Source organism: Pyrus communis, chromosome 9 (genome assembly GCF_963583255.1).
Source record: "Pyrus communis chromosome 9, drPyrComm1.1, whole genome shotgun sequence".
Taxonomy (NCBI): domain Eukaryota; kingdom Viridiplantae; phylum Streptophyta; class Magnoliopsida; order Rosales; family Rosaceae; genus Pyrus; species Pyrus communis.
Genome location: NC_084811.1, coordinates 7,979,375 through 8,048,980, shown reverse-complemented (window position 1 = coordinate 8,048,980; position 69,606 = coordinate 7,979,375). Strand labels below are relative to the sequence as shown.

Below are 69,606 nucleotides of genomic sequence, written 5' to 3'. Positions count from 1 at the left end.
AGCATAGGGAAGAGCAGACCAGACCAGCAGGTCATGACCGAGGGTAGCGAATATTTCGTTACCCCAGCAAAGGTAAATTCAAGAAGAAATAGATATGCTCATGACCGAATGATTGCGCAGCTTCCAGCGCAACGAAGTTACGGACGAGGCGCTCCAACAAGACATGACCAATATAAACAGGTCACTTTTCATGGATGAGATCGAGCAGGTAGACTCACCATGCTGCATTTCACTTTTTTCAAAAGAGATGGAAACCAGAGAGGCTCCTAAAGCACTACCATAGCCCAATGATCCTTTATCGGAACAATGACACCTAAAAACTGTACAAAGTTCTCGATCTTGATCTACCAAATCCTTTATAACATCAAGAGTGAACCATTCAAGTTGCTGAGGCAATCGAAAGGAGACACCCCCAAGTTAGATCACACCAAGTACTACGCATTCTATTGAGGTTTCAGTCACACAACCAATGAATGCTACACTGGGAAGAATTACCTAGAGAAGTTGGTGACATAAGGCAAGGTCAACGAATACTTGGACAATCCAGCTGCGTAGCCTAAAAGAAACACAGACGCCGACGAAGAGCCATCGACCAAGACAATCAATGGCATCTTTTTCGAATCCGAACACTCAAGAACCCCCAACAATTCCAAGAAGAGGAAGATCTAACATGCTCTATTAGTCTCACAAGTCTAGGCAGTTAACACCCAACTTGAACCCATCTTTGGCTTCATTGAGCAGGATGCTAAATAAGTTGACTTCCCACATGACGATGTCCTAGTGATATCTGTCCAACTAGCCCACGCTATAATTGACAGAATGATGGTTGACAACGGAAGTGCGGTCAAGCTACTTCAATTATTAATAATTCAGAAGATGGTGGCCTGGAAAGCACAATCATAAGCTGAGTGGAGGTACTTACCGGATTCAACATACACATCTCGACTGCTATTGATTACATTACACTTGATGTAAGAACACCGCCAGTTGTCTCAAAGTTGACGTTAGATGTCATAACCTCTGCTAAGTATCAAAAGATTAGATTTGGCATCCCAGGAGGAGGAGTCAGAAAAACCAAGTTTGACAAAGCCACATCTTGACGATTCACTGTGCAAGTACGAAAGAAGTCAAAGAAGAAGTATTTTACCCCCTAGAGGTTACCAAAGTTCAAAGGGACGACGAAGCTACCAAATAGCAATTAAAGCAAACGGATCAAGAAAATGATGTCCAAGTCAACACACTAGCAGATAAAATGGGATGGAATCCTGAAGAGGATGTTGAGCACATCATTCTTGATTGACGGTAGCTGGAGAAGAATGTTTGAATTAAAGCAAAAATCGACAAGCTACTGAAGGTCGAGTTCATAGAAGAGATAACACACTCAACACGGTTTGCTAACGTCTTGCTAGTAATGAAGAAAGAGAAGAGCAAATGGAGAGTTTGCGTAGACTACACTGACCTCAACAAAGCAAGCCCAAAAGATCTTTATTTGGTTCCTCGAATCGATTTACTAGTAGATTCAACTTCCAGGAACCAATTGCTTAGTTTTTTGGATAGATACTCCAACTACAATCAAATTGCCTTACATAAGCCTGACAAGGAGAAAACCACATCCATGATCAAGCGAGGCACATACTACTACAAAGTCATGCCTTTTGGCCTCAAGAACGCGGGAGCTACTTACCAATGACTGGAAAACATGATGTTTAATAAGCAAGAGTAACCATGGAGGTCTACGTCGACGACATCATGGTGAATGGCAAGTAATAGTGAGACCACATCGGCAAACTGGCGGAAACTTTCAACATTCTTAAAGAATACAAGATGAAGCTCAATCCCACCAAATGCACGTTTGAAGTATCTTTAGGCAGATTCTTAGGGTACCATATAATCAACGAGGAATCGAAGCACATCCTAAGCAGATTCGAGCAATCCTAGAAATGAAGTCTCCAACTACCCTGAAGGAGATCCAAAGCTTCACCGAACGAGAAGCCGCGCTCAACTGCTTCCTCTCGTGACCCACTAATCGATGCAATCCTATATGGTCTAGACTTTTCTTAACGAGTAATGAAATAGGCATTGGAACTTGGCTAATACGGCTTAGTTTACCAACCTTGCACGATGATAAAGGCCTAAGCCTTGGCATATTTCATAGCAGAATTCAAGCCTAGCTGAGGCGATGTAGCAACGTGGCTCAACGATGCCTCTGAGGTAACCGTGCAGGCTATAAAGGCTTCTGGCATTTGCATGTTGATGATGCATCCAACTATAAGGGCTCAAGAGTAGGCTTGTTCATTACCCCAGATGGTTTGATGATTGAGCAGGCGATCACTCTAGGCTTCAAGGCATCTAACAACGAAGCAAAGTACGAAAGCAACTTGAGGCGTTTCAGACTTACACCTTCCCTCAAGTTGTGTAGGTAGATAACACCCACGCGGATGCACTAACCGGCTTAGGCTCTACCCTCGACCATTAACTTAAACGTTCTATTCCAATGGAGTATCTGGAAAAGTTAAGTGTAGAGGCGAAGCCAGCAGCTGAAGTGTCATAATTTAGTACAACTCTGAACTGGCAAAGTCCTATTAAGAAAGCTTAAAGGCAGCACGCTACTACATATGGAATGACATTCTCATCCGAATATCCTACCCTGAACCACATCTCTGCTGCCTAGTGCCCCCCGACGACCTAAAGGCTCTAAGTTCAATCTACGAAGGATTTTGTGAAAATCACTCTAGAGGTTGATCCTTAAAATTTAAGACTTTTAATGCAGGCTACTACTAGCCTACTATGTATCAAGATGCAAAAGAGTTAATGCAAAAGTGTGACAGCTACCAACACTACAAGCTGGTACTAGCACTGCTTGCCAGCGAACTACACTCGCAAATGAGTCATTTTTAGTTCATGTGGAGGAACATCATCTGTCGATTTGGCATCCCTCAAGCTATTGTAATAGATAAGGCCCACAATTCATAAGCAAAAATTTGGCGAAGTTTTTCCAGAAATATGGCATCAAGCAGCACATGTGTACGCCGAGGTATCCAAGGCAACGGGTAGGCCGAGGCATCTAATAAGACACCTCGACTGCCTCAGGAAATCGCTATTAGACAAGAAGAGAAAGTGGCTAAACGAACTTCCTGGTGTTCCATGGGCGTATCGCACAACCAAATGACTAGCAACCGGTAAAACTACTTTCTCCTTGGCATTCAATTCAAAAGCAATCATCCCTCCTAATGTCATGGTGTCGAGCATCAACACTCTACTATAATAAAATGACCACAAAATTAGACCTGGCAGAGGAAAAACGCAAGAAGGTGACTCGCGTCGCATGCTACCAGCAGCAGCTCATCTCCAACTATAATAAGACGACAAATTTAGCAGTTCCAGCCTGAAACTTGATCCTCAGAAAGGCCATCATCACCGCTCGATAGGAATGATCCAAAACGATGAATCCCGTATTTTGTTATCATTACCTAGACCCCCTCCAGGCCTATCAAAGTTCAAAGACTCAATCAACTCGACAAACAAGACCTCACGGGCCAATGATTATCCAGTTGTTATGCAATTTCTACCTTTTAGCAAAGTTGACACATTTCTTTAATGATCAAAGAAGTCATTCACAAGCCTGGCTCGAGTGTATGCTTACAACAACTGATCACTCATGCTTCTCATTGAAGATCCTGCCCTTTCTTGGACTTATCGTAGGAATTGTACCCCCTAGGGACCAACCATACTCTCCAGTGCAAGAGGGTACACTAATTTCTCGACACCCATCTGGGTCTACTATCTAGTGCGAGAGGGTACACTATACACTCCGAGTATCTAGACGTGGATGGGTATCTTAGTATTGGTTTGGTATTGAGGTGATTCTGAAAAAAGCTGGTATCAAAAAAAGCTGGGAGCTGTTTTTGTGTTTGGTAAACATTCAGTTTCAGCTTTTTTTCACAGTTTTGGGTGAAAAAAAAGCCAAAAACAAGAAGCTGCAAAACCCAGCTTTGAAAAACTGGCCTTTTTTCACATCTGTTTTACATAAAAGTTTACCAAATACTATAATACTGCTTTTTTTTTTTTCAAAAGCACTTTTACAAAAAAATTTACCAAACACTCTGCTGCTTTATTTCACAGCTGCTTATTTTCACAGCACAGTAGAAACAACTTTTTTTCAAAGCACAGCAATACCAAACCAGCCCTTAGTGTAACTAAGTGCATGATGACCTGTGTCAGGATCCCTAGAATTAGCCACAATGGTCATTTTCAAGGCTTAGCTAACTGAAGGATTTTTGGTATTTAGCTTAATTCGCGTGGAATCGGGCCGAAGAGATGAAGGAGGCACATTACGCAGTACGCCTTAAAGATGGCTGCCCTGGAACCCTAAAGTTGCTACCGAGTGCATTAAGGTAGCCTACGATTTCCTAAAGACTGCCTATGGCTTGCCCTTCGAGCAATTAGTCGCATTAAACTTATACAACTGCATATTTTTATGAAAAGTTAAACAATTAGCGTGCACATACGAAGCTCTATCCACTATCGACATGCTACGCAGCAGATAAGCTTCATCTCTGCTAAGGAATGAATGATCACTCAGATCTACACTGATTCATAAAGGGTTGTGATACTTGCTACGCAACCCACATAATTGGTTACATAAAGTGGAAAGTGTTCTCTCGGACCGTTGCCCATAAAATTCCATACAACCACATATTTTTAATACAAAAGGTTAGCAAATTTTATTCCCCATAAATCTTTAGTATGTAGTGATGTAGGCCACATAGCTCAAAGGATTGAAGAAAGTCAAAGCTAACTGCCAAGTGGTCACGCGGATTAGTCTACTTCTGTAAGTAAGGTGTCCGGTTGCCGACCATATAGCTAATAACTTTGCAAAAGTTCTACACCAAAACTAACAGTGAGGTATTCGGCTACTGACCATATAGTTATCTGTTTAGTAGAATAGATTGGGCGTAAACAAAAAAAAAAAAAAAGCAAATATGAAGAGAAACAAAGGAAACAAGTTTATTAAATTTTCTAACTTGATAAACAAAGAGCAAAGACCGATGGAGTTCAAGAAAAAAGAAAAAGCAACAAGGAAAATAAAGAAAATCCTAAGGGCTACCTAGAAGAATACTCTTCAGTAGTTTGGACATCTCACGATTACTCGGTTGCCAGACCTTTAGCAGCTGCCACACTCTCAGCAATGGCATCATTCAACGCTTCACCCTTGGCTACCCCAACCTAGGCACCAACTTCTTTAACTACTTCACCAATGAAAGCCTCGAAAGTAAAGGCAAGCAAGTCTTCCAAAGAAATAGAGAAGGTTTTGAAGTCTTTCCCATCAAACTCAAAGTTAAACGCCCTACCAAAGAGATGATCTACATAACCCAACTTGTAGAAATTGGCCTGACACTGAACAAGCAAAGCCTTGAGTCCAACCTTCTCACTCTTCAACTGTTCCGACTTTTCAAGTAGACTAACATGGACATTCTATCGAAGAGATGATCTACATAACCCAACTTGTAAAAATCGGCCTAACATTGAACAAATGAAGCCTCGAGTCTAACCTTTTCACTCTTCAACTACTCAATTTCCTCAAGTAGACTAACACGGAGGCACTACAACTCATCCATTTCCTTATTTAGACTTTCGTTGATCTGCAACACACCTTGGAGTTCCAATACTTGGGGTTCAAGCGTATCGACTGTCTTCTGGAAGTTGATTACTTGATTATAAGCAGCAATAAACTCTTCATCCTTTACAAAAGCAATTGAACGAAGTCCCGAAATGGCACGCTCAAGATCTTGAATCTGAGGTATGTAAGGACCAATCTCCTTCTTTACACCTTCATACTTAACTTGGATCACGTCAAGCCTAGCCTTCAAGTCATCGATCTCTTGGTGAGCAGGCCCAAGCTGTAACGTAAGGGCAAAGATATTGGACCCATTGAAAGCAACGAGTTTAGACTCCAACTTTTTGATCTTCTCAGTAGAAGAATAAGCTTCAGCTGCCATAGTCGATGCCATTTCCTTTGCAGCCTTGGTATTCTCTTAGTTAAGGAGCATAGACTCAGCTGTCAGAATTGTTGTTTTTGCATCATAGTAAGCATAGCAGTCTTCCTATATTGGGTCATATGCTTCACAAAGGAACTTGGGCAAACAATCCCTTTGACGCCCTCAACAAGTTTAGCACATGTATTCATGTCTTCAAGCAGATTAGGTTTCAAAAGTGCACAGATTTCAGCAGATTTTCTAGAAACAGGCTTGGTGGATTTTCTCATAGCTACTGATGCGAGCAGACTCTTCTTTCTCAACAGGCGAACCAGTCTCAACAGCAAGAAAAACAGGCCCAAGCGCCACTTTAGCAGCAGAGTCCACCTTATCGCTCTTCGTAGTAGCAAGTCTCTCCAAAGGTAAACCAGACTTAGCTAAGGTAAACCAGACTTAACTCCTAACGGACGTCTTGGTATAGACTTCGGTATTGGGGGCATAATGAAACCTCTTACGATGAATAATCTTATCAGCAATTATACAAGCCATATTTAGCATGGAAAATGTCACAAGCTAATATCTACCAGCCTCATCTTTCTTCCCCTTGGAAGAAGTCAAGTTAATCATAAGCTTTACGACAGCAGATGGACCTTTATAAGCAGCGGAGGAAGTTTTCAATTTTTTCTTAACTGCCATTTTTTAAGCAGACGGGGAAGATCTCTTTCTTCCACCTTCATTCACAACGGGTCCACGACAGTGATCAGACGAGCCAATGCCTCAGCCTTGAACCGTTTTATCTCCTCTCTCGGGGGTAGTTCATATTTCTCCTGGTGAAGAAGACTAAGTAACTAATGCTATTCACGGTACTCAACAGAAATGCCCAGGGCGACTTGCACCTTCTTCATATTCGACGAAGTCCTTAGAGTTGAGCCAAACTTCAAATCTACACAAATAGAGGTGGACATTCAATGAATAAGCCAAAAGTAACTCAGTAAAAGCACAAAGCAGCTTAAAAACTAAGCAATTCACTTACTGGTGGTGAAAATCGTTGGAGCGTGCAGCTCAAGGAAAGAGTTAAACTTTCATTTTACACTTATCTCCAAGGTGTCTTTGGCCAAGTCATGATCATTTTTTTTGCTCAAGAGATCAAACAGGTTATGATGAAACCTCGACTTTCCACGAGCCAAGCCCCATGACCTAGCTTTCTCAGCTTAACTAGGCAGTAGTAAGCTCAGCCCATACTGGCTTTTCCCTAATTTTTCTCTCTCAAACCAGCAGGCAAGAAGCCTACATACCTAATATTCCAACAACCCATGAAGCCCACGACCTCGTCATTTTTCACAATCGCCAACTTGGCCCGCGTTAGGTCTAAAAGCCTAAAGGGCTTGAGCCATGTGGCTCGCCCATCAGTGCACCCCAGCACTTCAAGCCGTAGCCCTTGGTTTCAGCAAAGTCAAATAGCCCAAGTCGTGGCTTTTGCTACACCACTTCCTTGGCCTATGCCAAGCTGACTCTTGGCCCTTGCTAGCCGAATGCTGCACCATCTCGACGACTGGCCTACGGCAGCACCACCTAATAATAAGATAAAAAAAATTAAGTTTTTCATACCTTGGTATAGCGCGGAGAAGATAAAGAAATCAACGGAAGATAGTTCTTTGCACAGGCAAGCAAAGAAGAATGCTAGGGGAGGTGTGAGAACCCATTTTTGGTTAGGTTTATGTGAAGTTTTAAAATTAGGAAGTGGGATCCTTCCCCACTGTCATCAATCCGCCTCTCCCATTTTTAGTTGGCCTTCTGTCTTTTTCTACAAACATCATCATGACCCTTTTATCTTTTCAACAACAATCATCACATCTTCTCATTCACTCACGCCACCTTCCCTTCCTTTTCACCCATTTTCTGCCATCTCACTCCCACTCATAAATTTTATTATATTTTTAATCTCTTTCCTCTCCCTACACTTCTCATTCTCTAGGCTCATTTTTATCACTCTCTCATTCTATTTACATTTCTCTCACTTCTCTCCTTCCCTCAAACTCTCTCCCTTCCTCTGCACGCATGATGTGAAATATTCTAACACTCAAATTAAAGCCCTATGATTGTAGTATATGAAAGTAGGGATTGTTTTAGGCCGGGGATTAAAAGGGATGCTAATCTACTCAATTTAAACTTTAAATCACTAAACTAGACTCAATAACGGAAAACTAGACTTAGAAACACTTAACTAGACACTAAAAACTCAAAACACACTAAACAGACTTTAAACAGTACAATACTAGCAAATAAACTCAAAACAGACTTTAAGGAGTTATTTGGACGAAATTTAGACTAGTAAGACTCAAAATACTAAATTGGACAGATTCAAACACGTTTCTAACTAATCTAACACACTTAATTAAAGGGGGGGGGGATTGCTTTGGATGAAATTAATGTAAAAACAAGAAGATTGTAAACTTAAACTAAGTTGCATGAAATTGGGGTGAATTGATGGGTGATAGGCTAACTAGAGGGTCCTTCTCCACACATGATACACTTGCATACAAATTGATTTCCAGTTGTTTTTCCAATAAACCATGAACCTCAACGTCCCAGATTAACCGTGAACATCACTAATTAACCCTCAGATTTTCCTTAAGTCATTGAATTGGATGGGATACACATCAGCAACCAAATTATTCTTCAATAGCTCTCTACATGAACAACATAATAGAGATATAATCAAAGATCATTAAGCTTTGTGAAAATCATAAGCATTGACAAGGCATTCGTAACTATGAACAACATGATACTCCTACCAGGAATTTACTTAACACGATCGTGACTAGCAACCTCCACTACTTATGAATATAAGTTCATAACGATTAGGTGAAACTCCCTTATATTCTAGTATCAAATTCATGCATGCAAACTAAGTAGGCCTCCTTAATCAACATACAAGAATAAGTTCTTAATCAAACAGTTAAGTAAATTGCATTCATGATTTATGAAATCACAACTGGAAGTAATCAATTCATATTGCAAATATAATCATGGTTTTGAATTCACCTCTAACTAAAACAAATTTAGTTCCTCATGTTCGCAAAACAAAGATAATTAAATTTAAACATTGAAAACAAAGATAGAATACACCTAGAAACGCTCCAACAATCCAACGTCTTGAATGGCAAGCACGGCTCCAGGTGGATCCTCCTTCCTTCCTTGCTGCGGCACAATGGGGATTTTCTGAATTTAGGCTCTTGAGGTGTGGTGACCTGATGGTAGAGGGTGGTGATTGAATTATACGGCATAGACATATATTTATAGGCTTAGGTGCGGCACAAAAGTAGCTTAGGAAAAGGATTTTAACACTTCAAATCCATAAGGAAAAGGTCATCTATATGGTAGAAACCAAAGAGGAAAATGAGAGAAAGGTGCGGCAGGTTCCTAGGGGGAAAAGGTTTACTTGTTTGCATGATTTTAAGACTCCTTAAATTAGATGGGAAGTGGTTTAATGTGATAAGGAATCCTCCTTACAGCTGGAGATAAGGTAAGATAGGATTAGGATTAGGATAAGATAAGATAAGATAAGGTTTGGATAAGATAAGGTAATTTGGATAATGTTCCTTCTTTGTAGCTGATTCATTATCTTCAATGCTTCCAAATTTGTTTCTCCAGATATTAAGCACATTCCTAGCCTCTCTTGATCTTCAAATTCGTCCATCCACCTTGCGCCATACTTATGCTATCCATTCTAAGCCCAAAACTGCTCTAAAATGCTCCAAAATGCTCTTTCTTGCCAACTTTGCCATTTGAACCTACAAACATACGAAAATAGCTTAAATCACTATAATAAATAGAAATTAACTATGTAAATGCAAGAAAACAAGCTAACTAAGTTGCATAAATATGCTCCTATCAACGCTGAGAGCTCTGAGAGCCCCAAAAACAAGGAGTTGTTACTCCATTTGGTTCGTATTCATCCTGGAACATCCGTTAAAATTAGGGGTTTGGTGTGTGGAGATTGTTAATAGGGTTATCTTGTCAAAGCTTGGAATATCAAGGTGAGTGGTTTATGTAATGTGTTGCAAATTATACTTATTTTCAAATATCTCTATTTCAAGTCAAGTATGTTGGATTTGTGGAAATACTTTCAGAATTATTAATATAGTGATATGTGGATATTTGGAATTGTTCATGGAGCATGAGAACTTGAGTGTTGCATTAATCTAAGGTATAAATGAAAACTGCACATGGAGACATTAGAGCAGAATGGCCAATAGGAGTCACGTGGTGAGTTACTATTTATGAAGGATATAATGAACACGTAAAGGGATTATGTGATATGGCACTACATGCATATTGATTTGATATTATTACTGTATTTTCCATAGTAACTAAAATGACATTGCTTGACTGGCATATTACATATTTTACTCACTGAGTGACTTGTTGCTCACCCTCACCCTTTATTTTACAGATGAGTTATTTGATAAGACAGGTGTTAGAGGAGTTGAGTTTGGGTTAGACAAGGGATTTAAGATTTTTCCTTATTTTTGTACTCTGTAAGGATTTTGTAATAGTTACTTAAGGATTTTGTAATAGTTACTTGTATAAAAGAAGTTCTTATTTTACGTTTTAGTTCTATATTTACTTTTATTCGTGCACCGGGCGTGGGGTCCCACTGACTCCAGGTTCGGGGTGTGACAGGAGGGGGAACAAATATCCTCTAGCTTTCTCTCTTTCTTGTAGGGATAAATAATTACCCTCCGAAGTTAATTTAATCCCCTACTTAAGGTAGGCTTAAATAAGCTTGGTGGCTATTTATTTCTCTTTCCTAGAAGAATCTAATTCCAAGTCAAAGTGAGAATTTGCATCAAATTAGGAAACAATCTTATGTTTCCCTAAGCAGTTGGAGATCTCTACACTTATTGCCATTTCCTACGAGCAACCCAGCAGGTGTGGGGCATTTGTAGAGCCAAAAATAATCCAAAAAGTTAGGGAGGCGACACGTGGACTTTTGGGTGAAAAAGACGAGACTACCCTCGAGGCACACGGGGATTCCCACACGTATGCCTTGGACAATAACAACTCAATCAATGGAGAGTCAAAGGTGATCACAATATGGAATTTATTTCATATTCCTCTCATCACTCCTTATAAATCACTTATTTTATTTTATTCAAAAGGTAACTCCCAAAACTTCCTATTTACATTAGGAATAATTGCCATGTTAATTTCAAGATATTATTTCACATAATATCTTGCAATTATTCACCCAAATTCACCATAAAGGGCCGGCTACTCCTCACCCTAAGGGTCGGCCACTCTCCTATAAATACCCCACTCATCCCACTAAAATGCTAAGTCATTTGCTACCTACAAACTCCTAAACACATTCTCTTCAGAATTATAACTTTGGCATTGGAGATTCTTTGGCCAAAGCCCCCCCACCCCCCATTCATTTTGGGTGCATGAGGCTTTTGACCTTAATCTTAGGTGTTATTATTTTGCATGTGCATTTTCGTCAAAGGAAGATTGCATCCACATACATTATTTTATCCAAGCGGTGGTGGACACTAAATTAATCTAAATGATAGGGAGGGAGATTCAAACTCTTTTTTTTTTATATTTTTAAATATAATAAATGTTGAGGGAGATTCAAACTCTTTTTGTTGTTGTTGTTGTTGTTGTTGTTATGAAGAGGGAGATGATTCAAAAATAATATAAGAATTTACAAGAGAAGGGAGTTTCAAACCCGGAATGCCTAGGTAGAAAGAATACCAACACCCTACCCACTTGGGGATGAAAATTAAAACTTAATTGGAGAAGGGTTTACACAAATTTAACCACTTAGCTATGCCTAAGTATGTCATACATGAACATGGTTAATGGTCCATCTTTGAGTAATCGAGAATCTTTTCAAGTAGTATAAACTTGGTGACTCTACCCACAAAAACAAATTTACATACATTATTAGAAAATATGTACCAACAAAACCGTTTAACAATTTTTAATTAAAATTTGAATTCGAGGGTAACCAAGGGCACTTTTGTTTGGCCTTGTTAAGTTTAATCGAACTGGACTGAATTAGATATTAGTGTAGGCATGTGTTTGTTATATGCTAGACTAAGTTTAATGGGATAAAGGAGGACTCGCATCTACTAAATTGCTCACTAGGAGGTCTTAGAGAGACCGCCAAAAATCTACGGATTGTTAATCCCGTCTCCATCGTCTGCAAGTAGCCAACCCAATCATTCTCCTTCGTAAATGAGTAGCAGCTGCAGCCTCCTTCTCTATTGACCAAATCATAAACAGTTCTCACCGATCTCCAATGTCCCGTAAAACCCAGGTTGATTTAGGGTCTCCTGCTGGGTTGACCTAAACGATGGTAAAGACGAGTCTTTTGCTATCTTAGATCACACACACACACACATCGCTCTCTCAACCTCACAAACGCTTGCTTCCACTGATTCTCCCCCATCAGTCGCGTTCTGTCATGAAAATTCAGCGAACTGTGATCTGAATCTGGTGCGACAAATAAGGTAAGCAATTAGTAGGAATTGGGGGTTTTGAAAGGTGTTTGGTTGGTGAAAAAATTAAGAAAGAAATCGAAAGAAAATGAAATGGCAATTAGGAGGAATTGGAGATTTTAAAGTGATTTTTCTGCAAATGGGAGTTCGATGAAAGCATGGTTGATGAAGGAAATTTTTTTTGAGTGTCTGAAAAGGCATTTATGTGTCTGAATTTTGAGTGTCTGAAAAGGCATTTGAGTGTCTGAATTAGCATATATGGCTTAAATAATATAATTTCAGAGTTTGTTAGTAATCCTGCTTCTTAGTTGGAACACTTCACTAAATCAGTCCAACGTAGTCTATTTTTAAGTCAATCCAACTTAGTACATGAAACTAGTCCAGTCCGAAATAATTCGATATAACAAATGCACCCTAATCGTATAATAAGGTGCCATCAAATTGTGGTTTATTACCGCTTGTTGTCGTTTTAGCATTCACTATTTTTATTTTTCGTTTAAAATTTCTAACAAGTTCTAATTGTGCATATTTTCGTACCTTTTTTTCTAAAAAAAAATGTTAAAGAGTATAAGTTTCAAATCAGTACCTAAGATTATGAACGCAAATCACTTTTTATTAGTTACAAAAATGGTTAACGGTTCTTTCATTTTTTTTTCATTAGAGTAGTCATAGCTGACTCTTTCTTTGCTTTAATGTAAGTTGTTTATGTTTCTTTTCTTCCTTGCCATGAATACTTTTCTTCCTTGTCGCATTCAAGCGTTTCTATTTGAGCTGATGGTTGTTACCAAATTGCCGCAGAAGTAAGCCAAACTTGGGCCATGAATTAAAACAATTTTCACTATAGCAAAACTTGGGCATTTTCTTCTCAACAATGACATTTGGCAAGAGTTTGTACAGGTTAAAATCTTTTGAAATCCTAAGAAATCCATAAAAATCCATGGAAATTTATAAGACAAATCCATATAAATCTACTAAAATCCATATAAAATCATAGAACTTATTAAAATCCTTTGAAATCTACTACTTATAAAATCTTTTAAAATCCTCTGAAATCCAAATTGACTACACCCCTTTAAATTCTCTATAACGTCACAGTCGATAGCTGGAAAAATACCCAATCAATTATATATAAAAGGTATCTATACTTACCTACTTATTATCTATTCTAAAGTTAAAGGGGAATTGGCACTGTTCATGACTACAGTCAATTGTTTGCCCCTCGATTTCATGCTATTTACAACAAAACCATCAAATCTGGGCTGGGCTGGGAAGGTAATTCTTAAAAGTTAGGGGGTAATTGTATCCGTAGGTTTGAGCCAAATTTGACTTTATTTACAAAATTGCCACCGCCTTTTCTTTCCCGCGTTCTCTCTACCGACTCTATCTAGCTCAGAAACCATCCATCAAATCCCCCATCCTTTCCTTTTCTCGCTCTGAGCTCATTTCCTACAACCCTAGCAAATTCGAGAGACTTCTCTCTCATTTCCTATCAAGTTCGAGAGACTTCTCTCTCCATTTCTCTCAACCTAGCCCCAGCGCTGCTCACCCCATTCCTCTTCATCATCTCAGTTAAATCCGTTGAATAATCACTGATGCACCTTCACACGAACCCATATCGAATTTTCCTCCCGCCCACGAACCAACCTCCTTTTCGTGGATCCACCGTCCTTGCAAGTCGCCGACACCCACAAATGAACTCAGATACGACCATCAAAAGTAGGGCGAAGCTCTCGAAGATGTCAGATTTGAGAAGGGAAAACGTAAAGTTTTGTACTTTAGTGTTTGATCCTGAAGTAGATTGAATTTTCCCTCTCTCCGATCAAATTCTTCTCCTTTCCAAATTTTCTGCTCAAATCTAAAAAATTCCAGGAGCGGAGCGGAATTTAAAATGCGCGAGCTCTGCTTCCAGGCCTCCCCGAAACGCTTGCAGGTCAGTCGTCCGAACCGATTTCTGAATTTTGGATGTATTGCGTTTGAAAATGCCGAAAATTAATTGTTTTGTTGGAGTCCGATTCATTTCGGAGGATCAGCGATGGTTTTTAAATTTGTATTTGTATTTGGTGCTTACTTTAAAAAATTGGAGTGAGTTTGGTGTGGATCCGAGCTAAATTAAGTAATTAACTGACTCTGCAATTTTAAAAAATTTTCATTTGAATTTTGTTTCAGCAATTTCAACTCAATTTCTATGTTTTATGAATTTTAATTTTGATTAATGCTTTTGTGGAAAGAAATTTGAATTTGAATTTGAATTTTTATGTTGTTTAATAGAAAGATAGGTGCTTGGATGGGAGTGGACGTAGGAGCAGGAAGTGTTGCGAGGAGGGGAATTAGTACCATCATCTGTTGTGTTGCAGTAGTGAAGTGATCAGACGTCGGTATGGCATCTGCTGGCCTAGGGAATGGTGGAGTTGGCAGTTCAAGGTATGTTAGACAATAAATATGGCATAAGTGATGAGCCATTTTCCCTCTCTGTAAGTGTTAACCTCACCCTGTATGGGATTATGAAAAGGAGGGGTTTTCTTTTGCTTTGCGTTGCAAGGGATAGATGGAGACTTAATTTACTATATTAGCCTTATGAGTTTACGGACCTTCTAATATTTCATAGCGGGCCTGGAATTGATTTTCCGGGAACGGGAAAGGTAATTGACTTTAGTCTCTGATTGTTTGATCATCCTCTATATATTTGATGAAGCTTGAACTAGCTTCTACCAGACAACCCCTCATTTCTTTATGGTAATTGAGATTCATCTCTAATTGTTTATTGTCTGATTAGATTATTATAATATTTGGGTTGTTGGATATGTTGGATTTGAATTGATTTTTTGTTTTCATTTTTCATGGTGATGGATTTTCGAATGAAATGCACTCAACCTGAATTCCAGTGGGTGTGGCTGAAGCAGCTGCCGGATATGACTTATGGCAGCCAAGGTTATGTAAATACTTTATTTTGTCCAACTATTGATTTGGAACAACGTTATGTAAATGCTTTTCACACACCATACTTATAACACATTAGTCCTGTATTTGAAGACTTATATACAATACTTATAATTCGGATGAAGAGATCCTGATCTTTGTTTATGGGAGTTTTCTTACGCTCTGCTTTTTGAGCGAATCTTTGTTTATCATTTTTTATCATAACACGGTCATGTGGTGTTACTGTCCGTCCTTTTAGTTGTTAAAATCTGCTTTTTTGAGTTGTACATAGAACTCTTAACGTAGAATTAGTAAAATTCAGGTGCAGAATGAACGACTAATCAATGTGAGAGAAGCTTTTAAATTTTTTGGGTTCAATTTTAAATGGGTTGTTATCAACCATTGAATTGCTTTTGGAGTTTTCATTTGATAAGAGAGATGGGGGATTCTTTTGGGCGAAACTTTTAATTCGTGAGATTTTTAGTTAGGTTGTGTTGTGGGTTTTTGCAAATTTCTACCGTGTTTATGCATGCATTTTTTGTTATAGATTTGGAAGAAAATAACATTACAGGGTGTTGAGGGTTTGTTGGTGGGGGAAGGCAGCAGCGTTAAGATTTTGCAGGTGAGATATTAGGGTGAGAGAAAAAGGGGACAAAGAGCATCGAAGACACATTTGGGATTAGGGGTAGCAAACAGGGGAAAAGAATATGACAGAGGAATGGACTATTTTTTTTCTTAACTGGCTTGGGATTTTTCTTGCCTTTGGGGTCGTCATTGGCGTCAAGCATTTGGTGTCAAGCGGTGTCTGTTTTTTCATAATTTTTATTACTAATTTTTATGTCGTTTGTGGTTTTGTATCCTAGGATTTTTGAATTTTATCGTTCATTATTGGTTTTTAAATTTTTTTTTTTTGTCTTCGTTTGTTTGTTTTATATGTTGTGTTTGTGCTGGGACACCGTTTTGCAAGTTCTCTTTCCATTGGGACCACTGCATTTTTAAAGTGTTGAGGGTGAGATTTAGATACTCAAAACACTCCATTTTTTTCCCAAATATGTGCATTTGGTTCTCTTCGGTTTTAAATGTTTAAAATTAAATGGCTGTTTGGATAAAATCGTTTATTAGTTTATCTTATGTGTTGTGATCAGGAATTCAATTGGATTGGGTAAAATGCTTTATCAATTTACGTTATAGGGAATTTTGTGTATTATGGTCTGTGAGTTTTATTGCTCATCGTTTGTTCTTTTTTCTTTGTTTGCCGGTTTCTTTTGCAGGGGATCACTACAGTTTGGGAGTCAAAATGACCACACTACCCCGTCAAGGGTTCAGATCTTGCCGTCAGGTGATATGGGGGTTGGATGGTAATTTTGTCCGTAGGGTTTCGGACGGATTGGGATGGGGTAGGGACTTTGTTCATTTAGTTTATTTCTGTGAGAGAGAGAGAGAGAGAGAGAGAGAGAGAGAGAGGGGGGGGGGGGGAAAGAGGGAGGGGTGAGGATGTCAATGTCGATCTTTGATTCAGTGAGTGAGAGTGTGACGGTGAAACAGAGGGGGATCATCGGGATTTCAGGGAGAAAAACACAGAGAGAGGGGTGATGGTGAACAGGCGCGAGTATGGTCCCTTAGTTCGGGATTCACTCTTCATCGTCCATACTCTATTGCATGTTCAGATAAGTGTGTTTTTCAATTACATTTTGTACTAAAATCTCTGTTTTTTTATTGTTTCTTGCATTTATATCTGCGTGAATGTGGTGATTGAAAAGCCCAAAAAAAAATTTTCCAAATCTTTTTGTACTGTTTTGTTAGGTTAGGCAGCATGGTTTTTGGTTTTTCATATTTTTATTTTTATTTTTATTTTTTTTAATCAGTTGGGGGATTTTCTGGGCGTCTATTTATTTGTTTGCCCTTTGGTTTGTTTTTCATTCTGGGTTCCCCTCTTTCATTAGAGAGTACAAAAATTCCAAAGGTAAACATCCATTCCCTTGCTTCCCTTTTCTGTCCATAACCAAGAATCGGTGAAATAAGTGTGGTTCTTGGATCTGCGGTCTGAAACAAAAAAATATGTCTATTCTCTGTTCCAGCTAATGTATCTGTGATTTCTTTGCAGGACGCTACTGCAACACTCAAGTCTGTTTGGAAAATGGAGAGCACACGACTTAAGTATCTCGGACACAAGGTAAAATGTACCCTTTACTAATGTATGCATGCATGCACTAGATCTGTGAATTTTAATTATGCATGTGCACTCTCTGTGCCAAAAGTTTTTAGATCCGAAGCGGTCATGATGCTAAGTTAGGAAGGTTAATTTTGTCCTACGGTTTTGGGACGGATTGGGATGGGTCTAGGTGGCTGTCATTCGATGAGGGTTTGGTGAATGAGAGCCATGCCGCCTTTGCACAGAGAGAGAGGGAGGGAGTAGTAGGTCATGTTTTATTGTCTTCACTGCACCATTAGTTTGATTGCCTATCCCTGTGTATTTGATATTGTCTGGAAGATCACTTCTAATTCCTATAATAATCAGATACTCAATCTTCAATCCTGCTTAGTAGCAGTGATCACCACCTGTTTCATGAAAGGTACACGTGAAATAGTTGTTAATATTTGGGAACCAACAGAGCTCCTTATTTTGGGGGTTTGTTTATGTTTTTGGCAGGAGAACGATTTGGAGCAAGTGACTCAAAAAGTTAAACTTCGATATCAAAATTAATGGAAACCCATTCGTATGATTTCTTCATCTGCAATTTTTGATTGCCCAATTGGTTGTTTCATCAATTAATTGTGTGCAAACATTTATGTGTAATTTTTTACTTCTTCCACTTAAATGGTAAGATCAAATTAAGCTAAGAACTTTGGGTTTTGTAAATGTTGTGTAATTAAATTATTCATATTATCAATTAATTTTGAGCAAACATTTCTGGGTAGTTGTTAATTTCCCTCAATATTTGATAATAATTAAATTAAAGCTAAGAACTTTGTATTTTGTTCATTACCTGCCGTATATTTTACTTGACAGAGAAAATGTACTTTCTTTGATATTATTCATGTTTTGTTTTCTTTCAGATCGCGTTGTAATGGGTCTCTTTGGAAAAACAATTCTTAAGACTAATTGTGAGGTTTGTTCTTACATGGTACATGAGTGTTTTTATAATTCTTTTGCACAGTTGTTAGTATTTGTAGTTGTGATTGGTGTTGTCCAACACGTTTGACTTGAAGAAATAAGACACTACTTTTGATAAACCATATTGAGAGCGAAGGAATCTCCTTTTGACCTGGTCATGTTGGAGTACATTTCTACTAACTTGGTACACTATGGAAATTCATGGACTCTTTACTTGCCCTTTTTTGTATGTATTTGTTAATTACATGACAAAGTTTTCGACCTATCGCATCGCGCGGGCATGAATCCTAGTACTCCTCTATTTTGAAAGGATTATTTTAACTGCCTACTTGAATTGCCTTTGAAACAAGGTCAATAAAGAGAAGCTCGAAGATAAAATTAATTATTGAGGAACCAGGAATAGGACGGATTAGTTTTATTGACCTTGTTTCAGAGGCAACTTCAAGAAGCAAATACACTAAAGTAGTAAAGTGTACAGTAAAACACCAATGCTTGTTGTAGCCCGGCCTAATCTTGTATGATTGGGTGCTAGATATCTAAATGTTCCAGCTATATGGGTAGTTTGAGGGTCTGCTCCATGGTCATATAGTAACAAGCCCAAAATCTCATACTAACTAGTTATTAAAAGAGCATTATAAACCGAAACATAGTGATTAAACTATCCAGTGACTTCAAAATAATCCGACTTTTATCAATTTTGAGCGGGCTCGTTATGCAATGATTTTTTAAGTTAAGTGTATAAAACACGAAAGAAGATTGACAAATTAACAAGCAAATAGCTAGGTCTATATTGCAAATCAGTAGATGAACATATATTACATTGACAAGCTATCAAGAAAAAGCTATACATACATATTGTTTGCACCCTTTATTTTATGCGAATACCAGTTTGCAACAGAATCCTAATTGCTTAGAGCAGTCAGCGACCGCCTGAGAGAAGTGTCGACTCAACAGAAGAAAACCCCGTCCTTGAAGAAGACGGATATGGCTTTGCAGAATCATCAAAACCTTCATGGGGCGCAAACACTAAGCCACTGGAAGGATGCGCAAGAACTGACTACTCCGGCAAAAGAATGACACAGTCCAAATACCGCACAACTTGGCGCATGCTTGGCCTATCTGAAGGATCTGAATGAGAGCATAACAACCCAAGCTTCAACACCAGTTCCACTTCCTCAGCTACGAATTCCGTGCATAACTTTCGATCTCTTACCTCAAGAATACTGTTTTTCTTCCAACAAGAAAACACCCAGTCGACCAAAATCACATCCTGAGCTGGACCTTTTAGCTCTATTGGCCTTTTTCCACAGGCAACTTCAAGCAAGAATGCCCCGAAAGCAAACACATCGGTGTGTGTTGTGGCCCGGCCTGATCTTGTATGCTCTGGAGCTAGATACCCAAGTGTTCCTACAATATGAGTAGTTTGAGGGTCTGTTCCGTGATCATATAATCTTGTTAGGCCAAAATCTCCTAGCCTAGCATTCAATTCCCCGTCTAGTAATACATTACTCGCCTTGATATCTCTATGAACCACAACTTGCTCCCATTCTTCACGAAGATATAACAACCCTGAAGCCACACCTCTGATGACTTTAAACCTTTGGCTCCAATTAAGAGTGGCCACTGGTTGGTCATAGAGATACTTGTCTAGGCTTCCGTTAGGCACGTAGTCATAGACCAAAATAAGCTCTCCTTTTCTTCTACAATATCCCAAAAGTTGTATTAAGTTTCAATGACGGTGGCGGCCAATGCTCACAATTTCTGCCATAAACTCCTTCATTCCTTGCCTCGATTCATGTGAGACCTTCTTCACTGCGACCTCAGTTTTAGAGGCAGGTAATATGCCTCTATAAACCTTACCAAATCTCCCCCTTCCCAAAAGTTTCTTTTCCTTGAACCCTTTTGTAGCAACATATAATTCTTTATATTTAAAACTTTGAGGCCCATACTCAAGCTCCCAATCTTCAAGCAGCTCTGCAAACTTCCTCTTCCTTCTTATGGCATACATAATGCCAACAATTGCTAGCAAAACCAAACTCACAGACATCACAGGCACACCGATGGTTAAAAGCTTAGATACTTTTTTACCTCCTATCCTATGCAGGTTGGGAAGTTGTGAGTGAACAAGTTCTTGAGCTTGCCCATTCATTTTAAAGCTCCAGCCCAAAACATAATGAGACGTAGGAAGAGAACCGGTGGAGGATGAGAAGCCAACGTACATGGTTTTGTGTAGGATTGGGGAAAGGTCATGTTTCAGAGATAAAAGTGGAGCATGGGGTTTACCAGCACTGACTGGAGCCAACGTGACATTGATTTGCTTCTTGGTACCATCATATTCCACCCAAACTTGCATTGCTTGACCACTGGTGAGGGACAAGTTCCGAAACCCACCATTGTTTTCAGCATAGTATCCTGCGGTAGAAGATTTCACAGAGTTCAAACCATTAATATCAATTCCTACATGGTTGTTATTGATGTCATTGAACTCGATCTGCTTGGTAGTGTCTAGCTCTACGGCAAAAATATGATTGGTGACATTGCCATTGTTGGTTCGATTGAAAAGGCCTAGGAAAGGGCTGTGTTGAGCTTGGGGAATCCATCTTTTCAGAGCAATAACGAAGGCCATTCCATGAGCGCTCACAGTTGCAAGCACCGACCTGATAGCGAACACAAATGTCGTAGAAAATGAGAAAGCATTGGTATCAGAATATGAGTTCTTGAAGGTGACTGGGTTGGGGTAGAAGGCATGGCCCTTTATCTCTTGAGAGTCATTCGTAAGCATCAAAAGACCGTTGGGTGTGAACTGGGTTACACCGTCTAAGCTAAGATATTCTGACCGGAAACCATTGTAGATGAAGCTAACATTTTGAGCTACTGCTAGGGTTGCTTGTATGAGTATTACAAGCTTGAAAAACATGGCTGCCATTCTTAGTTCTCTCCATAACCTCTAGGAATTTTGTTATAAGAGCAACTCCAACGTGAGAGCCTTTCCCCAGACAATTCACTATTCAATCCACCTGGTGAATAGTAATTGCCCTTAATGAACAGTAATTGTCTTTTGCATCTGCATCCCTACACTAAATAACCTTGGCAATTGATAATAAAATATTAGTATTTTTTTATTTATAAAATAATACAAAATAATTTTTAATTTTTTTTCCTTTTGCCTTTTTCCTACTCCTCTTCCGTTTCAACTTTTTTCTACAACACTCTTCCTTTTCATTTTTTTTCCAGAAACTCTTCCTTTTCCTATTCCTTCTCTCTCTCTCTCTCTCTCTCTCTCTCTCTCTCTCTCTCTCTCTCTCTCTCTCTCTCTCTCTCTCTCTCTCTCTCTCTCTCATATAGGACCGACTCTTCCTTTTCCTATTCCTTCTCTCTCTCTCTCTCTCTCACACACACACACTTTTTTCCACAACACTCTTCCTTTTCATTTTTTTTCCAGAAACTCTTCCTTTTCCTATTCCTTCTCTCTCTCTCTCTCTCTCTCACACACACACACACACACGAATCACAAAATGGACCAACGCCAAGGCATAAGCTCAGATTCCGATCCATATATCCTTCCTTTTCCTTTTCATCCTTCTTCTTATTCGAAACTGAAGCAAATCAAACAAACAAACTTTGAAATCTCAATCCCCTGGTTGAGAGGAAGTCGAATATATCCTTGCATGCATCATCAGAGCACCATTTGGGTGATCCACCATTGAAGCCGAGAGCTTCAAGCTTCCATTGCTCAAACCCAGATGAGGTTATTGCACTACTTCAATTGCTTGAGTTATTATCTGGTTTTTTATGTGTTTCAAGTTGAAATCCTTGGGTTTAGTCTTTGCCATTTGTCTGTGGGTGTATCGGCGACGAACTCCGGCGAGCCCGAGTTCTGGGTTTTCATTTTTTTAAATTTTTTATTAAATTTATATTAATATTTTATATTTATATTAATTTTATATTATGGCTGACGTCGTCCTGACGTCAGCCCACGTCACATTCCCTTCGGGCTCTCGGGCTGGCAATCCCTGCCGGGCCTGTCGCTCGGGCCTGGCCTGTCCCTCGGGCTGGCATACGCTGGACCTTATCCCCCGGCCTATTTGGCCCTGTTCCATCGCTAGTCCACCGGGTAGTACACCACGGTGGAACTGCTCTAAGCAATGCAGCTTAGTTGAGCTGTCCCTTCATTGTCTCACCAATTAAATGTGTTGTCTTTGTGTAGCAGAATAAAACAGATCCCAAACTGTCCACTGCCTACCACCGTACGCAACTTCTCAACTCAAATTAATTCAGACTTTATATGTGATTGTGTAGGTGCAACCTCCAGCCATGAGAAGGTAATTCTTCACCATACAACGTAGGACCAAGATAAGACCCTAGACAGGAACAAGACTCCGTTGAACATAAAAAGAAAGGAACAAGACTCTATTGACAATAAAAAAGAAAGGAACAAGACTCCTAACTCATCTTATATAGTTACTTTTGAGAGTCGTTTTCTTGGTCACTAAGTGACTAAGGATTTATAGTCACTTATCCTTATATTTGATATTAACGATTGAAAACGCATTTACTTATTCTACATTCTTCATATCAAATCAAAAGATGACTAATGATACATTTCTTAATCGCTAGATAAAAGATAACATTTTTAAATTACTATCTCTATGATGATCAATTCCAAGCCAGTTAAGTTGGGCCTACCATGGCGGTACAATTCCTTTACTTGTGGTAACGCAAACAAAAATGAAAAACCATTCTCTCAATTTTTCTTACTTTAATATTCGTTTGTTTAAATTATTATCTATCAAAACATAAACAAAAGAAGTGCCTAGATTTCCGAGAGACATGTGAGCAACTTATTACTAACTACACCGATATTGTCTCCTAATTTGCAGGTTATCTCAAAAAAATCATAATGTAATTTGAAATTGAACCACTCAACTTAAGTCACACTTATTTTTGACAATTTTCCGACGTAGAATTCTCGTATCCTTCCACAAAAAGTTGGAAATTTCCATGTAAATTGCAAAAATCGTCAAGGAATGCTCCATTATCATCTAGATATCAGATCTCACAAAGAAATTAAGAGTTCATAAAAACTACAAGGACAGAGAGGAACCTGCATGTAGAAAAATATTTTCAGAGGAATTTTAAGGTGATCTAGCGGAAGTAGCTGGAGGCGAATTGCAAAACACACAGAAAAGCTGGCGTGTTGAAGATTGAAGAGTTCAATCCTTGTTTATTTATTTGTGTATATGATATGAGTACACCTAGCATATAATACAACTCTTCAAAGTCGATACAATCGATCATAAATGTACATTGCTAAAAGAGAGTAGAACTCCACATATATGTAGACAATCACCATCTAAGCTTCGCCGGGAAATACTTGTCAATAAGAGATAAGTAATATGGCTTAACTTTTTCGACATCAATTCGATCTTTGCTCTTGCTGCATAGGTCATATTTATTGAATATTTTGAAGCCACATGAGATTCTCGTCATCCTCCTTGTTCATCAGGTGTTTATATGCCCCTGCCTTATGGAAAGGATAAAACGAGTGATACCGGATGACGAACGAGCCAGCCTGAGGCAGTGTTGTTCCATTCTCCTTGGCGACCAAGTACATATAGTCGTCGTGCCGCCATGACATGGTCACATTTTCGAGTCCACACCCTTGTGAGTAGATTCCACATTTGGTGTTGTAGGAAGGATTGTTGTAGTCCAGTTTGTCCTTGAAATACTTGCGGTGAACAATGGAATCATCAAAAGCATATCCTAAAGGATGTGTCTCCAAGAACAGCCCATTGGGGAAGTCCTACGGATTGTGGAAGAAGAAGCACTTTTCCAAGGTCATGAATTTGAGCAGTCAAGTGTAACCGATCTTCACTAGGATAGTCTTTCCGAATTGATTCAGCAGTTTGCAACAAGTGCTCAATTTGGGTTTCATCCAAGTCAGGGTCACTGTAATCCACAACCTCGTTCAGGAGTTCACAACATTGCCATACACTCATATTGAATCGATTCAACTTTTTGTACTTCTCCCTCATCCTCTTCACGAAATTGTACATTTGACTAATGGTTACACCCGCAGAATTCCTTCATGCTTTTCTTCCTTTCGCTTTCTGCATTGTAATCTCTAAATCACCGGCCAAACGAATTAATTTCAGGGGCAACGAATGCATCGCTTGATGCTGCAATTTCTTCATTGGTACCAGAAGAAAGCTTATGGTTCTCCACTTGTGACACAAGCTCAGGCTGCTCAGTAGAGAGAGTCATCCTTGCCTCCAAAACTCAAAGCGATGTATGATTTTAAGCAAATAAAAACAATAGAAGCAGTAGCAGATAGTTAATTAGGAAGGTAACAGAGGCTGTTGGTTGTTTATGCCACACCACATTGCGAAAGTGGGTTTTTACAGTCACATTAAAAAGTTCTTTGGATGACAAAAATATCAATTTTATCCAATTAGTCCCAAAAAAAAAGTTCAAATAGTGTTGAAAGATTTAAGAGCTGTCATTGAAACAAAGTGATTAAAATCGAAGTAAAAAGCATACATATATACACCAAATAGAGTACTTCCCTGAGCCATATTTAGCCTATGCTAGAATAAAAAAAAGAGAGTAAGATTTATCAACTTTTAGATATTATATTCGAAGTTCTTTTTTTGACATTTTTGGGGTGTGAGATCAACCACCTCAGCTCTGCGATGTAAATGTGCTTCATGGAGAAATACATGTCACATGCTTTTTCAAGAAGTACTTTGACTTTTTGAAAAAATGACGTATGAGTAGAAGTACTTCTTACATAAGCAGTCACAAACTAGCTTGGAATTGTTTGCTCACCTCTTTTTTCTGGTTTTGTTTGGCCCTTTGGGTACATTAGTTTCTCTTGATTTTCAAAGGTTGTATTGTATTTCCATCATAAGTTCTTTACAATTGTACAACAATATATAAGGAGATTGACTCCTTGAATTACTCCACAACAGGTGGCTTAGGGACGACAAATAACAACTCCTTGAATTAAGGGAGTTGACAACTAAGGTTAAGAAGATTGACAGCCCAAAGATAAACCGAACTCTTAACCACCTAGGGAACAATCAATACCCATAAAGAACAAAGAAGAATAGTTGACCAATCCCCCTATTGTCTAGTGTTACCGTAAACCTACCCTAGTATTCAGGAAACCCTAATAACCATTGGACTACTTCCAATAGTTTCGTTACCTTTTATTAGCTTCGTGTTTGGTGTCTGAGTTGTATTGTTTGAATATTTGTAATGTAATTTATTATTTTAGTGAAAAAAATAGAACGTTGATTTTAGTCCTTTTATCATATACAAATCTTTGAATCTTTTCTCTCCTTGCAGTGCAAGTTAACTGCAGTAGATTATCTCCCTAAAAGAATATCATGGTACTTATAATTTTGCATAAATTACTTTTACCCAACCAACATACGGATTGTTCCTGCATTACTTTTATATAACTAACAAGTTACAAGACTAATAGGTTACATGTAACATTCAAGGCCGCAACTATATGCGCTATGAATTCCAGTTATAGAGAGAAAAAGAAACCCTCATTGCTCGAAGTCAGCGACCACCTGAGAGTAATGTCGGCTCTGGAACATATGAAATTCCCTTGCTCGTTGACGACGGATATGACTTTACAAAATCATCGAAACCCTCATGGTGCGCAAATGTTAAGTCTCTGGCAGAAAGACAATCAAGTGGCAACTCCAGCAATGGAATGTCACCCTCCAAATACTGCACAACTTGGCGCATGCTTGGCCTGGCTGAAGGAACCGAATGAGAGCACAAAAGCCCGAGCTTGAATACCAATTCCACTTCCTCAACTATAAATTCTGTACCCAAGTTTGGATCTCTTGCCTCAAGTATATTACCTCTCTTCCAACAAGAATACACCCAATCAACCAGAATTATCTCTCGATCTTGACCTTGTGTCCCTATTGGCCTTCTTCCACAGGCAACTTCAAGCAAAAATGCACCGAAAGAAAACACATCAGCTTGTGTTGTAGCCTTGCCTGTTCTAGTATGCTCTGGAGCTAGATACCCGAGTGTTCCAACTACACGAGTAGTTTGAGGGTCCTTTCCGTGGTCATATAATCTTGCAAGCCCAAAATCTCCTAATCTACCATTCAATTCCTCATCAAGTAAAACATTACTGGCCTTCACATCTCTGTGAACCACAACTTGTTCCCATCCTTCATGAAGATAAAACAACCCCGAAGCCACACCTCTGATGACTCTAAACCTCTGCCCCCAATTGAGAGTGACCACTGGTTGGTCAAAGAGGTACTTGTCCAGGCTCCCGTTAGGCATGTAATCATAGACCAAAAGCAGCTCCCCTTTTCTTCTGCAATATCCCAAGAGTGGTACTAAATTCCGGTGGCGAAGCCTGCCTATGCTAGCAATTTCTGCAACAAACTCCTTCATCCCCTGTCTTGAATCATGTGAGACCCTCTTTACCGCAATCTCAGTTTTAGAGGAAGGTAACATGCCTTTATAGACCTTACCAAATCCCCCAGTTCCCAAAAGCTCTTTTTCCTTAAACCCGTTTGTGGCTTTATGTAACTCTTTGTATTTAAACCTTTGAGGACCATATTCGAGCTCCCAATCTTCGAGAAGCTCTGCAAACTTCTTCCTCCGCCTTATGCCATAAATTAGACCTGAAATTGCTAGCAACACTAAACTCACTGACATCACAGGCACGCCAATGGCCACAAGATTAGATCTTTTTTTACCTCCTGTCTGGGGCAGCTTAGGAAGTTGTGAGAGAACGATTTCTTGAGCCTGGCCATTCGTTGCAAAGCTCCATCCTAGAAGATAATGAGAAGTGAGGAGTGAGCCAGTGGATGAGGAGATGCCAACATACATAGTCTTGTTGACGACCATGGAAAGGTCCGTCTTCAAAGACAAGAGTGGAATTTGGGGTTTATCAACAACGATTGGAGCCAAAGTGACATCGACTCTATTCTTGGCGCCATCATATTCCACCCAAACTTGCATTGGTTGACCGCTAATGAGGGTCAAGTTCTGGAACCCTCCATTGTTCTGAGCATAATATCCTGCTGGAGCTGATTTCTCAGAGTGCAAACCATTGATATCAATCCCAACATGGTTGTTGTTGATGTCACCCAATTCGATATTCTGTACGGTGTCAAGCTCTACAGCAAAAACACGATTGGTTTCATTGCCGTTGTTAGTGTCATTGAAAAGGCCTAGGTACTGGCTCGGAAAAGATCCAGGCATCCCCCTTGTTGGAGAAATGACGAAGGCAATTCCATGACCACCTGAAATTGTTACCAACTGGGATCTGATGGCAAAGACAAAGGTGGTCGAGAAGGAGAAAACGGTGGCATTGGATGAGTTCTTGAAGGTTACTAGGTAGGGGTGGAAGGCATGGCCGACTTGATAAGTATCATTTGTAAGCGCCAAAAGACCATCGGATGTGAACTTCGCCATGCCATCTAGGTTCAGATTAGCAGACCCGAAGCCATTGTAGGTGAAACTAACATTTTCAGCTGCTGCTAGGTTTACTAGTAGAAATATTACAAGCCTGAAAAACACGGCTACCATTCTTAATTCTCTGTCAAGTCCTCTGGACTTTCAGTACATATATACCTCAGTTTTAAGACTTACCACAGGTATATAAAAGCAAAATCAATGCAGCTGAGATGACAGTAGACAGATAGACCAGAATATGACAAAGGTATATATTAAAAGACTGAAGTTATGAAAATCAATGGGAGTGGGAAAGCTGCTGTAATTCTTTGGAAAAGCCCGATTCTCTTTGTCTTCGTTGTCGCTATAATTAAATATGTAGTCTTTTGTGTCCAGTGCCCTCCACCACGGGTAACTGGTCCATCCCCCCGACGAAAAGTACTTCCATACAACGTACGCACAAAACTGTTACTCGAAAGTCTTCGAGTGCTGGACTGATCATCGATTCAATTTAATACATAGAACAGACAAGACTCCAAGACTCCATGTCTGCAACACCATCTAAACTGTGATCAAATTATCAGTGAGGAAGTGGCCATGATCAATTCCGTGGCCCAGTTAAGGTGAGACTACTGTTGGAGTTTGAATGAAATTTCAACTCGAATATGGGGTATTGTTGGAAAATTTGAATAGAAATTTCATTGTCCCATATTGGTCATTCCTAAAAGGTTTTCTCACTTTATAAGGTTTTGTCTTTGATAAATAGTAATTGGAGTAATGGACCTTTGAGAATGAAATTGGGCTCAACCTCGGGGTTGGGCTTTGGGATTTACTAATAATTAATAATGTGAGAAATTTTTTTGTTTTTGTTTTTGTTTTTGAAATAGAATGAGAGAGGAAGAGAGTGACAGAATGTTTTATTTATTTATTTTTTATTTTTATTTAGAGATATGTTAGGATTACATGTAAGTAAGACTTTGAAAAAAAAAACAGCAAAATTTGATTGTGTGAAATTACATTTTTGCCCCATATTTCTTATTCATGTTATGTTTTAATTAGAAGGTTAAACTGGTAATTTCATAGGATTTTGATTGACAATGAGTGTTTTATTAATTAGTAGAGATTAATATATATATATATATAATCAATATATAATTAATTATCAAAAGATGGGCCTTTTAATTAATTTTGAATTTAATTAAATTATTTTTGAACAGGCTCATCTTTTCAGCTGAAGTCTGAAGCCAATGAAAAAACGTAGAGAAATAGCACCCCTCTGAAGAGATGTCTCCTAACAATCGCATCTCATTCTCATACCTGTTGCGAATAGGCACAATCCCAATATATATACATTCATTTGCATGACATTTAGAACATAGAAAATATCAAATTCTTCTTCTACATTCCTAAACCTTCTTATTGAGAGAACCACACAAAAATTCGCCAGAAGTTAAGTTTTTTGGTGTTGGAATTCTAACTTGATCGTTGACTTCTGGTGAAGCAGACGTCCATAGAACTACAAGTATTGAGTGGTGACGAAATTTCTATTTCAAGGACATTGCGGTACACAACCCTCAATCTTCAAGTTGTTTGTTTTATATATTTGTTTTGTTCATACTTTGTGTTAATTTTTTCTATTCGCATTTATTATTTATTAGCATATATAATTATATCACATATTGTTGACATATATCTAACAATTACTATATTTGCTTCTTGTTTAGTTATGTAACATTCTCTTCTTCAAATTTCTTTATATCGAAAAACTGAAAATTCAACAATTTTCTGTTCTTTCTATTTGATTATCTACAAGACTACAAGACATAAGCAAACAAGTAAAAAATTTCCATGCAGATTATAAATTTCACATTTATAAGTTGTTAGATAATCATTCGTTTTCAAATTTTAGTTTTTAATTTTTCAAAACTTAAAACTAGTTTGATAACTACTTTCGTTTTTCAGTTTTCGTTTGAAAACTCAAGAATGTAGTTTTCACTTTTGGTTTTCAGTTTTCATTTTTTGGGTGAAAGTAGTTATCAAACGAGTTTCCAGTTTTAGATTTCCAAAAAGAAATGGAAAAAAAAACTAAAAACTAAAAACGAAATGGTAAACAAACAACTCCATAGTAGTTCTATCAAATTCTAGTCGATGTAGTCATATAGATTAAAATTGGGTAAATTACATAATACCTTCTCAGGTTTGAGGTCAATTACAACCTCATACAACATTTTTAAAACATTTCACTTTCATACCTCAAGTATTATTTTATTTCAATATAATACATCTGTTACATTTTCCATCCATTGGTTTGTTAAGAGTAGACGTGGCTGCCACGTCAGAAAAATTTAAAATAATTAATTAAAAAAAAAGCCGAAACCCAGTTCGTCTTCCTCATTCTCTCTCTCGAACCCCAAACCCCCCAAAATCTCCAGATCCAAAATCCTCAGTTCTCGACCTTCAACCACTACGAGAATCTCATCCCGATTATCCACTCCCAAGCTCCCCAAACCGCATTTTTCACCACACCACCTTTCTCGCTCTTAATCAAGCCACTGCCATTATTCATTTCATCAACCCAAAAGACAAGAGCCACCCCCACCTCACCACTCAAACAGATGCAGTGCAGCCACCCACCCATTTTATCTCAATCCAAAACCAAAGCCTCTCCTAACCCACCACAGAATCCAATAGTTTCAAGGAATTGTAGAACCTCGCAATTTCAAAAACCAAAAACCCACTTCAATCAAAAACCAAAAACCCACTTTAAATTTCAATCTTTTCTCTTTTCCTTTTCTGTGTTTTTTTTTTAATCAATTCTCTCTTCCTCTTCTAGGTTTTTTTTTTAATCAATTCTCACGATAGCCTGGATCTGTCATCAAGTCCATCAAAGTCTGAAGCTCTTCTCTCTGCACCCTTCCTCCCTCCCTCACGCACGAATTGGTAATCAACACCTAACGGGGAGATGGTGGCCGATTCGACCCGGAACTTGGGGAGTTGAGGGAGGAGGGAGAGCCAGGAGATGAAGAAGATGATGGACATGATGGTGAAGATGGCAACGGTGACCATGATGATGCGGCAGAGGATGGTGGGTCTGCGCCTGACGGGAGGAAGAGCGCAGGGACTCGGCATCATACACCGCCGCCGCCCACCCATTTTTCTTTTGGGGAAGGATGGACATAATGCTTTGAGGAGTACATATATGCCTTTGCGCTTGCAAAAAGAAAAGGTGAAGGAAGATACAGCAACTGCCAAAGCCAAGGCAAAAGGGTTTTGCTTGTTAGGCTTTAGAAATTTGGATTTAGGGTGGGGAAAGATGGTAGAAAACCACACGGCAGCCATGTGGGGGGAGGGGGCGATAGTGGTTTGGATAGGGAATGTATTTGGAGGTGTAGTGGGGAGGGAAGTGGTTGTAGGTGATGGGGGAAGGGGGGTGGGAGGGTGGGCAAGGGTAAAGGTGGGGATTCTGGGAAAGAGGATTTGGATTTTGTTTTTTTGTTTTGTTTTTTTTTTTTTTTTTAATTTTTGAATTTAAATTTTTTTAAATTTTTTTTAAATTTTTTATTAAATGTTTAGCCACGTGACACAAATATGACAGTCATGTCAGCTCTTAACAGACCAATGAATGAAAAATATAATGAATGTATTATATTGAAATAAAATAGTACTTGAGGTATGAAAGTGAAATGCTTTAAAGATGTTGTATAGAATTGTAATAGACTTCAAATATAAAAGGGTATTATGTAATTTACCCATTAAAATTTCACAAAGATATTATTAGGAAAGTGTAAAATGAAGCAAATGGGAGGAGAGAGAAACCTGCATCACAATTAATTTGAATCTTCACAGTTCACTGTGACACTCATATACATGTCGAAAGTATAGTTTTAAATGAAATCTGTGGCGATGGAGCAGAATAGTTGGAAGCAAAAACGCTAAAAAGCTAGGGTCTCGAGGATTTTTTTTTTCTACTTCTACATGTATCAAATAATGGAGTTTCAACCAAAACCCTAACCCTAGGAAATGGCGGAACCTCTTTTACTGTGACATTGGGCGGTGGTGAAGTATCTGTAAGTTGATAACTTGAGAAGTTGCTGAGCTCTCTGCCATGAACAATTGAACAACCAGCACTGTGACTTTGGGCCGAGCAAAACTTCATTTGAAAGTTCAATTTATTGTAATTGTTAGAGGTGGCAAAGCCCATTTCACAAAATTCTTTCTTATACTTTTTCTATTTTATTTTTATACAACATCAACTAAACTACAGGAGGCAGGAGTTGAGCCCTTACATGACGGTGTGTTCGAACATCGTTGGTGACTAATCTAACAAAATTTATCGTTTGACAAAACATAAAAAAAAAAAAAAAAAAAAAAAAGAACTAAACTATAGTATGCGATTTGAACTTGAATGTAGAAGGAAAAACACATTGTTTTAATCAACTTAACTAGCGATTCTCTTTCTATGCTTTAATCTTCACCATTGATTTGTTATTATGGACATTATTTTATCCAAGCGGTGGTGGACACTATATTAAACTAAATGACAGGGAGGGAGATTGATACACTTTTATCAAGAGCCCAGACCAAACCAAGCCGGACCCAGACCGGTTCAGGAAAACCAACGACCAGCTGCCTGACCTAACCCGATTCTAACCGGACCGGCCGGTCCACCGACGGCCTAAAAAAAATTCCAGCGATGTCTGCAAACCATTTTTCGGGTTTTAAACCCTTTTTTCGGTGTTTCGGACCCGTTTTTGGTTTTTTTTTTTATGCAGATTTGACATATTCCAGCTTAAATCTCACGCTCGAAGTCCATTACACTTCCACCACTCAAGGAGACGCATACTGTCCAAGCTATTCCACCCTAAATTCCGAACAACATTTGTCTCGACAAGTCGTAGAGTTGACAAGTGCCCTCGCGTAGCAGACAACCTTGATGAATTAGCTTTTGAAACGCATTGAGATGCATCGTGCCCCAGACGAGGTGTCCCAAATTAGGACAAAGGTAGACAACGTACCTCTCTAACAACGTCCGAGTAAGTAGCCCCTCGACCATCCACGAACCGAGTGTTCTGGAAGTGTACACTTTCGTCTCAGCGTGCGGAGGAGCGTGAACTCCCGGTTAGGCCCAGAGACAAGCATACATTCATGGTTGGGGCCACACTTTGATAATCAACGTGGACAACCTTCTAGACAAAGTGTTCATTTGCGGCTAGGCCCACAAGGAGCATTCTCCACCTCACATCGGAGTAAGCATCAAGATGAATGGAGAGAAGTAGTCACTTAATCCGGCTTAAGTTCAACTGGCAGCCTACAAGTAACTCACTCACCTACCGAAGCAATCCAAGGGAGACACCTCCAAGTTGGATCACACCAAGTACTGCGCATTCATCGAGGTCTTGGTCTCATAATCGACGACTGCTATAATGGGAGGAATTACCTAGAGAAGCTGGTGACAGAAGGCAAGGTCGACGAATACTTAAACAAGCCAGATATACAGCCTAGAAGAAACGCAAACACTGACGAAAAGCTGTCGGCCAAGACTATCCCGATCAATGACATTTTCTCCAAATCCGAGCACTTGGAGGCACTAATAACTTCAAGAAGAGGAAGATCCAGCAGGCTCTATTAGTCTCACAGGTCTAGGCAGTCGACACTCAACCTGAACCCATTGTTGGCTTTACTAAGCAAGATGCCGAATGTGTCGACTTCTCACACTACGATGCCCTAGTGATATATGTCTAACTAGCCCACGCTATAGTAGACAGAGTGATGGTTGACAATGGAATTACGGTCAAGTAACTTCAACTATTAATAATTCAGAAGATAGACTGGAAAACACAATCAAAAGTCGAGTAAGGTACTCACCCGATTCAACATACACACCTCGATCGCTATTGACAACATTACACTTGACGTGAGAACACTGCCAGTTATCTCAAAGCAAATGTTCACAATAGTAAGCGACCTGTCTCTCTACATTAGGATTCTAGGGTAATCTTGGCTGATAAAGCTGGATACCGTAATCTCGACGATGCACTGTGTAAATACTGAAGGAGTCAAAGAAAAAGTCATTTACTTCTTAAAGGCTGCCAAAGTTCAAAGGGACGACGAAGCTACCAAATAGCAATTACAACAGAAAAATCAAGAAGATGGTGTCTAAGTCAACACACCAGCATACGAGATGGGATGGAAACCTGAAGAGGACACCGAGTACATCATTCTTGATCCACAGCAATCGAAGAAGACGACTAGAATTGGCTCATGTCTGAGACCAAAGGAAAATGAGGAACTCACAGCTTTCTTTAGGGAAAATTGTGACATCTTCACATGGTCACCTTCCGATATGCCCCGCATGGACCCTAAGATAGCTTGCCATAAAGTGCATGTCGACCTCGCTCCCAAACCGGTGATCCAAAAAAGAAGACACTTTGCACTCGAGCGAGTGGCGATCATGGTGGAAATCGACAAGCTACTGGAGGCTGGGTTCATAGAAGAGGTTGCACACTCGGCATGGCTTATTAACATAATGCTAGTAATGAGGAAAGAGAAGGGAAAATTGAGAGTTTGTGTAGACTTCACCGACCTCAACAAAGCATGCCTGAAATATCCTTATTCGGTTCCCTGAATTGATTTACTGGTAGTTTCAACTTCCGGGAACCAGCTACTAAGTTTCTTGGACAGATACTCTGGCTACAACCAAATAGCCATGCATAAGCCCGACAAGGAGAAAACCACGTCCGTGATCAAGCGAGGCACGAACTGCTACAAAGTCATGCCTTTTTGCCTCAAGAATGTAACCAACGACTAGTAAACATGATGTTCAAGAAGCGAATTGGAGTAACCATGATTGTCTACGTCGACGACATCATGGTGAATGGGAAGCAACAATGAGACCACATCGGCAACTTGGTGGAAACTTTCAACATTCTTAAAGAATACAAGATGAAGTTCAATCCCGCTAAATGCACGTTTGGAGTATCTTTAGGCAAATTCTTAGGGTACTTTATGGCCTAACGAGGAATCAAAGCACATCCTAAGCAGATCTAAGCAATCCTAGAAATGAAGGCTCTAATTACCTTGAAAGAGATCTAAAGCTTGACTAGACGAGCAGCCATACTCAACTGCTTCCTCTCGTGGTCTATTGATGCAAACCTTTCTTCAACGAGTAATGAAATAGGCATTGGAAATTGGCTAATACGGCTTAGTTTACCGACCCCACACGACAATAAAGGCCCAAGCCTTGGCAGATTTCATAATAGAATTCACGCCTAGCCTAGGTGACGCAACATCGCGGCTCAACGATGCTCCGGAGGCAACCGAGCAAGCCATAGCCACACCTGCCTTGCCTAACGGAGACTTCTGGCATTTGCACGTTGATGGCGCTTAGAAGCAGGCTTGTTCATTACCCTAGATGGTTCGATGCTTGAGCAAGCAATCATTGTAGGCTTTAATGCATCCAACAACAGAGTACGAAGCCCTACTAGCAAGCCTCCAAATGGCAAAAGACTTGGCTATGAAAAAGCTTGCAATTCATTATGATTCCCAGCTAATCACCAGCCAGATTACCGGGGAATACATAGTAAAACATTCAAGAATGGCGCAATACCTAGAGAAGGTATGAAAGTAGCTTGAGGTGTTTCAGACTTACACCTTTACTCAAGTTGCATGGGCAGACTATGCCCACACGGAAGCGCTAGTCGGCCTAGGCTCCACCCTCGACCATCAACTCAAACGCTCTATTCCGATAAAGTATCTGGAAAAGCCAAGCATAGAGGCTGAGCCAGCAGCTGAAGTGTCACAGGTTAGTAAAACTCTGAATTGGCAAAGTCCCATCATAAATTACCTAGTCAATGGCACACTCCCCGCAAAAAAAAATTAGAGTTGAGAAAGCTCCAAACGAAGGCAGCACGTTACTACATGTGGAACGACATTCAAAGTTAGTTACGCATATTCATAATTAAAATCAAAAGAGCTTTTATTAAACTAGAAAAAGAGTGAAAACACCTTGTAGAATAAAGTCTAAAAATTTATAAGTTTTTGCCAAATTCCCCTCTAATAGCACATCAAGAAGAAGAACTAGGGCCAGCCAAAAGGCTTATTTATACTACATAGAATATGCAATCCTTCCTAGAAAAGGACTTAGAACAAAACTAGGAAACCAAATAAATTAAAATAAATTAGGAAACATAATCCTAAATTGATTAGGATAATCAGCCCAAAATCTGCACGGCCACGTTTTGGACCCATATCTGCTCCAAAACTGGCCCAAAATAGGTAGATTTAAAGCATGGACTATTATGAATACTTCTCCAGAAGACCACGAACCCATCAGAAGTCATCTTGAGCTCCAAAAATCGCAATTAAGCACAAAAAACGTCACTTTCCAACACTGAGCACTACTTCTTTATTTCATCGCCATAAAATAACCATTTGATAGAAAAATCTGATATTTTGATAGGTACAAGCTAATGGACTCACGAACGTCCTTCAATTTGAATCACTTTAAAATTCGTTCAGTTGATCATGTTTTGCTTTAGAGGAAGTCGAATGTCCTATATTGAAAATAGAAAGCAAAGTATCAAAATTCTACCAAAATAATTACCAAAACATACTAAGAATGGGGGAAAATATAATATAAAAAATTGACTCATCACATATATTGAGTAAATTGTAGCTATGGTCTCTTAACTTTAAGTCAATTGTAGTTTTGATCATTTAACTAAAATTCTATTAGATATAGTCCTTGAACTTAATAAAATGAGGAGCATCAGTCCTTTTGTTCTAACATCGTCAAATATTCCGTTGAGCTACTTACAAGGCTGGTAGATGGGAGCCACAAGTACAGTAAAAGGGAATAGTATTTGAAAACACTTGACCAAAAAAAATATATATATATATTTGAAAACCCTAAAAACATAGTTCTTTGTACAGCAACAAGACTGTCACCATTTCCACCAATTGACTCCATCTCTCTCAATTTTGCGTCGCCCAGCTCCTCCTAAACGGTCTAAAAATAAACCCCATTAGTTTGCCCCGCCGCATATGGTTCTCAAAACCCAAAACAAACCAAAATCGACAGTGAATGAAGTAACACCACCCGTAATTCTGAGGTTCCCATCTACCCGAATAATGAAGATTGAAGGTGGTTTAATCTTGGAATGGGTACGTCTGCGGTGTGTGATGGCTTTGGTGTGCAGCTACGAGAGCTATGAAGATCCTGGAATGGGGAGGATGAAAGAAGGGAGAGGGCAATCATGTTTTATTTTTATTTTTTTGTTTCGTTTGTAGAATATTTATATTAAAAACCTAACTTATATAGTTATATACCAAATTCTTTATTCCATTCGGCACCCATATTAACATAATTGTGGGTTCCATTGTACTGTCACACAAGCACATTAACGGTAAACATAACGGAAGGTAATGCCCCATAGTTTGGCAAATTGAAGGACTATATCTAATGAATTTTTAGTTAAGGGACCAAAGCTATAATTGACATAAAATTAAGGGACCATAGCTATAATTTACTTGCATATATATTACACATGCCCAATTTGTCTACAAACTTAGAGAACTTTTCACTTGAAACTGCTTTGGTGAGAATGTTAGCTACTTAATCTTCCTTTCTGATAAGAGAAACTTCAATTATTTTTCATTCTATTTTTTCTTTAGTAAAAAGCCTATCAACCTCAACATGCTTGGTTCTATCATGCTGTATTGAATTGTGAGTAATATCACGAGCAACCTTATTGTTACAAAACAACTTCATCGGCTGACTATGTTTGATACCCAAATCTCGTAAGAGAAATTTAAGCCATAAAATCTCATAAATACTAAGTGCCATACTTCTATATTTTGCTTCTGCGCTTGACCTTGCTACTACATTTTCCTTCTTGCTTCTCCATGTGACCAGGTTTCCACCAACAAAGGTAAAATAGCCAGTTGTATAACGCTTATCATTTGTCGAACCAGCCCAGTTAACATCTGTGTAACCTTTAATTCTGAAATGACCATTCTTCTTGAACAAAATACCTTTTCCTGGACTTCCTTTCAAATAACTCAATATCCTCATAAGACTCATGTGTTGTTCTTCTGGATCATGTATGTATTGACTAACTAAACTCAAGGTCCGCCGTAGTGTATGCCAAATACATAATCATCCCACTAATCTTTGATATTTCCCTTCATCAACTGGTACTTTCGAATCAATACTAAGCTTCGTTCCTTCTATCAAGGGAGAAGTCACAGGTTTACATGCAAACATACCGGTTTCTTTCAATAGGTCAATAATATACTTTCTTTGTGATAGAAAGATTCCTGACTTACATCTTGACACCTCAATCCCGAGAAACTATTTTAGAAACTCAAGATCCTTCATCTCAAATTCAGTAAATAAATATTTCTATAAAGCTGCACGTTCATTGGGATTGTTACCAGTGACTACTGTGTCATCCACATATACAATGAGTGTTGTAAGTTTCCCATTCCGACACTTCAAGAATATTGTGTGATCACAATTACTTTGCTTATATCCAAATGGTCTCATGGACTTGGTAAACCTACCAAACCATGCTTTTGGAGACTGCTTCAATGCATATAATGATTTTCTAAGTTTACTCACATTTTGTCTATGCATGGCAGGAAAGTTACTTCCTGGTGGGAGTTTTATGTATATCTCCTCGGTCAAATATCCATGTAAGAAGGTTTTTTTTTTTTTTTTTTTTTTTTTTTTTTTTAATTCAAACTATTGTAGCGGCCAATCTAAGTTTGCTGCTAAGGATTGTAAAACCCGGAGTTTGTTGATTTTAGCCACTGGTGCAAGTATCATTGCAATCAATCTAATATTTCTGTGTATACCTTTTTGCCACCAACCTTGCTTTAAAACGGTCCACTGTTCCATCTACTTTGTATTTCATCGTATAGACCCACTTGCATCCCACAGGTTTCTTGCCAGTTGGCAAGTCTGTTACTTTGCAAGTAGCACTCTTCTTCAATGATCTCAATTCCTCATTCATTGCTTCTTTCCAGCGAACGTCTACTAAGGCCTCCTGCATACTGTTAGGAATATATACAATAGATAATTGATAATCAAATAACTTATTTGATTCCGACAGGTGGCGAGTAGACACATAATTGGTCAATGGATATCTCACCCTGAATCTAAGTTTAGTTCACTCACAGGATATTTGTGTTTACATTTAGGATCAACCTCATAACTAGGTTTAGGAATACCTCGATTAATGCGCTCTAGAAGATGACGAATAGGTTGAGCATTAGAATATAACTCGATTGGTTATGAGTATCAATTGAAGACGAGGGAGCGTTGGAATATAACTCTACTGCTAGCACTTGGTCCATGCCATATTGTGGGGTTGCAGACCCAGATTCCATGGGTTGTTGCTAATTTATGTCATACTCCATGTTTCCAAAAGCCACAGGTTGGCCCTGCTGGCCTTGAAGCCCGCCAACCGCAGGCTGGTCCTACTGTTCCTGATGTCCAGAAGCCATGGACTAGTCCTGTTGATCCTAAAGCCCAGAAGACATAGGCAGATCCCACTGCTCCTAAAGCCCAAAAGATGTGGGCTGGTTCTATTAGCTGTCCTAAAGCCCAAATGTCGTGGGCTCCTTAGCTGATATAGGCTACTGCACGTTAATTCCAATCGGGGTGACATAGTTAAACGTCCGAACTTCTTCATCTCGTATTTCCCTCTGAAGTGAGGACTTAGACGAATCATAATACATCTCATTTTCATGAAAAACGACATCAACTGTGACAAACATTTTCTTGGTTGGAGGATGATAACAATGATAATGCTTTCAAGTTGTGGCATATCCCAAAAATACACAACGAGTAGTGCGAGGTTCAAGTTTACTCTGTCTTTACGGTGGGTGGAGGTGGACAATGCTACATATCCCAATACACGTGGAGAAAGATTCAAAACTTGTGGACAATTAGTTTGAGACATGAGGGCTTGGAACAACGTTTTGGAAGTCAATGGTGCGAGATAGGAGACGGTTGATAAGATGTGCTGTCGAAGTTAGGGCTTTGCCCGAATAATGCAAGGGGAATTATGCCGCAAAAAGAGAAACATGAACTACCTCTAACAAGTGTCGATTTTTCTGCCCAGCAACTCCATTATGTTAAGGAGTGTATGGGCACATGGTTTGATGAACAATACTATGCCTATCAAGGAAGACACGAAGGTTCGCATTAATGTTTTCACCTCCATTGTCAATTCGAATGACTTGAATATTCATGTTATACTGCACAGTAACCATCTTATGAAATTTCTGAAAGGCCAAATTGACTTCATTTTTCAATTGAAGGTGAATAAACTACCATTATTATTATTTTCTTGCTTGTTCTGAAACCTAAAGAACCAAAACCCTAGCAGCTTCATAATTTTAACAAACTTCCTCTTCTGTCTTATGGCATAAATAATACCAACAATTGCTTGCAAAACCAAACTCACAGACATCACAGGCACACCGATGGTTAAAAGTTTAGATACTTTTTTACCCTATCCTAGGCAAGTTGGGAAGTTGTGAGTGAACAAGTTCTTGAGCTTGCCCATTCATTTTAAAGCTTCAACCCAAAACATAATGAGACATAGAAAGAGACCGATGGAGGATGAGAAGCCAACATACATGGTTTGCTTTTGAGTAGGATTGGGGAAAGGTCATGCTTCAGAGATAAAAATGGAGCATGGGGTTCACTAGCATTGACTGGAGCCAACGTGACATTTATTTGCTTCTTGGTACCATCATATTCCACCCAAACTTGCATTGCTTGACCACTGGTGAGGGACAAGTTTCGAAACCCACCATTGTTTTTAGCATAGTATCTTGCGGTAGAAGATTTCACAGAGTTCAAACCATTAATATCAATTCCTACATGGTTATTATCAATGTCAATCAACTTGATCTGCTTGGTGGCGTCTAGCTCTACAGCAAAAATATGATTAGTGACATTGCCATTGTTGGTTAGATTGAAAAGGTCTAGGAAAGGGCTATGTCCAGCTCCGAGAATCCCTATTTTCGGAGCAATATGATGAAGGCCATTCCATGACCGCTCACAGTTGCCGGCATCGATCTGATAACGAACACAAATGTTGTAGAAAATGAGAAAGCATTGGTATCAGAATATGAGTTCTTTAAGGTGACTGGGTTAGGGTAGAAGGCATGGCCCATTATTTCTTGAGAGTCATTTGTAAGTATCAAAAGACCGTTGGGTGTGAACTGGGCTACACCATCTAAACTAAGCTTTTCTGTCCGGAAACCATTGTAGATGAAGCTAACATTTTGAGCTGCTGCCAGGGTTGCTTGTATGAATATTAGAAACTTGAAAAATATGGTTGCCATTCTTAGTTCTCTCCCAAACCTCTGGGAACTTTGTTATAAGCAATGCAGCTTAGCTGAGCTGTTCCTTCATTGCCTCACTAATTAAACGTGTTGTCTTTGTGTAGCAGAATAAAACGGATCCTAAACTGTCCAGTGCCTACCACCGTACGCAACTTCTAGACTAAAATTAATTCAGACTTTATATGTGATTGTGTAGGTGCAACCTCCAGCCATGAGAAGGTAATTCTTCACCATACAACGTAGGACCAAGTTAAGACCCTAGATAGGAACAAGACTCCATTGGACATAAAAACAAAGAAACAATACTCTATTGACCATAAAAAAGAAAGGAACAACACTCCATACTCAACTTATATAATTACTGTTGAGAGTCGCTCTCTTGGTCACTAAGTGACTAAGGATTTATAGTCACTTATCCTTATATTTGATATTAACGATTGAAAACGCAATTACTTATTCTACACTCTTGATATCAGATCAAAAGATAACTGATGATGCATTTCTTAGTCGTTAGATAAAGATAACATTTTTGAATTACTATCTCTATGATGATCAATTCCAAGCCAGTTAAGGTGGGCCTACCATGGCAATTGTTTGGGCCCAAAATAATATTGTTGGGTCGAGTGTAGGTTTGTGCTTGACCCAAAGCCGTGTCAAAATACTATGGGCTGCCTGATGATTCCGGGCCATTTAGCAGGGATGGTCGAGTCCTATCGCAAGAAGGAGTAGTTCAGATAAGCAAAGAGGATCGAGGAAGTCTTGGTGCAATTAGGATTCTCGACCAAACAATGAATAAAGCCTCGAAGGGGGGTGAGTTCAAAATCCTAATGGGAGTAGGGTTGTTCGAAGCAAAGTTGGAACGAAACAAGAACTCCCAGTCCAGATAGGGGTAATTCGATTTGGAGAAGGAGTTGGTGCTATAAATACAAGAAATCATGCAACAATTGAGGACCTTCAATTCAACACACAATTGCCTTGGGCAAAACCTCTCAAACAGCTTGAGATTTTTATTTTCTTTTTCTCGCCGACACACCTTCAGTTTGGATAGACAACACTATGGAGGCAACCGGCAAGCACCTTCAGTTTGGATAAACAACACTGCGTCGAGGCCGACTGGTTACCTATCTAAGTCTCGGCTGAGAAGGGTTTTCGAATCCTTGTTGGAAGATGTCATCTTATTAGCCTTCTAGGCGAAGTAAGGTGTTACTGGCTACGACATTCGGCGTACTAGACGCCGAAGTAATTTTATGATTGGATACTCACAAGTGAGTTTCAGAGTTTGACATTCTGACGGCTGAACCACATTCACCATCAAGACATACATTACCTTTGAATATTTGTGTCCGTATAGTCTGGTGTCGATTCAACGTGCTTATACTCTTACGAATATAATCACGGTGAGCGAATCGGGCGCCAACGATTTGTGAACTTCGCAGAACTAGCAGCCTTGTCTTCAGGCTCTAGAACCTGAAGACCAAGAGTGTTCCTTCCTCGGTCGCAGTCTCCTCGGCCGAGCTTGGCCAACGAGTTAGCACGCCCCGCATTCAACCGAATGACGTAGTTAGCTTATTAGTTACTCGGCCTGCGCGCCACGTACGTTTTGTAATTTTTAGGATCAACATTTTGGCACGCTCGGTGGGACTTTCTGCTAGACCTTCGAAGTTCATGACCATTGAGACACAGTCCATAAAAAAGAGAACAATCATGGGAAAGTCAACAGCTGACTTACCAGTGCAAGGCCTTGGGCAAGATTTGCATCAGGCGAAAAATCCGATCATTGTTGCGTTGCCTGAGGCTACAAGTGCGACACACCGAGATAATGAAATTTGTCTCGGCAGACAGTCTCGCAACCTATATGTTCTCAACCAAATGACAGGCATTTTTGTTGAAGGAATAATGGAAGATTGCGACGAAGATGGTGGGGAGGGTTCTAATCCGCCAACTAGGTCGTTTCTTCGAAGACGACTCGATGAACAATATCGATAGGTCGAGCAGTCGATTGGCCAAAAAACGAATGATTTACTAGACGCAATATGAAGCAACAGTGACACACAGACGAGGATGCTTAAATTGTTAGTCAGTAAAGCCTTCGAAGATGGCCATGTCGGCCAACCTCGGTAGCCTTCGATTACAAATGTTCCAGTACAAGCCGAGAAAGGGTCTGCTCGGCTACAACTAATTGACTTGGAGAATAGAGGCGGATCAAGTAGTAGAGCTGACGGACCTGACCAGAGAGTGGAAATAACATCCGTTAATATGACCGAGGTCCAAAGAATGATCGACTCGGCCCTAAAAAAAGGGCCGAAGTTCCCAAAATTCATCCACCCGTACCCAGCTTATGTGGAAAGGTTCGAATACCTTAGAGGCTTCAAGATCCCCGATTTCAGTTTGTTTGTCGGAAAGTCGTCCTTATCCTCGTTAGAACACGTAGCTTGGTTTACGGCACAATGTGGGGACGTCAATAGTGACTTCCATAAGCTACGGCTCTTTAACTTTTCACTTACGGGATCAGCTTTTGCTTGGTACATTAATCTTCCACCAAACTCCGTCCAGAGTTAGGAGGAATTGGTCGAGAAATTCCATGAACAATTCTATCGACCCGGAATGGAGATGTCCGTTTCATCGTTGGCTAGGATGGCTCAAACGTCTGATGAATCCCCAACGGAATACTTAACAAGGTTCAACTCGGCCAGGAATTGGTGCTGAGTACCTCTTCCTGAAGTTGAATTCGTCAAAATTGCCCTAAACGACTTGGACGTGGAATACAAAAAGAAGTTTCTGGGGGCAAATATTCGAGAGATGTACGAACTTACTCAACACGTTGAGCAGTATGATTATTTGCTCCGAGAGGAAAAGATATCGAAGTCACCATCCCGGGGAACATTATATAAGAATCCCACGGTTAGCTATGCATTGGCCGAAAGCGAGGACACCCAGTATGCCAGTGTGGACGCGGCCGAAATAATGATAGATAAACCTTACGTTTGCAAGGCGTTCGCTCAAGTAAGTCCCAAAGACGCCAAGATCCGCTCGGCTGCTGAAGAGATGAGTAAAACATCGAAAGTTTACACCTTCGATATCACCAAAGTCGATGCAATTTTCGACCAGCTGTTGGTAGCAAAAATTATCAAACTTCGGCCAGGACATGTCATCCTTAAGGCCGAAGAATTGAAGGGCAAAACATATTGCAAGTACCATAATTCAAACAAGCATGCTACTAATAATTACGTTGTGTTTCGAGACACGATTCAAAATTAGATCGAGAAAGGAAAGCTAAAATTCTCGGAGAAGCAGATGACGGTCGACGTCAATCCCTTCCCCTCGACAACAATTGGTATGGTGGATGCTCATCTCCCTAAAAACAAAGGAAAAGGGAAGGCCGAATACATCCCGGTGTAGCATGTCCGCAAGCAAAATGGTCAACCGAAACTGAAGATTGATTTATTTTCAAATGCACCACCTACGGAGCCTCAAGGCCGGCTATTGATGAACCTATGTCAGGTTCTAGTTCCGAAGAAACTCATGAATCAATGGTTTTATGTGACCATTGTAAAACACTAGTTGAACCTACAAAGATGACCTATTCGGCATCAACTTCAGGCCCACCATCCACGACCTTAACAAAATCGCCAAAGGAGCTCAGTGCCAGTCCACGACGCCAAGTGTTTGAGAGACTTTGCCCACATGTACGAGCAAAAGACCCGGCCCCAGTCAAACGGCGTCTTGACTTTGATGTGCCATTCTATAAGGAGGATTATTACTCGCGCAACTCAAGCAGTTCACGTTCGTCAGTCGATCGAAAAACCTTCAAACCGCCTAGGCCACGAGACCAACGTTGGTATAGTTACAACTCCCCAACAGTCCTGTATACAGCGTTATCCAAATCTCAAAAACATCGTCGCCAGCGGATAGATTGCATGGCTCGACAATAAGAAGTGCAAGCCAACTCGACCACCCGGTGGCAGCCAAAAGACACAGTAGTAAGCGGTGACGATCGGCCGACCCCAATTATCATGACCGAGTTACTTGAAGGAAAAAAGGCAGCTGCTTGCTGATAGGAGCATATTCATGCGACTTAAATGGCTTGTTCTCGTGCATTTACGTTATGTTTCTCTCGTTATTTTAGTCCTTTATGCTTCTTTTGTGTGTTTTCAGGTTCTAAGGGCCTAGGGAGCAAGAAAGTGCATTTTGAGGCCATTTGGAGCATTTTTGGGCATGAATTGGATAGCTTATCCATGGAGCCAAGAGGATGGACGAATTTGAAGGCCTTGTATGCACTTGAAGACACAAAACAATGGCTCTAGCCCAATCAAACACATTATGCCATACAAACCAACCTATTTTAGGCCCATTCTATGTACTTAAACCCTAGCCCTTTAAACTAATTCATTTATCACTTATCAAACCATTCACTTATCACTCACCACATATCATTCACTTATCACTTAACATATCATTCATTTATTTCACTTCCATACTCCTCTTAATTCCACATGCATTCTCACACATGCACATCATTCACTCACATTTCCACCATTCATTCTTTATTCCTTTCCAAACATCTCACATGCATTTCCACCTTCCTACTTCATCATTTCACCACATTCTCCCTCTTTAACTCACATGCATTCATCATAATTCACAACACAAAACAACTTCATTGCCGTGGGTTCCCATTTCCTTTCCAAACATCTCACATGCATTTCTTCATTATTTCCTAACCCTACATGCATTATTTATTGCATCTTCACATGCATTCACACACACTTTACACATTCAAACCGTGAGCTCCCATTCCTATATGCCATTTTCAGATTTCCACCCACTAACCTAGTCATCAACACATGCACTTCCACCTTTCATCCACAATGATTCATGATTCATTCACTTTGCATCCTTTAATTCAATCACATACTTTTCCATCATTAATTAGCCACTTGCATCTTAAACAAACAGCCATATGTTCCCTCCACTACTCCTATAAATACCCTTGCATTCATTCATTCAAGAACATCTCATTTTCATACACAACACACCACAAAACACTTCCATCTTCTCCCTAGCCGTGAGTCTCTCCATTTTCTGCACCATTCCCTTCCCTTTCTCCTCCATTTCTTCCATTTCCATAATCCCCCAATCCATTCAACACACCAACAACATCCCTTAGTCCTTGTGCTACAACGAAGACGAAAAGAAGAGGGCCTAAACGTTCATACAATTCACGTTTGAGTTGTTGGAATGTTTACGCGTTTCTTTGATTTCAATGTTTAAATTCAATTCTCTTTGTTTTGTAATATGAGGAATGGAAGAGAAGAGTGCCTAAACGTTCATACAATTCACGTTTGTGTTGTTGGAATGTTTACGCGTTTCTTTGATTTCAAAGTTATGAGGAACTAAACCCTTTTTGGCTAGGGGTGATTTCAATACCATGTTTATTTATGTGATATGAATTGATGAATTCCGGTTATGAACTCTTGATTCGTGAATGCAATTGGCTTAACTATTTGATGATTAACTTATTTGTGTTTGTTGATTGAGGGTCGACACTTAATTAGCATGCATGAATATGTGGCTAAAGTTTAAGAAGGTTTCACATAATCGTTACTAACTTATACTTGAAAGTAGTGAAGGTCGCTTGTCACGATCGCGTTAAGTTTAATTCTTAGCATGAGTAACATGATGTCATAGTTGCAAATGCTTTGTCAATGCTTATGGTGACATGTAGGGAACTTTTGAGAATGTTTTGGGTTGTCGAATGATGCCATCCAATCCAATAATATAAGGAAAATCTGAGGGTTAACTAGTGATGTCACGGTTAATTTGGGGCATTGTCGTTCATAATTCAATGAAGGAATAACTGGAAATTGATTCATATGCATAAATATCATGTGTAGAGAAAGAACCCTTAGCTAGCTTCCCATCCATTCATTTCCGTCAAATCCATATTTACAATTTGTTTTGTTTCCAAGTATTCATTTTAGTTTAAATTCGTCCAAATCCAATTCCCCCCTATTTCGTTGAAGTCTTAGTCTTAATCTTTCTTATTTTTAGTTTTGCTTTCTTCGAGCATTAAATAGTGTTTTATATTGTGTTTTTATGTTTTTAAGTCAATTTAGAAGGTTTTAGCAAGCCCTCCTAATCCCCGGTCTAGAACGATCCCTCACTTATCCATTTTACTACAATTGTCAAACGAGGGTTTAATTTGAGTGTCAAGTAAATCTCGCATCACTTGCTACTTTGAGACCACTATTGAAGAGTCCGAGAAACGCATCAAGCTCCTTCTTTGGCCTGGGGAGATGAGAGCCCGTCTCGAGAATTTTAAGCAAGAGGCCGAAAGGAAACTTTCTTCGCTACCACCGCCAGAACCGTTAGTCAAAGTATGGCGCAATCTGCACCCTCTATTCCTCGGTGAATCCTTGGAGTACATGCGGGAATTTCATAAGAAATATTCGTCCAATGACTTATACGGACTACCCAAGGCATGTTAGGAAGCCCTCGACCTGGCACTAACTTGCCCTGATGTCGAGAAAATTATCCAAAAAACTTCCGATCCCGCAATGAAAGCTAGGTTCCAGCATATACGTGAGGCTCGGGTCCTCGGCTTTGAGGTCGACCCTTACATAGATATCGACACCTCCGAATTACCCTTTTCATTCGAGGACCTTCAGTATTTGCGATATCATTTCGAAGTTTTCTTGGCAATATCTCTTTTCGGCCTTACGGCCAATGAAAAAAATTGTGTGGCCTGTTTAGACGCATACTTGGACACAAGGAACGCTCGCATCGCTTATGAAGAACGAGCTCGTAAAGTACTACAAGAAAGAAATAAATTTTCGGCAATAAATGCACTCGAGGAAGATAACCATAATAGGATAGATTCGGTCCATACGCCTCAGGAGCAGGTTCATGCCGATATGCTAAATAGTCTAATTGAAGATGTTTCAACGACTGATATTACGTCTACTACCCTGGAAGACGACGACCAAAACCCGATGGGTCTCTCGGTCCTTGAACATATGGAAATCAGTATGGTCCATATCCTACCGGCTGAGTTCCAACCAAGCACCCATCAGTCCAATTTCTTGGATGGGGACGTAGTTGCCGAAGAAGCAACACAAGTGGATTTCGTCGCTACTGACAACGATGGGGAAGTTCGTAAAAGCGAAAACCTTAAGATAGCCTTGGCCGAACTATTTCCCCGCTCCCCCTCTGTTAATCTCCAACATCTAAAGACGTTATACGTCACGGCTCATATTGAAGGATATCTCATTTCTAATGTGTTTGTTGACTATGGAGCCACAGTCAACATCATACCGATTTCCGTCATAAAGGCATTACGCCGGTCCAATTACGAGCTTATCCCATCAGGGATAACAATGAGTAGCTTCATCGGCGACAAGTCTCAAACCAAAGGAGTGCTCCCGTTGGAAGTCAGCATTGCCGGTCGTCACCACATGATGGCATTCTTTATAATTGATTCAAAGATTAACTATAACGTATTACTCGGCCGTGATTGGATCCACCAAACCAGTTGCATCCTTTTATCATTATACCAAGTTCTCATCTTTTGGGACGGTAAATCGGTTGTCGTACACCCAGCCGATAATCAGCCCTTTAAGACCAACATGATTCAAGCTCACTATTATGACGACCACGTCGGCTATATCACCCTCCAGGGTTTTAACGAGGATGGACGGCCGACCAGAATTTCGCTTCAGAAAGCTATCGAGGTAGGCGCCGAGACTATACAACAGGATTCAGCGAGACTCGGCTTGGTAGATCTAATTACCAATGCCGATGATTAACGCCACCAAACAAGAAAGACATCCAGCTGCAGTTTCGTCAACCATGGAACGTCTGCTGGCCCATTGGAACGCCATTGCCAAGCAACCACATTGCGGCATAAACTTAATCGAATTTTTGGCCGAAGAGGATAATGGCCCCGTTCTATCTTTCGACAAAGTTCAGGCCGCACCGGCCGAACTCGAAGATAATTGACCCCAGGTTAAAGACCCATTGGAAGAAATCAATGTTGGCACAGCCGATGAGCCTCGACCGTTGTTTATCAGCGCGTTATTACCACCTTCTATGAAGGACGAGCTTTGTAAATTGCTTCATGAGTTTAAGGATTGTTTCGCGTGGAATTATCATGAGATGCCAGGCCTTGACCGAAACCTCGTCGAACATGAGTTACGCATCAAAGAAGGGTGTAAGCCTTTTCGACAAACAATACTTTTCAACTCTTTTTCACTTCTTTTTCTTTCTTTTTCTCTTTTTTTATTTGTTTTTTTATTTTTTATTTTTTTATTTTTAGCCGTGCCTATGGCACATCAACTCACATAAGTACTCTTTCCCCCACACTTATTTTCTGCAACACATTAATGAAAAGGAATTCATTTTCAGTCATGCTTACTATGCTTCAAGAACAAGGGTACGGATGGTCCTAATCTAGGCTAGGTGAGGATAATGTGGGTTAACAAAGAACATGGGCTAACACGGCTCAATGGGGTTAAACTTAAACACAAAATGAGTGAAGGGCACATGGCTGTTTGGCTTTGATGGTGGTCACTACACAACTTCATCTTGAATATGTGTTATGCAAATTAATGCCATGCTTTGAATGAAATGGGCATGAGTTCTAGCATTTGGAACTAAGTGATGAAACGCCCTCTAAGTAGTAACCAAGCAAAGAATAATGAGATCATGCAACGACTTTAGAAAACAATAATGCACAGATTTTAACTCTCCAAATAACATTTAGGCTCAAGTCTCACAGGGATGTAGCGTTTGTTAAGTTCCTTCATTCAAGCATGTTACAAACACTAATTTTTTCTTTTGTGATTACATGTGAATTCGTAAACTATAACTACAAACAAGCATAAACCAAAGAGTATATCAAACGTCCATCCATGTTTGTAACTTTCTTTAACCATCATGCAATTAAAAACCAAATCCTCATCATTGTGTTGGAAGGTAACCTACGACACAAACAAACACACAAAAACAACTCTTTTTGTGTTTTTCAAAACAGTTTTTCAAATTTTTATGGTAATTTTGGATTTTTAAGTCAACACACTCTAAAACACTCTAAAATAGCTTAAAAACACTTAAAAACAGTGGGAAGCAAGTTTAGACATGTTAGGTGGTAATACCCTACGACTTTCATGCAAAAATATCTCAAAACAGAATGTTACCCCCCCCCACACTTAAACTAAACATTGTCCTTAATGTTTTAGACACAATTGAACACATTACACAAAACATAAAGTAAGCAACAAAGGGAAGGGTTTAGGGACGCAAATCTGAGTGTGGAGCGATTCCCAAGTTTTCCTTTGTTGATTGCATGGGTTGCCTCCCAAGTAGCGCTTTCTTTTACGTCTTGCAGCCGGACGATGCCACATTGATCAACCTTCATGGGAACCCACGGCATAGTGGGTAGTCTCCTCCACATCATGTTCTACAAAGCTCTCGTAGTAAGGCTTCAATCGATGCCCATTCACCTTGAACTCTTGACCTGTTTTGAAACTACGAACTTGGACTGCACCATGAGGAAAAACTTTAGTAATAACAAAGGGTCCAATCCAACGTGAACGTAACTTACCCGGAAATAGACGAAGACGAGAAATAAACAACAACACTTTTTGTCCAACAGAGAAGGACTTGGTGCGAATCATCTTGTCATGAAAGGTCTTTGTCTTTTCCTTGTAAATGCGGGCATTCTCGTAAGCTTCATTCTGTATCTCCTCAAGTTCATTCAATTGAAGCTTACGATGAATTCCCGCCTCATCTACATCCATGTTGAACTTCCTCACAGCCCAATGAGCCTTGTGCTCCAATTCCACAGGTAAGTGACATGGTTTGCCGTACACAAGCCGGAAAGCGGACATTCCTATGGGTGTTTTGTAGGGGGTCCTATAGGCCCACAATGCATCCTCTAACCTCAAGATCCAATCTTTTCTTGTTGGGCCAACCGTCTTCTCAAGAATCTGTTTTATCTCGCGATTCGACACCTCGGCTTGCCCGCTTGTTTGAGGATGATAGGGTGTCGAAACCCTATGTGTAACTTTGTACTTCTTGAGCAGTGCCTCGATTGTGCGATTACAAAAAGGTGAACCTCCATCACTGATAAGGACTCGAGGCATTCCAAACCTAGCAAAAATGTTAGACTTCACAAAATCTGCAACCACTTTGGAATCGTTAGTACGGGTGGCTTTTGCTTCCACCCATTTGGAAACATAATCCACCGCCAATAAGATATAGCGAAAACCATGGGAGGAAGGAAAATGACCCATAAAACCAATTCCCCACACATCAAATATTTCAACAGAAAGTATAGGGTTTTGTGGCATTTGATCCTTAACACTTATATTACCCATTCGTTGACAACGATCACATGTAAGGAAAAATGTCCTAGCATCCCTAAAAATGGTTGGCCAATAAAACCCGCATTCTAAGACTTTAAGTGCAGTGCGTTGGGTGCCAAAATGTCCCCCACATGCATATGAATGACAGAATGTTAAAATAGATTGAAACTCAGATTCATTCACACAACGTCGTACAATTTGATCAGGACAAAATTTCCAAAGGTATGGGTCATCCCAGACATAAAACCTAGCATCCTTTATCAGCTTATCACGTTGATTCCTATTAAGTGTGCTAGGAGTATGTTTAGACACCAAAAAGTTCACCAAATCTACATACCAAGGCTCACTTACCTGGATAGACATTAATTGCTCATCGGGAAAGGTTTCAGGAATTGGCGATGCTTCCTCATGTACCATTCGACTTAGGTGGTCAGCCACCACATTCTCCACGCCCTTCTTATCCCGAATCTCAATGTCAAACTTTTGTAAAAGCAACAGCCATCGAATTAGTCTAGGCTTGGCCTCCTTCTTCGTGAGCAAATACTTGAGAGCTGCATGATCAGTAAAAATAATAACTTTAGTACCAAGTAAGTGATAGGAGCATATTCATGCGACTTAAATGGCTTGTTCTCGTGCATTTACGTTATGTTTCTTTAGTTATTTTAGTCCTTTATGCTTCTTTTGTGTGTTTTCAGGTTCTAAGGGCAAAGTATGCAAAATGATGCCTTTTGGAGCCTTTTGGAGCCTTTTGGAGCAAATTAGAGATTGGAATGGATATCATATGCTTGGAGCCAAGAGGATGGACGAAATTGAAGGATTCCTCCTCCATTGCAGCCACATGCACATTCAATCATTCACACCAAAACCTTGCACATGCTTTCCCATTTCATTATTCATTCACCTTGCAGCCACTCCACATGCATTTCTAGCTTTTCCTTTGCATTCCCCCTTTAATCAACACATGCATCCACTCACCAAGAAATCATTCATTCCACATGCACCCAAAACACCACCAGAAATCATCATTGCCGTGGGTACCTATCCCATTTCAGATTGTCATTCCACTTCATTGCACATGCATCTTCATAATTCAACACATGCATTCATTATTTATTTACTTTGCATCCTTTAATTTAATCACATGCACATTCAAACAAACACAATCATTCCAGCCATACCTTGCATTTTCAGATTGTTCCTCCATCATTGCACCACAATGCAGCCACATGCACTTGTTCCTCTAACATTTCAGCCACTTGCACTCCCATTCTCTCCCAAAACCGTGCACATGCCTTCTCCTTGCATTTCCAGCCATTCCACATGCTATTTCAGCCACATGCACTCATAATCATTCAACCAACATGTGCACATGCAACCTAGCTGTCATGTTCCCCCCATTTCACCTATAAATAAACATTCATTTCACAACAGAAATTGGTCCCTTGGGGCCGTGCCTTTCACAAAGTCCATCCATTTCTTCCATAAACTCATCCATTGCAGAAATGTAGACCATCAAACTCCCTTGTGCCGTGCTCTCCCTTACAATCCAAACACCATCCTTCCATTTCCACCACTCCTCTTCCATATCTCCACCACTCCCCAAACCATTCACACCATCAAACTCACCTTAGACCTTGTGCCACAACGAAGAGGAAGAGAAGAGTGCCTAAACGTTCATACAATTCAAGTTTGAGTTGTTGGAATGTTTAGGTGTTTCTTTGATTTCAATTCTTAATTTCAATGCTCTTTGTTTTGTACGAATGAGGAATGGATGATAAGAGGGCCTAAACGTTCATACAATTCAAGTTTGAGTTGTTGGAATGTTTAGGCGTTTCTTTGATTCTCTTTGTTTTGTACCATGAGGAACTAAACCCCCCTTGGTTAGGGGGTGATTCGAATATATGTTTATGCTTGCATTTTGATTTGAATACTTCTAATTGCGTTTCATAAGTTGTGAATTCAATTCGTTTAACTGTTTGATTGATAACTTATTTATGTATGTTCATTGAGAGTGCACACTTAATTTTCATGCATGAATATGACGCTAGAATATAAGTGAGTTTCACCTAATCGTTATGAACTTATATTCACAAGTAGTGGAGGTTGCTTATAAACAATCGCGTTAAATGAATTCTTGGCATAAGTTTCATGCAATCCATAGTAACGAATGCCTCGTCAACACTTATAATTTTCATAGAGCGTAATGATTCTTGCTTGTACCTCTTCTATGCATTCATGTTGAGGACTTGTGGGGAATGTTTTGAATTGTCGCATGCATCATCCAATTCAATAATGTTAGGAAGATTTGAAGGTTAATTAGTGCATCACGGTTAACTTGGGGTGTTGAGTATCATAGTTTATTGAAATGCAATTGGAAATCATTTTATTATGCAAGTATAACATGTATGGAGATGAACCCCTTAGCCATTCTATCACCCATTCATTCCATTCCATCAAATTCGTTTTACAATCTGTTTAGTTTATTAACTTGTTTTGTTATTTCAATTTTCGTATAAATCTAAATCCCCCTTTACTTTAATGTCCAATTTAGTTAGAAATCAATTTAGTTTGTGCTTTTAAGTGTTTTGATTCATTTTATTTCCCAATTTCGTCCAGATTCACCAAAGTGCTCAAAACTGCCCAGAAAGTGATTTTAAGGCAGTTTTGAGTGTTTTGGGTGATGTTTGAGTCTTTTGGTTTGTTTTAATGTTTTAAGTGTTTAGTTTTGAATTCTTTGAGTCTAGTATAGTGTTTCATATTGTTATTTTACGTTTTTGAGTCAAATCCAAGTGGTTAACAATCCCTCCTAATCCCCGGTCCAGAACGATCCCTACTTATACATATACTACAATTTGACGAAAAGAGGGTTTAATTTGTGTGCGTATAATTTTCGCATCAGTAAGTATGACCGAAACTTATCTAATGTAAATACCACAGCAAGTAATTCTTTTTCAGTGGTTGAGTAATTTAATTGAGCATCATTTAGTGTCCTAGATGCATAATAAATAACATGAGGTTGTTTGTTCTTTCGCTGCCCCAAAACAGCACCAATCGCATAGTCCGAAGCATCGCACATCAACTCGAATGGAAGGCTCCAATCTGGAGGTGTGATAATGGGAGCCGAAGTGAGAGCCTCCTTGAGGTGGTTGAATGCTTTCTCACACGCCTCGTTGAACTCGAAAACCACCTCCTTTTGAAGCAATCGGCATAGTGGCTGCGCAATCTTGGAGAAATCCTTTATGAAGCGCCTATAAAAACCTGCATGACCAAGAAACGAACGAACCTCTCTAACCGAAGTTGGAGAGGGTAAGTGACGAACAAGGTCTACCTTAGATTTATCCACTTCAATGCCTTTTTCAGAAATAATATGTCCTAGAACAATACCTTGCTTAACCATGAAATGACATTTTTCCCAATTAAGCACAAGATTCGTTTCAACACAACGTTTCAAAATTAAGGTCAGATTATTCAAGCAATGATCGAATGAATTACCAAACACGCTAAAATCATCCATGAATATCTCAATAATCTTCTCCACATAATCAGAGAATATACTCACCATGCATCGTTGAAATGTCGCAGGGGCATTGCACAACCCAAATGGCATACGTCGATATGCAAAGGTGCCAAAGGGGCACGTGAAAGTTGTCTTTTCCTGATCCTCCGGAGCTATCACAATTTGGTTATATCCGGAATAGCCATCAAGAAAGCAATAAAATTTATAACCGGCTAACCTTTCTAGCATTTGGTCCAGGAATGGCAATGGAAAGTGATCCTTCCTTGTCATGGCATTTAACTTCCTGTAATCAATACACACACGCCAACCTGTCACAACACGAGTGGGTACAAGCTCTTGTTCTTCATTCTTCACCACCGTGACTCCGGACTTCTTTGGAACAACCTGCACGGGTGACACCCAACGACTATCAGAAATAAGATATATAACACCACAATCAAGCAATTTTATAATCTCCTTTTTTACTACTTCCAACATGGGTGGATTAAGGCGACGTTGAGCTTCACGAGATGGCTTGGCTCCCTCCTCCAAAAGGATGCGATGCATGCATGTGGTGGGACTAATGCCTTTGATATCCGCCAAGGTCCATCCAATGGCAGGTTTGTGCTCCTTGAACACCCTTATCAGCTTGTCTTCTTCTTGGCCCGTGAGTGAACTAGAAATGATGACAGGTAGTGTCTGATCTTCTCCCAAGAAAACATACTTCAAGTGACTAGGTAATGGCTTTAACTCAAGTGTAGGTGGCTGCACAATTGATGGAAGTAACTTGTTAGTCAAAACCGAATCTAAAAGTGAGAGTGGAGACTTACCAGAGTGTGAGGGCAATGACTCAAGGGCCGAGACCATTTCAAGCACTTCACTACAAGGGGGCACGACAATATGGTCAGATTCCATGCCGTGGCTTGCAAGGATTCCCCCACCCTCATTTCTTGCTCCTATGCCGTGCACTAAGGCTACTTCAAGTGCATCTTCGTTCCTTCGATTCAAATGTACCTGTGCCAAAAAATCAACAATGTCAATAGCAAAACAAGAATGGTCCTCAATTGGATATTTAATAGTTTCAGAAAGATTAAAACGAATAATGTCCCCATCAAATTCCATGGTTAATGTTCCCGTATACACATCTATCTTTGTTCTCGCTGTTTTCATGAATGGACGGCCTAGCAAGATTGGCAATGATGGCGCATGGCTCGAATCCTCTATTTCTAAGACATAAAAATCTGCAGGAAAGATAAGATGATTGACCTGCACTAAAACATCCTCAAGGACTCCCTTGGGATAAGCGTTAGAACGATCAACCAATTGAATTATAACGCCATCTTGTTTTAACTCACCCAGGTTCATAGATGCATAAATGGAATATGGCATAACATTAATAGAAGCACCTAAATCTAACATGCATTGCTCAAATCTAGTGTTTCCAATTGTGCATGGGATAGTAAAGCTCCCTGGGTCCTTACACTTTGGAGGTAACTTTCGTTGCAAAACCGCGGATACATTCTCACTTACTTTCACAACTTCTTTGTTTGAAATTCTTTTCCTAGTTGTGCATAACTCTTTTAAAAACTTTGCATACCTGGGCACTTGCTTAATAGCATCAAGTAAAGGAATATTTACTTGGACTTTTCGAAAGGTATCCAAAATGTCCTTTTCGCTTTCTTCCTTCTTCGATTGTGCAAATCTGCGAGGGAAAGGAACATCGGGCAGATTAGTGTTCGAAATCACAACATTTGGGACAACCTTACCTGAGGTGGATGGATGGGGGGTCGTAGATGGCTGTGGCATGGGTGGTACCACCCTTGCCGTGGGGTGATTTTTCTCCTCTTCTTCGATTCGTATCTTCTCATCTTCCTTGTTTCCCACTTCTTTTCCACTTCTTAGTGTGATAGCTTTCGCAGATTCGAAACCACCCTTGGGATTGACCACCGTAGTGCTTGGTAACTTACCACTTTCACGAATTTGTCCCAAAAATTCAGCCATTTGGCACATTTGCTTCTTCAGCTCATTAACCTCTTTTGCTTGGTTCTGCATTCCCTGCACCATTGTGGTTAGTAACTGATATGTTTTATCGTCATTCATAGACGTACCTGAGTTGGTTTGGGATGATTGTGCTTGAGGAGGTGGTTGTGGTGCCATTGGCCTTAAAAAGAAACCCGGGGGTTGTCGGAATCCACTTTGTTGGCCATATTGTGGTTCATCTCTCCATCTGAAATTGGGGTGGTCACGCCATCCCTGATTGTATATGTTGGAGAAAGGATCACCTCTTGGTTGGTTCTGATTCCCATAGCCCACGACATTGGCAGATTCCCACCCTCCATTCTCAATTAATTGAGGACATTGATCAGATTGGTGTCCTTGAATGGAGCATACACCACATATTGTAGTTCCTTGCGTCTTAGGGCCTTCAACAAACTGCGATAACATAGACGTAAGGTTAGCCATTTGGGATTGTTACTTAGAAATAGAACTTACCTCATTTACATGTTGTGGCCGTGGGGTGTCTCTCTGCCCAACACCTTCATATTGTTGTGCATTGAGTGCTCGATTAGCAATGAGAATTTTGGCATCCCTAGGTGTCTTGTCCACTAGAGCTCATCCCGCGGATGCATCCAACATTTGCCGTTCAAGTGGTAAAAGGCCTTCGTAAAAATATTGAAGAAGTAGCTCCTCCTTCATCTGGTGCTGTGGACAGGAAGCAACAAGAGATTTAAAACGTTCGTAATACGTAGGAAAAGATTCACCTTGGCTTTGCTGAATTCCACTAATCTTCTTGCGAAGAAGAATGACTCGTGATGTCGGAAAGAACTTCTCTAAGAAGGCTCGCTTCATACTCTCCCATGATGTGACAATTCCGGGAGCCAACTCATACAACCAATCCTTGGCCTTCTCCACCAAAGAAAAAGGAAAAGCCTTCATCTTCAATATGTTGCTGTCCACGTTCACCGGTGTCATACTTGAGCACACCACCTCGAATTCATTTAGATGCTTGTTCGGATCCTCCATGGCCAACCCATGGTATTTCGGAATATGGTGGAGCAAGCTGGACTTCAACTCAAATTCATCAGTCTTCTCAGGGGCTGCCCTAAGGTATTGGATGCAAAGAGGTGCTGCATTTGCCAAACCCGAGGCAGAAAGCTCCTTGATGGTTCGATTGTCCACTGCCATGGTTGGTACTTCCTCTTCAACCCAATCCGTGGCCTCCTCTTCAACCTCAACTTCAACTTCTTGCTCTTCTAATTCAGGTTCGGGACTAGGAGGATTAGACGGTTGCGATTTCTTTTTCCTTCTCAAAGTCCTCTCGAAATCACCGTCAAAGTCGGAGATATGCTCACGAACAGGTTGTGAGCCACGGGTCATAAACTAGTACCTGCACACAAGAGCAAACAAGGTTAGCAATCAACCTAATAGACTCGGCACAAGTAAGGAAATAAGGTGCCACACACGGCACAAAAACAAAACACACACACACGGTGCAAAAAAAAAAAAAAAAAATTAAAACAAAACAGAAACTAACAATTTAAACAAGACTCAAGACAAGGGATTAGCAACTTTGCTAATCCCCGGCAACGGCGCCAAAATTTGATGTGAGAATTTTGTTGACACACAAATTAAACCCTATTTGTGACAATTGTAGTAATGAAGTAAGTAGGGATCGTTCTAACCGGGGATTAACTAGCGGTGCTAATCTAATTTGAATTGACTCAAATAGAAACTAGAACTTAATTGGGACGAATTTGAAAGTGTTATGACTCCAATTGCTTAAAACACAAAATAAAACAAATACGAATGACTACGACTCAACAAAATATGGGGGGATTGTGGTTGGACGAATTTAAACTAAATGGGCAGATTGTAAAGAAAACTGATTTTAAGACAAAATTGTGATGAATCAATGGATGATGGGATAGCTAAGAGGTTCTTCTCCACACATGAAATATATGCAACGTAAATCAATTTCCAATTATCAATCCAATAAGTTATGAACCTCGATACTCCAAGTTAATTAGGTCCGCTTAAATTAACCTTCAGATTTCCCTAGAATCATTGAATTGGATGAATATGCATCGCAAACAAATTATTCCTAACAAATTCTCTATATGAACAACATGATAAAGATATAAGTTAGAATCATTACGTTCTTTGGAAATCATAAGCATCGACAAGGCATTTGTAACTATGAAAAGCATGATACGCTTGCCAGGAATCTACTTAACATGATCGTGACTAGCAACCTTCACTACTTGTGAATATAAATTCATAACGATTAGGTGAAACAAACTTATATCCTAGCATCAAATTCAAGCATGCAAATTAAGCGTGCACTCTCAATCAGCATACAAGAATAAGTTCTAAATCAAACGGTTAAGCAAATTGTATTCAAAACTTATGCAACGATAATTGGAAGTAATCAACTTATTTCACATATATAATCATGGTTTCGAATCACCCCCTAGCTAACTAGGGGGTTTAGCCTCTCATGTTCACAGAAAGAGAAATACAATTGAATTTAAACATAAAGCACAAAGGATTGATTACACCTAGAACGCACAACGAATCCACTTGAATTTCTGCGCGTCGAAGCTCCTCTTTCCTCTTCTACTTGCTGCGGCAGAGAGTGTTTAGGGAATTTCTGGATGGTTTTCTGGGTTAGGGATGGATTTAGGGAGGTTGGGTGGTGCGGCAAGGTTAATAGATGGTGTGTGAAGGTGTGGAAGGTGGCTGGAATGGTGGGGATGGTTGCGGCAAGACTGGGAATTGGCTGGAGTGGAGGGAGAAGGCACGGCAGAGAGTGGAAGAGAGGTGATGGAGGCTACGGCTTAGTGAGGAAAAATTAGGGTTATGGTGGCTACGGATGGAAGAAAAATTGGTGAATGGGAGTGCACGGTTTTTGAGGGAATTAGGGTGTGACGGCTGAATGAATTCTGAAAATATGAATGCATGCCGCTGGAATGAATTAGGGTGCAAAATTCATGGGGGGGGGCCACGGCTAAGGGGGAATTATGGGAGAATAATTATGGAATCCACGGCAAAGGAAGGAAAAATAATGTATATGGTGCTGCCGCTGAGATTGAATGGAAAAACACACGGCTTGGATTGATTATTATTTTTTTTTTGGTTTTTAATTGGTTTAATGATAAATTGGGGGGGGGGGGGGGGGGGCACGGCTTATGGTGTTTTTTTGGGTGAATATTAGGGTCACGGCTTAAGGGGGATTATGTGAATGTGTGGCCGAATGAATTGGGGGTTTTGGGAGAGAATTAGGGTGAGAATCTCAATGGGAGAATGAAAAGTGACGGCTAGGGTTAAATAAAAGGGCAAGGTGGTTTAAAGTGGCTAGGGCCATCGTTTTTTGTCCTAAAGTGCCTACAAGGACTTCAAAGTGGCTAGAAAATACGGACGTTTAAGATCAGGAAAGGTTACCAAAACGGGAAACTTAGGGTTAACTTTCCTACTTCAAATAGGAAACCTTGTTTGAGTAGGATTCCTCGTTTTGGTAAGAATTCATCGTTGGAGTAGGAATTCGTCGTTTCTTCAAGTCTTCAACTCATTCATTCCTCTTTCGCTCCAAAAGACTCCAATTTGCATCTTCTTGCACACTTTGGCCTTATAATCTGAAAATACACAAAAGTGGCCTTAAACACTAAAATAACTAAGTAAACACAACATAAATGCACGAGAACAAGCTAATTAAGTCGCATGAATATGCTCCTATCAGTTACAACCAGATCTTTATCGCTGAGGCTGACGTCCACAAGACCGCATTCTGTTGCCCGGGGGCACTCGGTACCTACGAATGGGTTGTCAGGCCATTCGGGCTCAAGAACGCCGGCGCCACATACCAACGAGCCATGAATACGATATTCCACGACTTGATCAGTACGATCGTAGAAGTTTATATCGATGATGTGGTAGTAAAATCGAAAAGCCGCCGAACGCACCTAGATGATCTTCGGCACGCGTTCCTCCGCATACGCTAGCATAATCTAAAGATGAACCCGGCCATTTGATTAAAGGGTGTGCTATCCCTCATCCTCTTTTTGTACTTCTCCCTCATCCTCTTCACGAAATTGTACATTTGATTAAAGGGTGTGCTATCCACACATCCCATTTTACTTCTCACACACCCCTTGATAATTTTTGTTCGTTGATCTATCTTTTTCAATTCATCCGATCCAACGGCCGAAAATCAAGAAGGTGTGTGAGAAGTAAAATGGGGTGTGTGGATATCACATCCCTTGATTAATGGTTACACCTGCAGAATTCCTTCATGCTTTTCTTCCTTTCGCTTTCTGCATTGTAATCTCTAAATGACCGGCCAAACGAATTAATTTCAGGGCAACGAATGCATCGCTTGATGCGGCAATTTCTTCATTGGTCCCAGAAGAAAGCTTATGGTTCTCCACTTGTGACACAAGCTCAGGCTGCTCAGTAGAGAGAGTCATCCTTGCCTCCAAAAAGTGATGTATGATTTTAAGCAAATAAAAACAATAGAAGCAGTAGCAGATAGTTAATTAGGAAGGTAACAGAGGCTGTTGGTTGTTTATGCCACACCACATTGCGAAAGTGGGTTTTTACAGTCACATTAAAAAGTTCTTTGGATGACAAAAATATCAATTTTATCCAATTAGTCCCAAAAAAAAAGTTCAAATAGTGTTGAAAGATTTAAGAGCTGTCATTGAAACAAAGTGAATAAAATCGAAGTAAAAGCATACATATATACACCAAATAGAGTACTTCCCTGAGTCATATTTAGCCTATGCTAGAATAAAAAAAAGAGTAAATTTATCGACTTTTAGATATCATATTCGAAGTTCTTTTTTTGACATTTTTGGGGTGTGAGATCAACCACCTAAGCTCTGCGATGTAAATGTGCTTCATGGAGAAATACATGTCACATGCTTTTTCAAGAAGTACTTTGACTTTTTGAAAAAATGACGTATGATTAGAAGTACTTCTTACATAAGCAGTCACAAACTAGCTTGTAATTGTTTGCTCACCTTTTTTTCCCGGTTTTGTTTGGCCCCTTTGGGTACATTAGTTTCGTTACCTTTTATTAGCTTCATGTTTGGTGTCTGAGTTGTATTGTTTGAATATTTGTAATGTAATTTGTTATTTTAGTGAAAAAAATGGAATGTTGATTTTAGTCCTTTTATCATATACAAATCTTTGAATCTTTTCTCTCCTTGCAGTGCAAGTTAATTGCAGTAGATTATCTCCCTAAAAGAATATCATGGTACTTATAATTTTGCATAAATTACTTTTACCCAACCAACATACAGATTGTTCCTGCATTACTTTTATGTAACTAACAAGTTACCAGACTAATAGGTTACATGTAACATTCAAGGCCGCAACTATATGCGCTATGAATTCCAGTTATAGAGAGAAAAAGAAACCCTCATTGCTCGAAGTCAGCGACCACCTGAGAGTAATGTCGGCTCTGGAACATATGAAATTCCCTTGCTCGTTGACGACGAATATGACTTTACAAAATCATCGAAACCCTCATGGTGCGCAAATGTTAAGTCTCTGGCAGAAAGACAATCAAGTGGCAACTCCAGCAAAGGAATGTCACCCTCCAAATACTGCACAACTTGGCGCATGCTTGGCCTGGCTGAAGGAACCGAATGAGAGCACAAAAGCCCGAGCTTGAATACCAATTCCACTTCCTCAACTATAAATTCTGTACCCAAGTTTGGATCTCTTGCCTCAAGTATATTACCTCTCTTCCAACAAGAATACACCCAATCAACCAGAATTATCTCTCGATCTTGACCTTGTGTCCCTATTGGCCTTCTTCCACAGGCAACTTCAAGCAAAAATGCACCGAAAGAAAACACATCAGCTTGTGTTGTAGCCTTGCCTGTTCTAGTATGCTCTGGAGCTAGATACCCGAGTGTTCCAACTACACGAGTAGTCTGAGGGTCCTTTCCGTGGTCATATAATCTTGCAAGCCCAAAATCTCCTAATCTACCATTCAATTCCTCATCAAGTAAAACATTACTGGCCTTCACATCTCTGTGAACCACAACTTGTTCCCATCCTTCGTGAAGATAAAACAACCCCGAAGCGACGCCTCTGATGACTCTAAACCTCTGCTTCCAATTGAGAGTGACCACTGGTTGGTCAAAGAGGTACTTGTCCAGGCTCCCATTAGGCATGTAATCATAGACCAGAAGCAGCTCCCCTTTTCTTCTGCAATACCCCAAGAGTGGTACTAAATTCCGGTGGCGAAGCCTGCCGATGCTAGCAATTTCTGCAACAAACTCCTTCATCCCCTGTCTTGAATCATGTGAGACCCTCTTTACCGCAATCTCAGTTTTAGAGGAAGGTAATATGCCTCTATAGACCTTGCCAAATCCCCCAGTTCCCAAAAGCTCTTTTTCCTTGAACCCTTTTGTGGCTATATATAAATCTTTGTATTTAAACCTTTGAGGACCATATTCCAGCTCCCAATCTTCAAGAAGCTCTGCAAATTTCTTCCTCCGTCTTATGCCATACATTAGACCTGAAATCGCTAGCAACACTAAACTCACCGATATCACAGGCACGCCAATGGCTACAAGATTAGATCTTTTTTTACCTCCTATCCGGGGCAGCTTAGGAAGTTGTGAGAGAACAATTTCTTGAGCCTGGCCATTCGTTGCAAAGCTCCATCCTAAAACATAATGAGAACTGAGGAACGAGCCAGTGGATGAGGAGAAGCCAACATACATAGTCTTGTTAAGGACCATGGAAAGGTCACGCTTCAAAGACAAGAGTGGAATTTGGGGTTTATCAACAACGATTGGAGCCAAAGTGACGTCGATTTTCTTCTTGGCGTCATCATATTCCACCCAAACTTGCATTGGTTGACCACTAATGAGGGTCAAGTTCCGGAACCCCCCATTGTTCTGAGCATAATATCCTGCCGGAGCTGATTTCTCTGAGCGCAAACCATTAATATCAATCCCAACATGGTTGTTGTTGATGTCACCTAATTCGTTATTCCATATGGTATCAAGTTCTACAGCAAAAACACAATTGGTTTCATTGTTGTTGGTGTTATTGCAAAGGCCCATGTACTGGGGCGGAAAAGCTCCAGGAATCCCCCTTGTTGGAGAAATGACAAAGGCCATTCCATGACCGCTCAGAGTTGCATACGCCGATCTGATAGCGAACACAAATGTCGTAGAAAATGAGAAAGCATTGGTATCAGAGTATGAGTTCTTGAAGGTGACTGGGTTAGGGTAGAAGGCATGGCTTTTCTCTTGAGAGTCATTTGTAAGCATCAAAAGACCGTTGGGTGTGAACTGGGCTACACCGTCTAAGCTAAGATTTTCTGACCGGAAACCATTGTAGTTGAAGCTAACATATTGAGCTGCTGCTAGGGTTGCTTGTATGAGTATTACAAGCTTGAAAAACGTGGCTGCCATTCTTAGTTCTCTCCAAAACCTCTGGGAACTATCTTATAAGCAATGCAACTTAGCTGAGCTGTCCCTTCTTTGTCTCACTAATTAAATGTGTTGTCTTTTTGTAGTAGAAAAAAAACAGTAACCAGACTGTTCAGTGCCTGCTACCGCACGCAACTTCTTGTTGAAATACCCACATCGATTGTATCTTTGAGAAATGAAGAGTTTAAATATTTCAACCTTACTCTAACTAATACTGAGATTTTTTGTGATAAAACCTCACACCTGACGAATTGTACTCGGTGGTAATTACTAAGTTGGGGACAATATCAGTGTTGTTAGAAGCGGGCATTTGGCCCGTCTCTTTGATAATTCTACATGGTATCAAAGCCAGGAAGTGGCTCGTACTGCCACGTGATGGGTGGGTCCCCTTGGCCCCGCGTATAGGGTGAGTCCTCGTGGATTCATGTGGTTGTCGATGTGTGGATTTCCCACATATGACCTTCTAATTAGGTCCCAACTAAGAGCGCTTGTCGAAATATCTCGGATTGATTGTATCTCTAAGAAGATAAGAGTTTAAATATCCTAACTAGACTCCAACTAATACCGAGGCCTTTTGTCATGAAACCCTACACCTGACAATTTATGCAGGTGGTAATTATTAAGTTGGAGATAATATTGGTGTTGTACCTTTGGCTCGCCTCTTTGATAATTTTACATTTTTCAACTCAATTAATTTTAGACTTTATATGTGATTGTGATGTTGCAACTTCTAGCGATGACAAAGTTAGTTCTGCACCATACAACGTAGGAACACGGCCCTATTCATCATAAAAAGAAAGGGGTCCCTATTCATCATAAAAAGAAAGGGGTCCCTATTCATCATAAAAAGAAAGGGAAATGATGCAGAAGGAGCCAAGTTAGTTCTTCACCATACAACGTAGGAATACGACCCTATTCATCATATATAAAAAGAAAGGGAAATGACGCAGAAAGAGCCAAGGGGTCTAGGGAAGACGATGGAGATAGATACCTGGGAATCACTCAACCAGGAGTAACGGATTCGCTAAATGTCGCTAATCGTGGATTCACTTGACACTATTAAGTCTAACATTTGACATAAGAGGAAAAACTCACTCTCTTCTTAGATTGATTATAATTCACTAAATTGATTTTCTTTTGAGTACATAAGAATCCCTTTAAATAGGGGGATTAAAATAATTGATAGGATAAATACTAAAGATTATAGTTTCTAGACATCTAAATAAAACATGGTTTTGAAAGATGAAAAGCCACCAACATGTATAATACATAGACCATATTAACTAGTTGTTGTGGGCTGCATCATACTCCTCTTCTCAGAAAGATCTCGTACTTGAGTTCAAATCCTTTCACTACAGAAAAAAATAATTGTGCCGTAAGAGGCTTATGGACACCTATATATGTGTCCTATAACAACAGCAACAGTACAACAACTAAAATATTATATGTGCTCTCTATGGGTGTGCTATTTGATCAAAAGGCACAATATGATGTTTTGTGCTGAAATAGGCAAACACAAATAAGCAGCCTATTTGTGCCTTAGTTCTAAAAACAATAACAGACACCGGCACAATTTTGAAATTCAAAAAAAATTCAAAATTTTCACAAAATCAAAATGACAGATACAATATGGCTATTTGATGGATTACACAACCAATACTGACAATAAAATTTTCTAATTCCTCACAATAAATCTTCATCCGGAGATATTCGGCCAATTGTCAAAAATCGTCCAATTCTGTTGGTGAAGTTTGCCTTCCAATAGTTTTTCCCCATCCTCCTACACAACAACAATAGTAACAGAAAATAATTTGATGACGAGAGCAAAGTAAAACAAGATAGTCTTAATACATAAGAATAGACACCCCTAACAGTATGCAGTTGAAATAAAAGTTTTTCTACTATAAGGGCATCACCGTACATTAAAATTGTGGACATTCTATGATTAAGTAAAGTGCTTTGGAATACGATAAAGAAATGTAAGATTCACAAATCTTGGAATACATAAAAAAAGGGCAAGACAAAATTACACTATCCCCCATTGAAACCTACACTGACATTCAAAGATAACATTTGGATTAAAGACAACATTCAATACCCTCTCGAGTTTAACTAATTTAAAGTGACAAATATATGTAATTCCTCACGGATTCCAAGACTACATTCAAAGTTTAATCAAACATAATAATCCTATTGCTTCGGCATTTTATTCCAACTAATTTAAGGGAATGAAAGCATATCAATTTGCAAATGCTGAGAAATTATTAAGTGGTACTGTAGTACCACGTCAGCATGATACTTCTGTTTAAATTTAGTCATCTGTATTTTTTTTATATAGTTGAAAATTAATATTATTTTTAATTTTTGCATAAATTTAAAAAAGAAAAAAAATGAAAAAAGCATAGGAGATCGATCTCCTCCCCCTTCCTGCGTTTGGATGGAGGGATGGTGGTGGTGATAATCAAGAAGGATGGTACTGATTACTCCCTCTGGTGGTAGTCATAAGTGGGTGAACATGATTTCGATCACTCTCTCTCTTTCTCTCCTTTGGGTCGAATCTCAGTCAAATCTTAATTGTCGAACCTTCAAATCAAACCCAGTTTCCTTCTTTAGCAACTCGCCAAAATTCGACCAGAAACGCGTTGAAATTATAATTTGGGGCACTGTGTTGGATTTTCCTTTTTACCATTTTTAGATTTTACTTTTACCGTAACCTTAAATGTCGAAATTCACCGCGTGATCTACGCTCTGTTCTTGAAATTCAGTGAGGTGAAAAGAATCCTGGTTTTTTCTTTTTTCAACCGAATATGGGCAAGTACAGAGGCCAGGGGAAGCCCAGAGGAGGATGATTGTTTCGCAGAAAGACACAACCTTTGAGAGACCCAGAGGAGGGAAAGAGAGAGATCGAAATCATGGGTTGCTTTCTTGCATGTTTTGGTTCTTCCAAAGACAAAAAAACACAGGTGTAATCAGGAAAGTAGGGATCGTCCGATCTCTTTTTTTTTTTTTTTTTTTTTCTTTTTTCATTTTTTCCTTTTTTTAAATTTATTTAAGAGGTAAAAATGATATTAAATTCCAGCTGTGCAAAAATAATAACAGATAAATAGCAAAATTTGAATGGAAGTATCACGGCTGACGTGGTACTACTATACCACCTAATAATTTCTCGGGGGAAGTTGTGAGAGAACAATTTCTTATGCCTTGGCGCCATTCTAGAACATAATCTTGTTATGGACCATGGAAAGGTCGATCGCACTTCAAAGATAAGAGCGGAATGTGGGGTTTATAAACAACGATTGGAGCCAAAGTGACATCGATTTTCTTCTTGGCGCCATCATATCCCACCCAAACTTGCATTGATTGATCGCTAATGAGGGTCAAGAGAAGAGAATGCTTTGAATCCTTCTTTTATTCTTCCCAATTTAAGGTATAATATACAATTCTAGAGCTGCAATGATAAGGAAGGGATGATTACAGTAATTACAATACTAAATTACAAGGGATTAACCGTAAGTAGGAAATCTTAAACCGTAGGAAACTATATACAAGTCAGCACTCCACCTCAAGTTGGTGTATCTTGATACTTTTAGTACCTGCACAAATATGGTTAAAATCACACAAAATACTTGCAAGAGAACAAGGTAATTGTAGTAAAAATGCTCATGCAAGGTCGTTCCCACATGAATTATCTAAAACAATTTATGCAAAACCAAAATCTTAGTTAATTATTTGAAAACAAAGATTAGAAATGGTTGATTTTGAATTTAAATATAATAAAAACAAATTTAATAAAAGCAATTTAGGAAAAACAACTAGTAACCAATTAAGAAGAAATCAGACCAAAAAGAAAAGGTTTTGAGAAATAAGTTTGGAAAAGCACTAGGGTTCCGCTGTCATCTTAACAATCCTATGTAGATTTATTAATTACTATTAAATTACCATGCAACTTTGAAAGTTAGATTTTCCTAATGCATATTCTACTTGTGATATTCAAGATAGAACGTATATCAAACATGCAATCCGTCTGTGGCATTTAGATCAAATATAAACATGCATGACTCATTACGCTTTGTGAAAACCTTTTGAAAAACCATGCAACCTTTACGACGTGGCATTCGCTCTAAGTGAAATTACAACTATCAATCACAAGAAGCAATACTCAATCCTTCGGTGGTATTCTGACTGAATTGCATCTAATTACTTATCTAAATATCCCAATGATAACTAAGCATTAAGATATCGAGACAGTTTAAACACAGTGATTAAGAACTCCAAGTATGCATGCATAATATCATAAGCAATTAAATAAAAACTACATATTTATGTTAAGGCTCATGGCCTTGTTGCTAGGGCGAAAGTTAGTTACGCATATTCATAATTAAAATCAAAAGAGTTTTTATTAAACTAGAAAAAGAGTGAAAACACCTTGTAGAATAAAGTCTGAAAATTTCTAAATTTTTGCCAAATTCCTCTCTCCAATATCACATCAAGAAGAAGAACTAGGGCCGGCCAAAAGGCCTTTTTATACTACATAGAAAATCCAATCCTTCCTAGAAAAGGACTTAGAACAAAACTAGGAAACTAAATAAATTAAAATCAGGAGAAATTAGGTTCTCATCCCTAATTGTTATATAGTATTGATTGAAACCTTATTGGTTTTAAGTTTTTGATCAAAGTCCCTTGACTTTGTCCATTTTACTATAACTAATCATAATTACTTGTCATTTTTAAATTGCTTTTTCTTTTCAAAATTGTATTATTCATTTTCACATATCCTTTTGTTGGTTTGTTTCGGGAAAGTTGACCTGGTTGACCTAATTTTTAGGGATTTGAAATTTGAACCTCCATGGTTAGCATTGTGTTAATCAACCTCCATTGTAGGCACAACCACTTTGAGTATATCCCTCAATTCTTTGCCTACGCCTGTAATTTCCCCATAGAGATCCTCTAAGCCCAGAGCATAGTGTTCC

The 69,606-nt window shown here is 39.5% G+C and overlaps 4 protein-coding genes, 2 long non-coding RNA genes and 2 pseudogenes across 6 annotated transcripts; 2 read left to right on the top strand and 6 right to left on the bottom strand.

The window, feature by feature from the left end:
- The first annotated feature begins 13,874 nt into the window (after positions 1 to 13,874).
- On the top strand, positions 13,875 to 16,793 carry LOC137746184 (uncharacterized). The gene is made up of 3 exons (XR_011069781.1): positions 13,875 to 14,414; positions 14,753 to 15,412; positions 16,672 to 16,793. It is a non-coding gene; the product is annotated as an uncharacterized lncRNA (long non-coding RNA).
- An 86-nt stretch (positions 16,794 to 16,879) lies between these two features.
- Positions 16,880 to 18,738, top strand: LOC137746185 (uncharacterized). The gene is made up of 2 exons (XR_011069782.1): positions 16,880 to 18,117; positions 18,458 to 18,738. It is a non-coding gene; the product is annotated as an uncharacterized lncRNA (long non-coding RNA).
- A 644-nt stretch (positions 18,739 to 19,382) lies between these two features.
- On the bottom strand, positions 19,383 to 21,432 carry LOC137746183 (L-type lectin-domain containing receptor kinase IV.1-like; annotated as a pseudogene).
- Positions 21,433 to 23,861: 2,429 nt separating this feature from the next.
- On the bottom strand, positions 23,862 to 24,779 carry LOC137744171 (inositol oxygenase 1-like; annotated as a pseudogene).
- Positions 24,780 to 25,943: 1,164 nt separating this feature from the next.
- Positions 25,944 to 27,984, bottom strand: LOC137746261 (L-type lectin-domain containing receptor kinase IV.1-like). Its single transcript, XM_068486335.1, has one exon. The coding sequence runs from the start codon at positions 27,978 to 27,980 to the stop codon at positions 26,088 to 26,090; it is 1,893 nt and encodes a 630-aa protein (XP_068342436.1). The 5' UTR covers positions 27,981 to 27,984; the 3' UTR covers positions 25,944 to 26,087.
- A 12,555-nt stretch (positions 27,985 to 40,539) lies between these two features.
- LOC137744320 (L-type lectin-domain containing receptor kinase V.9-like) lies at positions 40,540 to 41,321 on the bottom strand. Its single transcript, XM_068484160.1, has 2 exons — positions 41,259 to 41,321; positions 40,540 to 41,052 (listed from the first exon to the last, which is right to left on the bottom strand). Exons 1-2 carry the CDS (start codon positions 41,319 to 41,321, stop codon positions 40,540 to 40,542), a joined length of 576 nt encoding a protein of 191 aa, XP_068340261.1.
- An 8,860-nt stretch (positions 41,322 to 50,181) lies between these two features.
- LOC137744319 (uncharacterized) lies at positions 50,182 to 57,245 on the bottom strand. Its single transcript, XM_068484159.1, has 4 exons — positions 56,826 to 57,245; positions 55,178 to 56,195; positions 52,037 to 52,236; positions 50,182 to 50,187 (listed from the first exon to the last, which is right to left on the bottom strand). Exons 1-4 carry the CDS (start codon positions 57,243 to 57,245, stop codon positions 50,182 to 50,184), a joined length of 1,644 nt encoding a protein of 547 aa, XP_068340260.1.
- A 5,249-nt stretch (positions 57,246 to 62,494) lies between these two features.
- On the bottom strand, positions 62,495 to 64,601 carry LOC137746062 (L-type lectin-domain containing receptor kinase IV.1-like). The gene has a single exon (XM_068486118.1). The coding sequence runs from the start codon at positions 64,472 to 64,474 to the stop codon at positions 62,615 to 62,617; it is 1,860 nt and encodes a 619-aa protein (XP_068342219.1). The 5' UTR covers positions 64,475 to 64,601; the 3' UTR covers positions 62,495 to 62,614.
- Positions 64,602 to 69,606: the final 5,005 nt, after the last annotated feature.

What these genes read in the sequence shown, in the direction of transcription:
- LOC137746261 (XM_068486335.1), bottom strand. Translation starts at nt 27,980, where the DNA reads ATGGCGAAGTTCACATCCGATGGTCTTTTGGCGCTTACAAATGATACT.
- LOC137744320 (XM_068484160.1), bottom strand. Translation starts at nt 41,321, where the DNA reads ATGGCAACCATATTTTTCAAGTTTCTAATATTCATACAAGCAACCCTG. An exon ending in CCCTGGCAGCAGCTCAAAAT is followed by an intron (nt 41,053 to 41,258) that starts GTTAGCTTCATC and finishes GTTCGTTATCAG; the next exon opens with ATCGATGCCGGCAACTGTGA.
- LOC137744319 (XM_068484159.1), bottom strand. Translation starts at nt 57,245, where the DNA reads ATGGTGCAGGGAATGCAGAACCAAGCAAAAGAGGTTAATGAGCTGAAG. An exon ending in TTTTGGATACCTTTCGAAAA is followed by an intron (nt 56,196 to 56,825) that starts GTCCAAGTAAAT and finishes TTTTTGGCACAG; the next exon opens with GTACATTTGAATCGAAGGAA. An exon ending in GGATGATTTTAGCGTGTTTG is followed by an intron (nt 52,237 to 55,177) that starts GTAATTCATTCG and finishes CTGATCATGCAG; the next exon opens with CTCTCAAGTATTTGCTCACG.
- LOC137746062 (XM_068486118.1), bottom strand. Translation starts at nt 64,474, where the DNA reads ATGCTTACAAATGACTCTCAAGAGAAAAGCCATGCCTTCTACCCTAAC.